Source organism: Crocodylus siamensis, chromosome 3, assembly GCF_052110815.1.
Source record: "Crocodylus siamensis isolate JL-2025a chromosome 3, ASM5211081v1, whole genome shotgun sequence".
NCBI lineage: Eukaryota > Metazoa > Chordata > Crocodylia > Crocodylidae > Crocodylus > Crocodylus siamensis.
Window position 1 is genome coordinate 225,903,769 of NC_143397.1, and position 62,778 is coordinate 225,966,546.

At 46.0% G+C, this 62,778-nt stretch overlaps 2 long non-coding RNA genes across 2 annotated transcripts in view; one reads left to right on the top strand and one right to left on the bottom strand.

The window, feature by feature from the left end:
- Nucleotides 1-235: 235 nt before the first annotated feature.
- LOC149869533 (uncharacterized) lies at nt 236-45,105 on the bottom strand. Its single transcript, XR_016441489.1, has 3 exons — nt 42,316-45,105; nt 36,326-36,742; nt 236-1,953 (listed from the first exon to the last, which is right to left on the bottom strand). It is a non-coding gene; the product is annotated as an uncharacterized LOC149869533 (long non-coding RNA).
- A 5,073-nt stretch (nt 45,106-50,178) lies between these two features.
- LOC149869534 (uncharacterized) overlaps nt 50,179-62,778 on the top strand; it is an 81,432-nt gene continuing 68,832 nt past the window's right edge. The window contains exon 1 of the long non-coding RNA XR_016441105.1: nt 50,179-50,314. This is a non-coding gene — a long non-coding RNA (uncharacterized LOC149869534). The remainder of the gene's footprint in view (nt 50,315-62,778) is intronic.

The window sequence follows — 62,778 nt, forward strand, 5'->3', positions numbered from 1 at the left end:
TAAGTGTGGCGGGGGGGCTGGAAGGGGAGGACCATGGAGGGACCCCTGCCAGGCCCCATTCCCTGCCTGCTCCCCCAGCCCCCCTGAAGACCCCTGCCCCGCACCCACTCTCCCAGTCCCATCAATGGCTGCCCCACCTGACCTCAGCTGCCCGGCACTTTAAAAAAAAAAAAAAGCACCACAATCACCAGCTGCTGCAGCAGCCATCGGGGCCTCTGGGGGCTCATGGCAGAGCTTCCAATGCAGCATGAGGCAATGGGAAGCAGCAGGGATTTCCCCCCTCCCCCCACCTGGCAGGAGTCAGAGAGTGTGGGGCTTTTTTTTTTTTTAAAGAGCCGGGATGCTGGGGCCAGGCAGGGCAACCATTGACATGGCTGGGAGAGTGGGCAGGGGATGGGGGCTCATGGCAGATTCCCCACACACACTGCAGGGCAGTGGGGGGCAGCAGGGATCACTCCCCCCGACCTACCTGGCAGGATCTGGTGAGCACAGGGTTTTTTTTTTTTTTTAAAGAGCTGAGACCCTAGGGCTGGGCGGGGCAGCCATTGACAGGACTGGGAGAGCAGGCAGGGGATGGGGCCTGTTTGATTTGGAGATTTGGCCCATTCAGCGGTGGCTGAATCTCTGAATCAGTTTCAGCTGAATCGATTTGGGACAGTGATTTGAATCACTGAATGCTGAGAGAGAAAGAAGATAGATGCACACAAACCCATTACAATGGTCCGCAATAGTGGAGGGAGTAGGTTGGAGAAAGTTCCTCAGTCTATATAGAGTCTCATCATGGGGGTCCTCTTCGGGTGGAGCAGGGTGGTCCATTGTCGAAGATTCCTCTCGAAGTCCATCAGGTGCAGAGGACTTTGAGACACACACATTTTCCAACACTGCAAACATTATGAAGTGTGCTGGAAAAGCAGGTGTCAGGTCTTCTAGCAAGGGAGGGAGAGGGGCTAGAGGGGGTAGGGGGAGAGCTGCAAGTTCCCCCCCCCCAACATAGATGCACCCTCTTTCTTGGCAGTGATGAATCTTCTACTGCCAGTGGGAGCAAGAAGGTGGGAGCAGTGCCTGTCCCTGCACCTGCACCATCTCCACTAATACAAGAAATAGCCACCAGCATGACAGTCTTCTCCACCCCAATTTCAGCTCCCAGTGTGAGCCTCCCAGTGCCAGAGGAGGAGCTGGATCTGAAAGCAGGGGAGCTGGGTGCCATAGGCAGGGAAATTCTGGGAAAGGATGGGAAATCTGATTTGTGCTCCACACCCCTCAAAATTCCCCTAGAGGCAGGTCTCCTTCTCCAGAAGGCACCTCAGAGGAGGTTGTGCGGGCAGGTGGCTCAACTTCCCCTGTTGTTGTGTCTCTGCCTGGTGAGGCAGGGGATAAGGCAGGATCTCCACTGTCAACCCAGAAGTGGTGGGGAGGGGGTAACCTCCAGCCACTACACGCATGCACAATCCTGACTAGGGAAGGCCCAGACCTGTAAGATCTTTGAGAGGCCTGAGGCTTACTGGTTGCTGTGGAGTTGTGGGGCTCCAGGTGATCTTAGCTGCCTGGGATGCCATCTGTGAGGCATGGGCCCCAGTGCAGGGGAGGTACAGAGCTGCAGAACGGATGTGGATGTCACCCCTAGACATCAGGGGCCTAAATGGGCAGCCCTTCTGCCTGGGTAACATGTGAATCAGTTTTCTGTTAAGGCATGGCAGGTGAAAGAGGGGCAGGTGGTTTGCCCAGAAACAGGTGGGCAGGCCAAGATCTAACTGGAACTGGGAAGGCCCCCTGTTACAGGCTACCATCCCTGCTGTTTTCATCCCACTCTGCCTACACACACACAAGTGACATGAGTTTTGCTTTCAATGGTTTGAGGTGCAGTTTCACAGAAATCCTTTCCCCCAGCTCCTTAAAACATGGCAGGCTTCATGCCCTCAGAAGGGGCTACCATCCCTGCTGTTTTCATAAATTCTGCAAAAAAAATGACAAAGTTATAGATAGGTATTTTAGTGATTTCCCATTATAGTCTATGGCCAAATCACACTGAATCACTGCCAAATCTTTCAAATCTGATTCAGCTGAATCAACTTGGGAGAGTGATCCAAATCACCAAATTGAATCACTGTCCCCCAAATTGCCCAAATCTGAATCAAATACTGGCACCTTCGCACAGGTTTCTGTAGGTACAGGAACCACAGAGGCAAGTACAATAGTTAGAACCAGAACTGGAATGAACTAATTGCATTACTTGTGATTGTCTCTCAGATTTTGCTGCCCAAAGGTTGGCAAGAAGTTACCATATACTTAGGTTTAGGCCAGTACATCAATACATTTAATGAATTACAAAACCATATGTAGCTATCAACATACTTAACATTTAAATGATGTGCATAAAATTGTTGTTAGCCTATAATCTGTATCAACAAATGGGCCCACACCAAAAATCCCAGGTCATGGTAAAGGCTTACTCAGGAAAGTCCAGATTCTGTGTCAAACATTGTAGTTCTGTTCCCTTTCCACATTACAAATTTGTACTTGTCTTCCTCTATGTTTGGGGAGGATATTGTTGTGTGAACACAGAGAACATAAATCAGAAAAATATCATTTTCACAGGCCACTGCTACTACTGCATCGGATATAATTAATTTTGTATCTAGGATCAGGACTCCATGACAGACCCTCTTTCTGTTTTTTTCTGTTTTCTGATGTTGCTTATTTTGGGCAGATAGTTGAAACTGAGTGAAGCCTCTAAGCTGAGGGTTTATGGCTGGAACAGATATTTAAGAGAATAATCCTTCATCATAGTTAGGCTGCAAAGGGTAAATGGTAGGCATCAGGCACAGTAGTCTTGATTGACAGATATACCAGGTACCTCTTATCTAGCCAAACTGAAGGAGCAGTTAAATGCCCCTTTGTGTGGTGATAGCTGAAATAACAGAAAGTACCATCCTATATAAAAGCCACCAGGTCAGGGTCTGAGAAGCTAAACCATGTGGGCTACAGAGTTTCCCTGGGGAAAGAGGAATTGATTGGTTGTAGCTGTGTTCAAATATATAAAGTGACCAGAAAGCCTGAGAAAGTAGAAAAACAGCAAGAAAAAGTCATGTGTGAAGCCTTGAGATAGCACAGAAGCAGAATTCCACTGGACACAGGTTTCACTGCCATGGCAAGCTTGCCCATAAACTTGCCTGCTGCTGTTTGTTCATTCAGTGTTCTTAGCGATAGAATCATAGAATCAGTGAGTCGGAAGGGACCTAGACAGATCATCGAGTCCGACCCCCTGCCATGGGCAGGAATGACACTGGGGGTGGGAGGGGCCATAAGAACCCAGCCACGTGCCTATCCGTCTCCTCTTGAAGATCTCCAGGGAAGGCAGGGAAGGTGAGAGCACCACCTCTCTGGGAAGCCTATTCCAGGCTCTGGCCACCCTTACAGTGAAGTAGTTCTTCACTGTAGAAGGCTGTATACATTCTCTGGAAACAAACAGGGCTGAATTAAAGAAATACCTGACTTCTAAAAATCAATTTCTCCCTCTAAAAGAGCAACACAGCAAAGTCCCAAATATTAGCTAACAACTGAAGCCAAAGGTACCTATATTATAATTTGATGCTGTTAGGATGATCTCTGAAGGGCCAGGAGGGACTTCTCTATCTCTTCTGCCAGGTTACTTTCCCAAAATTCCAAAGTTCCCTTCTCCTTGAAAGCATATGTAGCATGTAAGCACCAAAGATTGCAGCTGGCTTGGGCTGTAGTTAGAGAAACAGGGAAAAACCAGGACGGAAACTTGAACTGCCTGGAATAGAATTACTTAGTGTTAGCTTATTTATATGAACTGGAACAGGGGTCTCTAGCCTCTGTTACTGGGGTGATTATGCAGGCTATGGACTGCAAGCTGCAAAGTGCTGAAAGTTGCAAGCATCAGGGACACAAGCCTACTAATTATGTAAGGGAAAAGCTTGAGCTGTATTATGTGCAGGTAACTGGACATAATGAAGTCAAGGAAAATAAACCCTGCACTCAGGACAGAATAAGAAGTCTGGCTCAGGCGTAGATGGGGCTTCTTGAAAGGCTGTGAAAGTTATAGTAAGGCTGAAGTTGGCCTAAGCCAACAATAGAGGGCAAAGGGTATGCCTTCAATACTGTATGGGGTCCATGAGGTTGTGACTATATTTAGTTGATGATTTTGTTTGTTTACACAGCAAGACATGGGGTGGCTTGTAGGAAGGCCACTGAGGATACCTGGAAAAAGGGTGCTGTTTGTTCCGCTGATTTGGGGCACTGGCACTGTAGCGACTGAATGACAGAAAGAGAGAGAAAGAGAGAGCTCTGGGAAGAGCTAGGGATTCACAGGCAATATCCCTGATCAAGTCAGATTCGAGGAAGCCCAGTGATACGCAACATAGTGAAAGGCACCTAAGGTTTCACTCTGGCTATCTGAAAGCTGCTTCCCCTATTTATCATAGAATCACAGAAATTAAGGGCTAAAAGGGACATTGAAATATCATCAAGTCCAACCCCCCTGCTCTGGGCAGGAATACTGCTGAGATCAAATGATCCCAGTAAGGTGTCTGTCCAGCCTCCTCTTGAAGACACCAAGGCTGGGGACTGCACCTTCTTGGGAAGTCTATTCCAGATTTTGGTCACTCTTACTATACAGAAGTTCTTCCTTACATCCAACCTGAAACCATCCTGGTTGGGCTAACAGAAACCTGGTGGGACCCTACCCATGATTGGGCAGTGGGCATTGAGGGCTGAAAGCTATACAGTCAGGATAGATTGGGGAAAAAAGGGGAGAGGCATTGCCCTATATGTTAAGGAGCATTATACATCTTATGTAATAAAGATGGGGACAGAAGAAGGCCAGACTGAAGTCCTGTGAGTCAGATTACAAGGGGGTAGGGGTGAAAGGGACTTGGTAGTGGGGGTCTACTAGAGACCCCTACACCAGGTGGATGAGTTAGATTTAGAATTGTCAAGATAGCTCTCAAGGGCAGTATACTCAAAGGACCTGGTTGTCATGGGTGACTTAAATTACCTGCACATCTGCTGGGAGGAGCAGTTGGCCAGGTCTGCTTGTTCACGTACATTCCTAACCTGCATACAGGACCTGCACCTAACAGAGGAAGTATGCAGTCCCACTAGGAGAAATGCCTTACTTGACTTCATGCTGGCTACAGGGGAGGATTTGGTGGGGGATCTGTGGGTACAGGGTAACCTAAGAGATAGTGACTACCTGTTGATAGGATTCACTATCCAGCATAAGGTGGGAAAGATAACTAGTAGGGCAGAAGTGCTAGACTTCCAGAAGACCAACTTCTACAAGCTCAGGAGAGTAGCTAAAGTGGGACTAAGGGGTAATAACATTGGTGAGTTGGGAGTCCAGGAAGGATGGGAGTTCCTCAAGGGACTGACCTTTCAGGCACAAAGGGATACCATCCTAGCACACATAAAGGGAGGCAAAAGCCAAGAAATCCTTTTGGCTGAGCAGGGAAATCCAGGAGAGCCTACAGGGAAAAAGGGAGGCTTACAGGCAGTGGAAGCAGGGGCCAGCTACCAAGAAGGAGTATATCTGCTTGGCTTGTGTTTGCAGGGAAGCAGTGAGGAAGGCCAAAGCAGAAATGGAACACAGGCTGGGAACAAAGATTTAGGATAACAAAAAGTCCTTCTTTAAGTACATAGGAAGCAAGAAGAAAGCACAGGGTAGCATAGGGCAGCTACAGGATGGATTAGGTCAACTCGTAACAGATGGGATGGACAAAGATGAGCTCTTAAATGATTTCTTTGCATCTGTGTTTCTGGACACAGATACAAACACACCTCCGAGTGAGACTGTAATCTGGCTTAAGAGAGCTACTAATCCACCAACGGTTAGTGCTGACCTAAGTGAAGGGGCACTTGGAGGGGTTGGACGTATTTAAGTGGGCAGGCCCCAACGATCTTCATGCAAGGGTGCTAAAGGAATTAGCCGGTGACATAGTGAAACCACTGGCACAACTGTTTGAGAGCTCGTGGTGCTCAGGACAGGTCCAAGATGACTGTAAAAGGGCCAGTGTAGTCCCTATTTTCAAGAATGGGAGGAAGGAGGACCTGGGTAATTATAGGCCAGTTAGCCTCACCTCTATTCTTGGCAAGACCTTAGAAAAAATCATAAAGGATTACATTTGTGGGGGCCAGTGGGCATTACAGTGTTAAGGGGTAACCGACATGGATTTATAGCAGGCAGGTCCTGCCTGACTAACCTGGTCCCTTTTTATGCTTAGATGCAGGAGTAGAGATGGATGTTATTTACTTGGATTTTAAAAAGGTTTTTGACACAGTGTCGCACCCAGTTCTTACAAGTAAACTAAGTAGCTGTGACGTGGATTTCTGAGACATGGCTTTTCTGGCTCATGGGACGCACCCAGAGGGTGGTGGTGGATGGGTCGGTTTCTACCTGGAGAGATGTGGGCAGTGGTGTCCCCCAAGGCTCTGTCCTTGGACCAGTACTGTTCAGAATCTTCAGCAATGATTTGGATGAGGATGTATAAAGCACTCTATCCAAATTTGCAGACAACACCAAACTATGGGGTATAGTAAACACACTAGAGAGTAGGGAGTGAATTCAGGAAGATTTGAATAGACTAGGGAAGTGGGTGGATCAAATAGGATGCAGTTTAACAAAGATGAGTGCCAAGTGCTACATCTGGGGAGAAAAAATCACCAATACACCTATAGACTGGGAAGTACCATTCTATGAAGCACAGCAGTGGAAAGGGATCTCACAATCATAGTTGACACAAAAATTAACATGAGTCACCAATGTGATGAGGTAATGAGTAAGGCTATCCACAGTCTGTCTTGCAGGTGCATCACAAATGCATCACCGCAGGTGCATCACGAGCAGGTCTAGGGATGTGATTCTTCCCCTCTATGCGGCATTGGCGAGGCCACAACTGGAGTACTGCATCCAGTTTTCGGTGCTACACTTCAAGAGGGATGTGGATAACCTGGAAAGGGTTCAGAGGAGGGCTAGTAATATGGCTGTTGGCCTGCAGGTAAGATCCTGAGGGACCTAAATCTCTTCAGCCTCCATAAGAGAAGGCTGAGAAGTGATCTTGTGGCTGCCTACAAACTCATTGGGCGTGGGGGGTCAGCAGGGAATAGGGGCTATTCTGTTTACCAGGGCACCCCTTGGGGTTACTAGAAACAACAGCCATAAACTGAAGGAGAGTAGATTTAGATTTGACATCAGGAAGAAATTCTTTACCATGAGGGTTGCCAAAATATGGAATAGGCTTCCAAGGGAGGTGGTGCTTTCCCTTACCTTGGAGATGTTCAGGAGGAGGTTAGACAAGCACCTGGCTCGGGTCACTTGACCCCAGCACTCTTTCCTGCCCAGAGCAGGGAGTCAGACTTGATGATCTAATAGGTCCCTTCCAACCCTAGAAATCTATGAAATCTATGAAATCCTTTAACAGTTTAAAGCCATTGCTCCTTGTTCTTTCCTGGGACACCCTAGTGAGCAGTTTTCTCCCAGCTCCTGAGATTCACCCCTTACATACTGACAGACAACCACCAAGTCTCCCCACACTCTTCTCTTCCCCAGGCTGAACAATCCCAGATCCCTTAGTCTTTCCTCATAAGGTTTGTCCTCCGGGCCCTTAATAATTCTTGTGGCCCTTATCTAGATCCTTTCAAGATTCTCTATGTCTTTTTTGAAGTGTGGTGCCCAGAACTGGACACAGTACTCCAGCTGCCGAGAAGAGAGGAGATATCATTTCCTTAGCTCTGCTTGCTACACATTGGCTAATGCATCCCAGTATGCTATTAGCTCTGTAGACTACAGCATGACAGTGGTAGCTCATGTTCATCCTGTTATCAACCATAACCCTGAGATCTCCTTCAGCCATTGTGCTGGCCAGGACATCTCCTCCTAACCTATATTCACGTTGCAGGTTACTTCTTCCCAGATGAAGCACTATTCATTTATCCTTACTGAAGTACATCCGGTTCCACTGTGCCCAACTTTCCAGCTTGTCCAAGTCTACTTGGATCCTCATCCTACCCTTTAGCATGACTGCTTTTTCACATAACTTAGTATTGTCTGCCAACTTGGCCATCCTGCTTTCCATATCCTCATCTAAATCATTGATAAAGACATTGAACAGCATGAGGCCAAGAACCAGACCCTGTGGGACAGCACTGGCTATCTCCTGCCAAGATGATACAGACCTGTCCACTAACACTCTCTGGGTGTGTCCAGATGACCCTGCAGGTGTCTCTTGCAGCATCTCAAACCCCTTTAAGACACTGCAACAGGCACATGCAGGAACGAGAAAAGGTTGCCCATGCTGCAAATTTGCAGTGTGGGGGCAAAATTAGATCCCTGGATATCCAGGGGTCAAAAAACCCTGCAGAAAAAAGGTGGAGCAGGGCGTGGTCCCAGACATACCCTGAGGCAACTGGAGGCTGCCTCCTCCACAGAGATGCTCTGGCTGCCAGAGCGTCTCTATTGTTAGCCCTCATCCTGGTGCTGAAGCATGCGGCCTGCCTGTGCAGGGCAGGCAGCATGCCAGCAGCAGGGAGCTCCATCTGCCCCAAGCCCTCCCAATCCCTTCCCCACCCGGCCTCATCCCCCCGTTGACCCCCTGAGCCCCCCAATCCCTACCCCCCACCCCAGCATCTGCAGGGGGGAAAACCCTCCAAAATAAAATGCTGGTAGTTTGAGCTGCCATCTGGGTCAGTGGGGCCCTGCCTGGGCCCTCCTGCCCACCCCCCCCACTGTCCTGTGCTGCCCAGGCAGGGGCTCTGCCAGAAGGCCCTGGAGCCCCCACAGCCCCTGCTCAATAAATAGAGGCACTTTTTTTGTTTTTTTAACAAAAAAATAGAGGCTGGGGTGGGGGAGGAAGCCGTGCAGGGCTGGGGGTCCAAGTGAGGGATGGGGCCAGGTGGGGCAGCCATTTGGGGCTCTGGGATGGGAGGAGGGGGCTGGGTGGGACAGCCATTGGGGGCCTGCAGGAGCTGGTGGGAGATGGGGCCAGGTGGGGCAGCAATCCAGGGGGCTGGGAGAGCAAGTGGGGGCGGGGCAGGGCATGTGGGCCCTGAAGCGGGGGTGGCGTAGCCTCTGTGGGTGGGGGACTGTGGCCCCTGAGGTGGGGCTGTAGCTCCTGTGGAGGCTGTAACCCCTGTGGGGGGGCTGTAACCCCTGTGAGGGGCTGTGGCCCCTGAGTGGGGGTGTAGCACCTGAGTGGGGGCAGCAAAACATATATTCATGTCTTCATGAATTCATGAAACGTGTGGTTAGAATTCAGTTTATTATTATGATACAGACAATAGTAATCTTTCAAATTGCTTTAATACTGTAGATATATCAATAAAACATTGCCCAACTGATTGCTGTCTCTGTCTTAATCTTTCTCTCTCTAGTGGTCTTTTGTTTTAATTGTGGAGGAACATGGATTTTGGGATATTTTAAAGAGTAACTTTGGGATTTTTTTTATCAGGGATTTTTCAGTTTTCCAATAGGGAACACCAGAATTCCTGCTAGGGAAGCCAGTGGCAGCATTCTGCCTGCTCACAGCTGGCACCTTGGATCCAGCTGGCTGTGACTGACCTCCTAGCCAATTGGGGCCAGGAGGACATGCTTTGGCAGTTCAAAGCAGGCCACCACACCCGGCTCAAGCTGCCCAGGTGGCCAGGCAGGGGACACACATGGCAGTAGTGCCACACAAAGGCCAACTCTACAGCCACAAACCACTGGCAGCTGGCCCAGAGGGGCAGATGCCTCATCTGGGTCTGGCAGGTGACAGCAGGTCAGAGCCAGGCAGCAGCCCCCACTGCCAGACTGCTGCAGTGGGTAAAGGGTGCAGGGATCTCTCAGGGCTGCTTCAGCAGTCCAGCTGCCACAAAGGGTAGTGTCCCCAGGTACTAACTGGCTGGCCCCAGAAGCTCCTGAGAGCAAGCAGTCCTGAGCTACTTGCCAGGGAAGCTTTTTGTACCAGTTGGGCCAGGACAGGGCAGCTTTTTATATTGCTGGGGAGGCACAGATGCTGGCCCCAGGCTCTAGCTCCCCCTGGCTGCAGAAGCAGGAGGAGTCAGGCAGGGTTATTTTGCCCCAACTAGCACAATTTGCTCAACAACAACGTATATGTCTGAGCCCACTCACTGAGGCAAAAAGCCCTGGCTCAGATTTGTACCATTTCTATTTGAGCTGCTGCAAGTGCACATGCTTGCATGTGTGGACACACCCTCTGGGTTCAACCCCTTAGCCATTTCCCAACCCACCTGACTGTGGATTCTGCCAGCCCACAATCTGCCATTTTTTTTTAAAGAGCATCAGGGGAGACCATATTGAAGGCCTTTTTAAAATCCAAGTATATGACACCAACCCATCTCCCCCATCTAAATGGTTTGTTACTTGATCAGAGAAGGTGGCGAGGTTTGTCAGACACAACCTGCCTGCAATTTAACCCTTTGGCTATCCTTCAGCGTTATGCCTTGTGCCAGTCTCTCACAAATGGACTTTTAGAGCCACCAGCAGCTGGGAGTGGAGCCAGGCGCAGTGCATGGCCAGGACCTGCTGGTGGCAAGGCAGCCCCAGCAGAGCCAGGTCCCAGCCCGGCTGTGATCCCATGCATTGGCTGGGCTCCCCTGCAGCCAGACTGAGCTGTAGAGGGGCAAGGGGCCACCCCCCAATCTTCTTCTGTGCAGCATGTACCCAGAACATCCCCATGATACCTGGCCACGGGGCGATTTTGTGTGGGGTTCTGCACAACTGGCCCTGGGCTCTGGCTCTGGCTCCAGTATGGACTTGCAGGTGGCTCCTGCCCTGGGCCTGAAGGGCAGCACATCCCGCTCCAGCTGCTGCTCCCACTGCACTGGCTGGGAACAGAGTCTGCAGCTGTGGGGCAGGGCATGGGTCTATGTGGAGAGGGTTGGATAGGCCATGGGGGGGCACAGGAGGAGCCCCGAATCTTAATTTGCATATGCAGACAGCCAGAGGGTGGCAGATTGCCTATGGGGTTATAGGATTGTTACATCAACAAGCCCAAATAATCCTTCCACACCTTTTCATTATGTGCAGAACAGCTCCCATGATGTCTTAAAGCATAGTTAGAATGTGGAATCCTGAAGGCTCTGTATTTTCTTTTTTTGGTAGAAGTCTATATTCAGGCCAAATTGCTTAAAAAAAAATCAGTGTGTAATATGTCCATGTTTATTTGTGCATTATTTGGGGCTGGAAAAGATTACAATGCTCAGCATTTAAAAAGGTAATTATCTTTAGAATGCATGGAGATTTAATAGGGACAGTGATCTCACATAGTGATGTAAACCCTCAGTAATTCTATAGACTTCAGTGAAATTACTTCATTGTAACTCAGATCAGTGTCTGAGTAACTCACTATCTCCTTACATGTTTGATTGCATGCATGTTACCCAATATTTCACTATTGAGACAATTAGAGAATATGAGACATTTTGTATTGTAGATTGACTTAGTACATGAAAGAATCATTTCGTTACTGAGTGGTTTCTTTTCTGTTAGAAGCATTATGTATTTTTTAGGTTTTTGGTATTGTGTAAGTTATAGATGGAATACAAACTAAAACTAAATAAAAACAGCATGCACTTTGATTAATTTTTTCCTTTATGTTAGAAACATTTTTTCCTAGTAACCAAATCTTTTTCTGTAATGCTCTGTTAGTTTTAATAAGTACAGCACAGTAGCCAATACTGGTTTTCACTTACTGTAGCTGAATGTTAAGCAGCATTGGAAAATGTTAAATTGTGAGATAACTCACTAGTTTTCTTAAAGCTCTTTAGGGAGATTGAGAATTAACAAAGCTTCTCACCTCCCTCTTCACACACCAATAGAAAAATGCTAATTTACTATTAACCTAGTCACAGCAGCCTCATATTCCATTTTCTTCATTTCACATTCATACAGTTAAGATATTCACTAGCACTCTGCATCTGATAGAAAAACAGTTGGAATTCCCTTTGGTAAGGATTCTATTCACAAAACCTTTAAGCAGCTTTCATGCTAGGAAGATAGGGAACTTAAGATATTTAAGGTATATAAAATATATTTGGGAATGAAGATGCATTTTTCTACTACCATGTTTGTAATTTCTTGATATTGTATGGCCATCTGGTATGGGCCTCCTTAAAAATAAATAAGAAATCTGGTTCTCTTAACAGTAGTAACATTAATATGCTTATGGAAAATGGCATTTACAAGGTATACACTGTAGACCAAACGTACAATATACGGCAAATCCTGAAGACTTTTGCAGGGTTTTCCATAAGAGTAAATGCATATATAATTGAAGTAAAATCAGAGTAAGGTCTCCAGATTCTGGCCAAATAGTTTAAAAACTGTCACATGTAGAGTTCATGGATACAGAGGCTGCACATTTTAGCAAAAGTTTATAGCCTGTAATGTAATGTCAGAACACCTCAGATAGAACACATAATTATAAGGGGATCTGGCTGAACAAAGTGTCTCTGAAATGAAAGAAATATTTAAGTTTTCAAAATGTATTTTAGAAGCGTAATGTTTAACTGGTGCTTCAATCTATCTTGAGACTCCATAAAGACTTACAAAGGGAGGATTACAGTTGTTGACAAAATTACATGGGCAGTTCATAAAAGCACAAATGGAGATAATACAGTGTGAAATCCTGGTACCCAGCTTACTATCACCCTCTGAAAACCTCAAACTGCATCCTGTCTACAAGGCAGAAAAGTTTTTGATTTTACACTCTATAAAACCCCTATGTCATTTCTATCAAATAAGTTATGATACTTAATATAGCTAATGGCTCAGAGGTGTCTTGGAAACTTCTCCCCCTCTCCCTTTTTTGTTTTGGTAAAAAAAGTTGAGATCAGACATTCACCTTAACAAAAATTGTCTTTTACATATAAATTACACGTACTGTTGTGTTATTTTAAAGAAGCAATGACGTTGAAACAAAAGAATACTTTACAAGAGAGTGCAAGTTGAAAAAAAAACAACATTTGAACACTACACATTCTTGCTAACCAGCAGTGAGCGTGCGATGCAGTACCTTTCTGAGTTAGTCCAACTCTGTCTTTACCAGGTGGCCTACAGAGGACAGAACCTACGATTTGTTCAGAGGTGACAGATGTTCCTCACGGTGCTAAAATTTGCTGATGATTCAAGCAATGTACCATTATACTAGTAACCATTTTTCAGGCATATTTAACTTTTGAGACTGTATTCCAGCATCACCACTTATTGTAAAATTCACTGCAGTATGTGTTTCAGAATCACATAAGCATGTAATCACATAAGCCTTTCAATTTGTGGGGGAAATAAGCAAGTAGTGAAGCACATCAAGCAACAAATCTGTACCCTAATACTGCTGTGCAAGTGGGAGAGAAAGACTAACTTACGAAGTTGGGATTCAAGCTGCCTCTTCTTTTTATAATTGCCCAGAATCTGTTGGACAATTTCCCTTTGTAGTAGGTGTAGAACAATCCCTAGTAACATTTCACAGGTTCTTGTCTGGAGAGATACAGAACTTCAGATGGGCCAAAATAGAAACTTACAGATAAGTGTCCAGGAGGCAAGTCAAGGGTTTCTAGATAGCCCTTCACCACTTTCTGAAATCATCATATAAATAATTTCTTGTTATACCTACAACATGGTAGGTGTTTTCCCTAAAACATATAAATATCATCACATTGATTTCCTGTAGGTTTCATTGTAGAAGGGGGCATTCAGGAGGGATTTATTTACAGAAAAAAACAGCTGGCTGAAGAACAGTGAAAGAGAGAGGTTCCAAAAGGCCAGCATAGCAGAACATGCAGAGATGCTTTGAGAAGTGGAAAAATGGTACACAGACAAACAGAGTAAATAGGTAATGTAAAAACAAGATCTTCAGTACTTACTCAATAACCATGCTAACTTATTATTGTAATACTTTTCTCTTGTCACCTTCCCTGTTCCCCTTACTTGTACATCCATTTTTATATTGCTTCACTTACACATTTGCTTCTTGGACCTTAGAGTCATTACTCCAATCTTGCCACTTGACAACTGAATCAGTATTGTCACTTTGCCCTCTGTGGCCACATCACACAAGCAGGGGCATGCGTTTGCAGCAGCACAAATAGTAGTGGCACAAATTTGTGCCACTATTTTATGCTGCGGTGCACACCCCTGCTCATGCAGCTTGCAGCGGGACACTACATGTGCAGTGTGGGGGACTGGCTGCGGTGCAGTGTGCCTCAGTGCAGGGGCTCCACCTGCCTCAGTGGAGGAGCCCCACAGCGGCATCCTTGTGCTGAGGCACAGAGAGACAGGGGAGCAGGCAGCCCAGACTGCCAGCTACCTTATCTCAAGGCATGCTGGGCTCCTGCCAGCCAGGGAGTGGCTGTCTGGAGCCCAGGGTGTCTCAGCAGCGCACAGAGACAGGGGAGCAGTCAGCCCTGGGCTCCCTGCTCCCCTGTCTCCGCATTTGTCCTGGCACATTGCACTTTGGTGTGCTTTGTGCTTCCTTTTTGTTTTTTCAGGGTTTTTTTTCCTAATGGGAAATCCCAATAGAAATTTTTTCCCCAGCACTACTAATTACCAGCGCTATGCATGGTTTGACGTGCAACGTGCAATTTGTGGAACTGTGCAGAAGTTTTCAGCACCAAAAACTGCACACACCTGCATGTTTGGATCCAGCCCATGTATCATTAAGTACCTCTCCACATATTTTTTTATTTATAAGCCTTTTCCACCCAAATACTACATAGAGGAAGGTTCCTCCTCTTGTTTTGATTAACTGCATCTTGATTTATGACATTTTAAAACACAGCTTTGTTTAGATTATGAAGTTACACATGGCACTGTCAAGAATTGCAGTTTACAATATCAGGCACTCAATTTTCAAGTCTGCATGACTAAATTTAGTTGCCTAATAATAGCGATAATTCTTTTCTAGTGAAGTCAATAAAACTTCTCATGAACATGGGCACTACTTCTCTGTAAGAGAGGCAGTATCAGTCTCCACCAAAATAACAGTGCACCAAAGTTTCATAGGCTTGCAAGTTACTGGCATTTAACGTCTTGTTTTTAATCCTGAATAACTAAGACTGAGATTATTTTAACAATTAACTAAAATTATTATTTTATTAAAATTTTCTCATGAAGACAGATATATAACTATAGTAATTTATCTTAACTTTCAGACACTGTATGGAGCCTGGTGTTTGATAGACACTGTAGATTTAGTCCTGGGGTTGATAACTTGATTTCCAGAAGGCCTGTGGCATAACATCGGTGTAAAATCTTCCTTCTCTCTGAACTCTGCAAGATTATTTTTAAACCCTGAAAGCTTTTATTGTTTATCTGCGTTAGAGTGTGGGAGGACAGGAACCAAATGTGCAATTTTGGAGACTACAGCTGCCATTAGTCAAGTGTAACACATGAATTATAGTGTCTGTACTGTTCCATCATTCAGAGCTTCTATCAGCTGCCTCTACTTTATGGTTTCTACACTAGTCAGTTCAAACAAATTATTTTGATATTTTTATTTGTGTTATTTTCATAACTGGAAGATACTCAATGTTTCCTCATGTAAATAGCTGTTGGACCATTAAATATTTCATTTTGAAATATAAAATATTTCATGTTATATTTTTTTATATTAAGTGAAGCTCCTGAAGGTCAGAAACAGCCAAAGGTGAACTTATCTGTACAGTCTCAGATATAAGAGTCTTTATTTACATTCATGCTAAATTCTGTAGAAGTCTTCTAGTCTCCAGTAGAAAAGTTTTATTAGTACAGCTAGACAAGTAAAACCATCTAAAATAGATGTTGCTTATATCAGGAAAAGAGTGCTTTTGCCAGGAGAGCTTATACCAATTCTTTGATCATAAACTAGGCTGTCTGTAAGTCCACCTACACTTCTGCGAATTCAAAAGTGAGGTGGGGAGAGGGAGGGACAGAGAGAGAGAGCACAAGACTCATAACTGATGCTAGGACCTCTGCAGAAGTTTTAAGTATAGACCTGACAAGATTCTTCGGGTTAATCCAATATCTTTTATGAAACCAACTAAAATAATTGGAAGAATTCTCTGCACATGTAATGTATGCATTGTGTAATGTAATGCATTGTGTACACTGAAAATGTGATATGAGTGTATGACAGAAGGGGAGCAACCTTGTGGCAGCCCGCTGACTGATCATGGACTACAAATCCCAGAGTGACCTGCAAGTAGGAAGAGGAAGTAACACAAAACCCTATAGAGCATTGCTGCTGGACGGCAAATCCCAGAAAACCTTGGGGGCTGGAGGAAGAGGTGGTGACCTCTGAGCCTTGGATCGTTATGTGTCAGAAAAGCTGCCAGCTATGGTGCCTGCTGGAGATGGAGGGAAGTAGAGGGGAAGCCTCTGTGCAGCACAGATGAACCACAGACTGACTGCACATGGCCCCCAACCTACACACCTGCACAGAGTGACTCTGGACTAAAGGCTGCAAGTTAGGAACATTTCCAGAGGTGGGCATGGGACTTTATGTGCTGAATGTATGTACCCCAACAGTACTGACTACTACCTGTTTACTTGCCCTCTAAGTGTATGTTGTTATACTTTGGATGCCTATGTAGTTGTATTTGTCCCTTCCCGTTGACCTTTTGGCCTGTGACCCTAACTCCTAAGACACTCGATATAAGAAGTAAATCCCTCACTGGCTGTAGTGATTGTGCCTGACAGTGCAGGGGTTTGTTATGCAAGCTTTCAGGTATAAACACCCTTCTTCAGGCTGAGGAAGCACCAGCTGTTGTTTTGTGCTTTCCTTGGATGGGACAGAATAGAAGCCAGAGGCTAGTATGCTATAACCAGTGCCTCTGATTTCGTATTAGATCTTGTGCCAAGTGCATCTGAAGTTTTGGTACTGGTTACAGGAGGGACATGTGTTAGCCTGTCTCTCTAATGGCAGACCCTCATAAGAACAGAAGCCTGCAATTTAGAGGTAATGGAGATGACTGGGCTTGAAATTTTGGTGCTGAAGGTCTTGGGTTCATAGAATTTAAGTTGTTACCACCACAAACATCTCATGAGATAGCTTTAACGGTTCTAAGCTCCTGCTTTTCAAGACAGAAATTCAGCACAGAGTACAACTTCCAGGTGCTCTAGAAACATTATCTCTGAGCTTATAATTACAGACTTTATACGCTTTTTCTTCTACCACTGTTCTGACTGGTTAGCTTCCATAGAAAGTAGGCACACTAAAAAACTCTTCATATAACCAGCAGTAATATTGTAATGGTCAATAAGCTTATCCTCTGCATTTCTGAGTCATTCTATTTATTTTTTTTTTAAAAAGAAGAAATCATAATAGAGAGTAGATTCTTCTATTTTGATAGTTACATTCAGAAGTAGGTAAATCTTTGCCCTTCCTGGTGCTGTATTCTTCAGACAAGTATGTGTCTTTGAATAACAGAGAGCAATCTCTATTTCCTCTCCTAGTCTTGATTTTAGGATAAGATATATATTTTGTCATCAGTCCATTCATTTATGCCCTCTTTGGAAGCATTTTCATCTTGAACCCTGCTGATCACCTGATGTGTGCCAATGTTCCCAGTGCACTGACACATAGCTCCTTTTCAGAATGATTTTTTTCCTATGCTTTTCAACACTTAATTTAAAAAGAAAAAGGAAGAAAAAGTCTACCTTTTGTAGACTCACTACTCACTAGCTTGCCAAAGAGAGAAATCCTCTTGGAAGAGCAAAGGCATAGGAATAGGTGGTGCAAATTCCCCCATACTGCTCTATCTCAGCTATGAAAATGATAGGGCCACTTGAGAATGATCTTTTTGTTGGCTCAGCCTTCATAGACAATTCATTCCTTGTCCTTTTTCTGGAGATTGCTAACTAAGTGGTCAATTAACAAATTGCAGTTGCATTTGAGTGCTTTGGCAATGACACCTAATTCATATATATATTACCTCCAAATCCTAAATAGCCAAATCACAATAGACTTTTGAATCACTTGCTTTTCCCAACAACTAGCTACACCATCCGGTAGTGCTTTGGCATTAGAAGTTTGCTTCTGTTTTAAGAAATCACACTCATAGGCTTTACTTTGTACAAAGAAGCACCTACCTTACTGCAGAAAATGTATAAGATGATCTTATCTGTTAATAAGCTATAGGAGATCTAGGGTTAATTGTATAAAGATAGTGCTTAACAAGCAGCTAGTTACTACACTGCATGCATCTTGATCACCTATGCAGGCTGCATATTCAAAACAGATTAATGTTAATTAAATGGTCCATCAAGCTGGAATGTGTGAAATCAATGGGCACTGACAGCAGGGTAATAGAGATAAATCTGAGATAGACCTAACTATGTGAGTAAAAAGTTTAAAGCAATCCAAGCCACAACATTAGGAGCCTAATCAGAACTTCCTCAGAGATTCAGGTGTTCACCTCTATGAGTTGGATTCAGTTCACTGTAGGGTTGAGAACCATCCCCAAGGGTAATTGATGCAGACTCAGACTTGGAGGCCAGTAGGGATCTTTGTGATTTTTAAATCTGTCCTCATTTTTACATATAGTCTGCAGAATTTTTCCCAGAAGCTGGATTAAAGCATGTCTTAAAAAATGACCCCAAGTATACATCTACAGTGCAGTATAGCCTAGAGGTGCCAGAGCAAGTTTTAAAGTAGCGAGTCTGAGTAGGGATAGTCTACCTATGGCAGCAGAGAGCTCAGTGTAGGCTAAATTATTTTGATTCTGTGACTGTATGGAAGACATCTCTCAAGTAATGGTGAGTCCTCCACTGCTAGAAAACAGAAACATATTTATAAGGTGAATTTTATCTAACTTCAACTTCCAACCATTGGATCTCATTATGCTTTTGTCTGCAAGAGCCCTTCACTTTCAGATAGCATCTCCATGTACCTAAAGCCAGTAATCAGATAGTTTCTCAACTTTCTCTTTGATAAAGCTGAATGCATTGAACGACTTCAACCGTGAAAGTTACATAATGGAAGACAACAGACAATTCTCTGGTACCACCTACAAAGAACTACAAGAAGACTTTACTCCCCTTTTCATCATGAAACTCAAAAATACCATCAAATCATTTCCATCAGAACAAAAGAGAAACTACAGAGCTTGATTCCCCCCACTACCCAACCCAGGGACTTTTTACATGCTCCTTAAAATCCAGAAACAAGGGAACCCTGGTAGACCCGTCACATCCAACCATGGGACCCTGAGGAAATACCAGGTTTTGTCGAATCAACCCTAAAACTGCTTTTCACCCAAAAAGCAAATTTTGTCCAAGACACTACAGACTTCCTATGGAAACTTAAAAACATAGACCTCCTTCCCAGCAACATCCTCCTAGCCACCATGGAAGGTACCAGCTTATATACCAGCATCCCACACTAGGATGGAATCTAAGCCTGCCTTACATATCTACAAGACTAACATTATGACTCAGAGTACAGACCCAAAGACATTACTGACTTTATACACTTCATCCTCACACACAACAATTTCACTTTTAATAATCAACACTTCCTCCAAATCATGGGCACAGCTATGGGCACAAAAATGACACCACAGTATGCCAACATCTTTATGACCCACCTGGAAGAAGAATTCCTCAAGGACTGCACCATCAAACCCTTGCTATACTTGGGATATACTGATGAAATCTTCATCATTTGGACTGAAAACCTGCAATCTCTGATTGAGTTCCATCAGAAATTCAACAATCATCATCCCTCCTTCTGACTATCTCCTTGAATATTCCACCACCAACATCTCCTTTTTAGATACGATGATCACTAACCAGAATGGTAAAATACAGACCATGTTACAGATGAAACCCACAGACCAACATACATATCTGCACAGAACCAGCAATCACCCTAAACACACCAAGAAAGCTGCGATACAGTCAAGCCCTCAGATATCACCGAATGTGCACTGAGGAGAACACCCAGAATTGCCACCTCACCAGTCTTAAAACAGCTTTCACCCAACAAGGACACTCCTCCAGAGAGAAACTGCACATTTGAAAGAGCCACCCAGATACCATGTGAAAAATTGCTGCAGTACAAAAGAAAACCCCCCATGAATTGCACAGTGCTGGCTATGACATATTGCCCCTCCCTCAAACCCACACGGAAAATCCTCAAACAGTTGCAACCCATTCTATAAAGAGACCCTATTCTTAAAGGGATCTTCCCAGAACTAACTATCCTAGCCCTCAAACAAGCACCAAACCTCACTGACCTCATGACCAGAAGCAAACTACCTCAGGCCCAGAACACACCGGATGGATCCAGACAAGAAATGCAAAACCTGCCAATACATCTCTACCACCCCCACAATTACTACACCCCACAACAGAGCCATAGGCATTCCTTCATCTTATAGTTGCACCTCCAGAAATGTAATATATCTCACCGAATGAACTAAATGCCCTGATGGAAAATATGTAGAGAGACCAAACAACAACTGTGTACCAGAATGAATGCACACTGGAAATCTGTCAAAGACAAGACTATCCAATTACCAGTGGGGACACATTTCTCACAAGAAAACCATTCCCTCTCCAATATCTCAGTTCTGATCCTCAAGGGAAACTTACAAAACACTTCTCAGAGATGAGCCTATGAACTCCACTTCACCAGCCTCCTAGACACTAAAAATCATGGACTAAATATAGACATTGGATTTATGACATATTATAACCTGCCTGACATCTGACTCCCCAGGTACCTCTCCACTATTCAACTGCTACATTCATCTCCCTTCTCTTCCCCCTCACCCAGCCTGTCTCTCATCCACTGACTCCTCAATTGACATCTTCACTGACTGCCTGTTTCACATGCATACCAGACCAGCTTCTGGCTTCTTCACTATTCATTCCATCCAGGAAGAGCACATACCAACTGCAGAGACATCCTCAGCCTGATGAAGGGTTTTCAAACCGGAAAGCTTGCCAAAATTTTTCTTCCCAACTATCTAAGTTTGGTCTAATAAAAGATATCAGATTCAGCCAAAGAACCTTGTCTGCCTATTGAACAATTTCAGCAGCACACCTACATCTTTTTTCATCCCATGGATCACTTTTGTTGTTCTCCTGGAAGTGCACATATCAGAAATGGACGTGATGTTTTAATAGTGGCCTCACCTCCCTACTTCACATTTCTACATTTGTGCATCCAAGAAATGCATTAACTTGTTTAGTCACAGGATTGCACTGAAAGCTACTGTCAAGGTTGTAATCTACAGTGACCACTGAGTCCCTAAGCCAATACTTCTCAAGCCAGTCTCCAGGCTACTTGGAGCACATAGCCTATATTGCATCTTTTTTTACTAAGTATATTGCCATGCATTTTATTGTATTAGTCCACATTTTGTTGGAATGCAACCATTTAATTTCTACCACTTTGTAAGAACAATCCGCCCTCCATCTACCCTTTGTCATCTGCAAACTTAACCAGCACAGATTTTATATCAGCCTAGCTATTGATCAAAATACTGAATAATGCTGGACCAAAACCAGTTTCTTGGAGAGCCCTTGTGATCTCCTTACTCATTCATATCTCCCTATCAGCAAATGCATTTGGAGACTAGTCAGTCACATTTTAATTCATTTAATGTATGCCTTGTTCAACTGATAGAATGGAAGATTTTTTTAATCAAGATTTTCTCTGGTACTAAGTTAAATGTCTTCAAGAAGTCCAAGTACACAGCTGTCATGGACTTTGTTAGTCTGCTCTACTGGACACTCAGATGGCAGTGAGGAGATCTTTGCACTCAATACCCATGTACTTTAAACCTTTGAAGTTTGCACAGACTACAGGCATTCTCTCTCATAGGACCCTGAGGCTCCATTATTTTTGCTAAGTCCTCCTATTAATCTGATGGGCCTGAAACTAGACCCATACTTCAGATCCCAGATGTTTCCAAATTGTTTGAGAGGAGATACTATTTACAACACCGGGACTTCACCGTGTAGATCTTTGCAAGACTCCGCAGTCCTTTTAGTTACCTTGAAACGAGTGCTTAGACTCTCAAGCCTCCCCAGCAGAGTTGCCAACTGCCAATAAATTTACTGTCTGGCAGTAACAAGCGAGACTAAAAATCGCTGTCAGTAAAGTCTCTAAAAAAAAGTATAAGTACTAAGTAGCTTCAGCTTGATTGAAGCACCAACAGACAGAGCACAGTAGTGCCACTTGGTGTCTGAGTGGGAGTTCAGCACCCTGCAGGGACCGCTCACTCAGCTGTGTGCTATTGTTGCTGTATCGGAGACTGTCTGTAACACTGCTTGGTCATAGGTAGGCTTCTTTAGTGAGGGAGCAGGCCAGTGGGAGTAAGGCTGTGGGGAGAGCCTGGAGTGGGGCAGCACGATGCCAAGTATAGTCAGGGGCATCAGTATAGAGGAGAGTAGGGAATCCCAGGTGGGTGGAAGCGGGGAGAGGCATCAGACTTGTAAAATCATTGTTGCAGTCAAGCACAATTGCCAACAGAAAAACTTTTTTTTTTCTTACTGAAAACTTTTTACTGACAACCAATTTTTTTTTTTTTACTTTTTCACTAAGGTTGTCGTTAAAGCCTAAAGTTGAACCCAGTCCTTCTAACTGGGGCTTAACAGCAGGGAAGGGCCTGGCAGAAAAGTTACATTTACATTATGTAAAACATATCAGTAAAAACTTGTGTCATTAAAAAAGTCTATCTGTCAGTAAGAAGCTTGCAGATTGTCAGTAAAAAATGTTTTTCTGGGTTGGTCCCCTGCTCCCCAGTCATTTATTTATTCTGCTGCCAGACTTCCATCTTCATGGGCACTCTGATTTAAAAGGTACTTACCCATGACAGCTAAACTAACAAACACAGGCTTTCCATAGCAGTTTCTATAACCATATGTCACAGGGGCACTGAGGTGCCCTGTTCCTAGGCAGGAATAAGGGCAGCTGCCTATCACAAGGGCAGCTCAGGTGATGGTTGCTGGAGCAACTGTGCTGGTCAGGTGACCAGAAGGGGGCAGGGCCGGGCCTTTATAAACAGCCCAGACCGAAGCCTAACTAGCAGTTCCCTGCTGACAACCGGAGATGCAAGAGCTCTGCAGTAGAGCCAAGCAGAGCAGAGGCGAGCAGTGCAGCCTGATCACCCAGGCGGCTGCATCATGGAAAGGGGGAGAGAACCCTGATTGGGAAGCTTAAAGGTGGGACATAGTAGCCATAAGGGCACGGCACTTAAGTTCTAGCCAGGAGGCTTATTTTCGGTTATAGCCAGTTGGCTCACGGCTTTACATTTCTTGTTTGTTATTGCTACATACCGGAGGACCGGGTGAGGCTGTAGGGGTGCAAGGAGGCCTCACGGGAGCTCCCCAGTAATCTGGGGGTTCCTGGTACACCTGTGAGCGGTGCCGGGTAGGCATAGCTGTTTGCGCCGGTGTGGTGCGGTGTTGAGGGGTGTTGAGCCCCGCCCTGTGGGGTGATAAGCGGAGAAGCCCAAGTAGAGTGAAAGACCCTGACGGTGGTCTAGGGGGCCAGACATGGCTACAGCCACCTGAGCCCCAACCGTGAGAAGGACTTGAGAAGCCCCAAAAGGGGAATAAGCTTATTGAGAAGCCTAGTGAGGGCTAGGAGTGCTTAAGCACAAAGAGACTGGCCTGATAGGATGCAGTCTGTACGAGAGAAGCCCCAGGAGCGGGCATGTGTACTGAAAGAAGCCCCAGGAGTGGGCACATATTATTGATAGAAACCCCAGTAGGGGTTTGGACTGGAAAGGGTCCCAGAGGGGCTCCACAGTGGTGGGGATCCTGAAGGGTCAAAAGGGCCAGATAAGGCTCAGGCCGCCAGAGCCCAACTGGGAAGAGTACTGTCAAAAGCCTGAGAGGGCGAACGGATAGAGGGGCGCCAGCTGCGTGACAAGCCCAGGGGCGCCAGAGAAGGGGCGCCGGTTGCGTGACAAGCCCAGGGGCGCCGGGCAGGGCACAGAGAAGAGAAGGCCCTGATAACATCCGGAAGAGCTGCGAGGCTTGGGGCGTGCTAAAGGGGAGGTTGGAGGCACGCATAGCCCATAAGGCTGGGGTGCACCAGGTCACTCCATACGGAACGGGAGACAGTGTAAGCATAGCACGGTGTCCAGGGTGACAAGAGGCAGCCTCCCTTCTAGAACCATATACCAACAAGACGTGGCGGGTGAGTAAGAGGGTGCTAGATCGCCTAATTGGCACGGCAGGGGGCGCTAGTGGGATCACGGCCACACCTAGGCCCCACTCCATGACACCACAGTAACTCTCAGTGCATACAGAAGTGATATGGATGATTAGGAAATGCAAGAAAAGCCTATATATTTTTCCCCCTACAGTCTGTTTTTATCCATGTAAATCCTCAGTCAGTCTGGGAGACAAGCAGATAGCCTCCACTCTCCCCTCCCCCCACCCCCATGTTCTTTCACTATGGTTGACTGTTTGAAAAGATCAAGGCTACATCTGAAACAAACCTTAAATAAAGTTCATGCACCCTTGGTCATGTGAGCAATTAATCTTCTTCAGAACTCTCAGCAGGTAGTTAGCCTGGCAGTCTCATTTCAACCTGGAAAAAAACAATTTCCTCCAGCTTGGCACTTTTTTCCTAAGGATAGACCCTTTCAACTGAAAGATTGTCATCTTTGATGACAATTGCAGTAACCTAATGAGGAGGTATCAGAAATTATCACAAGCTTGGCTTGCCCTTGATCTCTAGGCAGTTGTAGAGATATATACATACTTAAAAAACAAGTTACAGTATTATTTGAAGGCAACAGTTTGATAGAAACATTATATTGACCTGTCACATTAACATTCAGGTTTCTCCAACTGCCAGAAGTCATTGGAATAGGGCCATTTCTTAAAAAAAAAAAAAAAAAGAAGAATGTAAGACTCTAAAGAAATTGGGCTCCTGACCTTGCCAGTACTCATTTTCAGATCATGATAAGAAATCCATTTCTACATGAAATAAAACAGAATGTAATTGTATTGTCAATCAGAAAAGAATTATTATCATCAGTGGAAATTAGTGGAAAACTGTAAAGATTTTTTTCAGCAAATAGTTTACTCACACAGAAATACGGTTTCTGTTGATCTAACAGTATTCATGAATTTGGGCTGAATTCAATATAATTTCATTCAAACTAGAAATTTGGGAGACTTGAACCAGTCCCAAAATGATGACAAGCTGCTACTACTCCCTCATAGGCCAGTAAGTATGCCAATTATCTGTAAACTAGGAGATCTGGATTTAAATCTACATTCTGAATTAAGCAGAGTAACCTGACCACTTAGGCTGGGAGAGGAAGAACAGTTCTTCCTAGAAAACCTTTTGCTTTTATTAAAAAAAAAAATGCCTGAAACAATTTTTCCCATTTGAAAAAAAATCCCAAACTCCAGATTTCCACCAAGGTAACATTGTTGGGGCCAGAAATCCTGCTTGTCTAGTTCAGTCAAATGCTGGCCACCTAATAAAACGATGGGTGGGAGAACTGAGGAGCTGAGCTGAGCTCCAGTATCTATCACCTGGATGCCAGGTCCCAAAGCAGTAGACAATCCACATACACAATGATAAAATCCCAATGAATCAGAACGGTTTATTTCAGAATACAACACCAAACAATAACTACAGAATCTATTGCTCAATCCTTAGAAATAACTTACTATTCCTACTACTTACACTATTATGTACAAAATGTACAAACAAGACACACAGACATATAACAGAAAGAGGAAAGGAAGGGGTAATATTTACCTTTGGTGCTACAACCTAATAGTATTAGGGGCAAGAGGAAAGTTCTAGGATTGGCTCAGTAGCATCCAGATGAAGAAAATGGGACCTCAGCATGGACTACCACAGGTGGATGGAATAGGGCTCTTCCTTATTAACTGAACTTTCTCTCTAACAGCAAACTCTCTCTAAACAAACTCTCTCCCATCAAACCCACTCGAGCCCTTCTCCCAAGTGCTCCAAACTGTCTCAGACACACTCAGATGCTCTCCACCACCTCCCAGGCACACACTGACTCTGTGGAGAAGATTCCTTATATACTCACTCTGCACACCGCCCTCAAGGTTTTCACACAACTTGCTCACAGGGAACTACCATACAGCATACAGGTATTTTTCACACAACACTCTATATTTCCACATGGCACCCTGTCTTTCCCACAAAACATGCCATCCTGCCGGTCGTAGTTCAAATGTTTTTATAGCCTGACAATGAATCAGAATCTGGTCCTTAGGATTTCATTGAAGCATAAAGTCCTTGCTTTAAGAGTATGCACTAAAATGCAGGAATCAAAACCAGACAGGGATCAGTGTAACTAGGGGTGGTGGAATGAGGAACCAGGCCTGGAGGTGTTTACCCAGGGGCCTTAAGACAGCCCATGTGCCTTAAGACTCTGGTATTCTTCCTCCCCCTTCCCTCCGTTCCCCTCATCTGTCTGCCATATCTGCCCTGGATGCCAAAGTTCCTAGTCATGAATCACAGACTCATAGGGAAGCAGGGCTAGAGGTCATCTAGTCCAACCCCCTCCTGCCCAATGCAGGATCATTCTTCTCCAAACCATTCTATACAAATCATGTTTTAAACTCTCCAAAAGACTACTGTCAATCCTGATGCAACACAGACCTAACACCCTAGTCTGCCACAGGTAAAGCAGGGGAACCACAGAAGCTGACATCCTGCTGCAATGAAATGTTGTCCATATATGCTCAAGAGGTCCCATGGCCCCTGCTACAGAGGAAAGCAAAAATCCCCACAGTTCATACCAATCTGACCATGGCATAAGTAAGATTCCTTCCTGGCCATGGCAGTCAGTCTGATCCATCGTTAAAGTATCACGGCCTACATGCTACAACGTGGCCATGATATAGAGATATGACATATTGTGATATCCGTATGGGAAAGTACAGAGAAAAATATGCGTCTCATGGACCACTAATTCCTCTCATAAATCCATACCCTCCTGGGGGTTACAATGAATAATAAGCTGAATATGAGCCAGCATTGTTCCCTTGTTGCTAAGAAGGCTAACAGCATACTGGGCTGCATTGGTAAGTATGTTGCCAGTAGGTCCTGGGAAGTGATTATTCCCCTCTAATCAGCCCTGGTTAGGCCACATGTGGAGTACTGTGTTCAGTTTTGGGCACTCAACTACAGAAAGGATGTGGACAATTCGGAGAGAGTCCAGAGGAGGGCAACAAAATAGTGAGGAGGCTGGGGAACATGACTGAGGAAAGACTGAGGGAAGTGGGTTTATTTAGTCTCGAGAAGAGGACTGAGAAGGGACTTAATAGCAGCTTTCAACTACTTGAAGTGGGGTTTGAAAGGGGATGGAGCTAGACTGTTCTCAGTGGTGGCAGATGACAGAACAAGGAGCAACAGTCTCAAGTTGTAGCAAAAGGAAGTTTAGGCTAGGTATCAGGAAGAATTTTCTCACTAGGAGGGCAGTAAGAACAGGTTACCCAGAGAGGTGGTGGAAGCTCCATCTTGGAGGTTTTCAAAACCTGACTAGGCAAAGCTTTGGCTGGGATGATCTAGTTGGGGATGGTCCTACTTTGAGCAGGAAGTTGGACTAGATGACCTCTTGAGGTCCCTTCTAACTATTTATGATTCTGTGACCACCCCAAGCCTCACTGGCTACAGTAAAACAAAAATGCTATCTGCCTGAGATAATCCTTTTTTAATTCCCTTCCTTACTTTGCATAGAACTTCCGACTGTGAATGAGTAAGCAAGAGATAAGGCATCCAGACTATGGGAATAACTCTGCAGAAATAACATACTTGAATGAGGAGTCTTCCTGCTCTGGCCCTTTTCTAGAAAGTAAAGCCACAACTTTTCTTCAACATAGCTCCACAGTCTGAAATTGCTAGGTAACATCAGCAAGGTAACTTAGTTCACTCTCTTAAGGTCACCAACATTAAGAAGTATAACACAGAGGTGTTGGCAACGTTTTCCAGCAAGGGGCCAGAATTACCCTGTTGGTGCTGGAATAGGCAGGCATTGGGACCCAACCATCTCTGCTACTTCAGCTGTGAAACAGTGCAGGGATAGCTGCCCCCATCCCCCTCCACTGATGCCCCAGGTGCCAGACTGTGGCATATTACAGGTAGAGCTCCTAATGCCAAACACCTCCAAAGCCACAGCAGGCCGGATCCAGTCCACAGGCTGTAGGTTACCTACCTCTGATATAACATGTAACTTTCAGTTCTGGATGGACACCTATGTAGTATATGTATGCACCTGCATATGGAAAGCTATTGTCTAGGGGTACATCCAGATGATAGGATGAAAAAAGAAAATTTAAGCTAACTCCGCTTTGGAAAACAAACAGTTCTTTTTACAATTCTCTTAAATGCCTGATCTAACTTATTTATTTAGTAGCTAGTGTTACAGTGTCTTGACTGTCACTTGGAAGTCTATTCCAAGATGACTAGACTCTTTAAGAACCTCTTTTTTGCTATCTAGCCTAAAATTTCCTTTCTTCCTTCTACAGCTGACAGAAATAAATCAGGATTTCCATAGTAATATTTTTAACATGGTAATAGTCTGACACTAATTTTGTCTCAAATTAGGATGAAAAGTTGAAATATGTACATAGCGGAACAAAATTTCTGAGAAATTTGAAAACATTGAAATGTTTCATTTTGACATTTGTGAGTCAAATAAAATGTTTAAACGTTCTTATATTAAAAAACTTGACCTTCCTGTGTTTGTCCAAGTTGCAATATGTCATTTCATTTAAGATCAAAATTAAAATTCATCTACCTATAGTGCCACATTGCCACATGGTTGTAGTTATAGTACAGATGCCTTGTACCCCTATTCCTTTCTGTAGGTGAGACTACATCTTCTACATTGTATTGCAGTCATGTGACTCCATTTACCATAGTGTATCATGGAAGATATGGTCCAGCCAAGGAGCCAAGCCTGTAGTAGAGAATAGGGACATGCCAGACTCTGACATAATAGCAGCATGGAATGTGAAGTATCCCTATGAGAAGGCAGACAAGAGTAGTATCAGGAAGTTCTAGAAATGAAGGGAACTGAGAGGATGATAGGTAGCCTGTTGGCTACCTGTTAGGTAGAAGGGATGTGGCATGTAAAGTTAGTTTCATTTATGAAAGCTACAAAATGTGTGACCCTCTCTTTTCTCTTTCTGCCCTGCTGCATTTGGAAAATAAGCTCTCTTATTGAATCATCCAAACTGCCAGAAGCATAAATTACAATTACAGACTAAGGTCCAAAACCTGTATTCCTGTGTAGCCAGGCAACATTATCATTGTCCCATAAAGACTGAATAAGAGTTAAAGAACTGGGGCTAGTATTTTAATTCTCTGAAATAATACATTTATTTTTTTCTATCCTTCCAGAAGGAAGCTATTTCTTATTCCTTCACAAAATAGTGAATTAATAATCCTTTCATTTCCTAAGAATTACAATGAGATATAATCCTCAGGATATGAAACAGAAATATGATCTACTCTGGAATACTGAAATCACTGGGCAAGTGTATTCTTGCCTACTGGAAGAACTGATCTTATACTGAACCTCCCCAACCAACAGGCTGTCACATATGCTTACAAATGACTTATATTTCATTTTGCTGCCAAAAAATAATATTGGTGGAAACCCAAAAGTTATTCAGAGTACTTTGAAAGAATGGGTTGCGTTGTTTTTCTTGCATAGTGCAAAGGGAATCTGTAATTAATAGTTTAATATTAAATTATTTTGTATTATTTTAATTATAAGAATATGTAGAACATCAGGAATTTTAATAAAATAGCAGCTCATTAAATTAGCATTATTTTAGTTTTTCCATGACAAACTGTATAATTCAAATCTTTATTGTCTGTCTCATAACTAGGTCCAACAAATGGACAGTTATATATTAATTTGAATTGGAAACTAGATCTCTTAAAATCAGACAGCCTCAAATAACAATATAACATTTCATTGTATCCAGGAAAGCAAGTTCTGCTACCTTACATGTTATTTTTGCAACACTAACATTTCATATTCAAAAATATTTTTTTACAATTAAGAGTTGATCAGAAAACTTCAATCAAAATAATTTTCCATCAAGAAATATTATTTAAATGAAACAGCTTTTTGTGAAATCCTATTGATTTAGGTAAAGTTTTGAGTCTCTAAAAAAGCCAAAATAACCCATGATTATACACCTATGATTTCAACATGATGATAAGAGACAGGAAAGGATAATGTAGATTTATGTCCTGCCTTTCATCCCGGCATTCTGTAGAGGTCTTTAGTCAACCAGCCTTAGGAAATAGTCCCAAATGGAGTCAACATTTTCAGAGGTCTGTCATGTATTACATATGATAATTTCCTTGGAAGCCAAGTCTGCCAATGTGTTTTATCAGGCTTAGGCTATGAAGCAAATCTTGATATCTCACAGCACAATGTAGCTATTCTCTTGGGTATGGTGAGAACCTCCATTTACCTCACACTGCTGAGTGATGTTTAGCACCAGGGCAGAAGCTTGAAACAATGAGGCACAACAAAAACTTGGGTGCAAGGTCATACACCCCATATTTCCACCCGGGCATTACTTTAATTTTGTAAAGGTTTTGGGGTGACTAAAGAGATTTATGGAGTGAATTAGATGTAATTAGAGGCCTAATATCACTTCTTTAATATCTTTTGGTTTTATATTCCATTATGTATGTGAAAAGTGGAAGGTATTTATTGCAGGTTCTTTTTTCCATTTTTTGCATCCTTCCTACCTAGACACTGAAACGCAAGACTGAGCACAAGGGAGAGTTAGATTACAACACATGAGTGATACTTAGTCATTAAACTGCACAGAGAGGAAAAAAGAATATCAATATTAACTACTTGGTGGGTCATTGAGAACTTATATGGCATAACTGCCAGCCTGGGGAAAGAACATAGTTCTGTATAAAAGCTGAGGCAGTCTAGTGCTTCAGATATATTACACATGCTACCAGACCAACTTCAGATGTAAGTGATAGATACAAATATTGTGTTAAGCCATAGTACATCACAGGTTGTACTGTGGCTGCAGAAAAGTAAACCAGGTGATCCAGTCTTCATTATCAATTGGGTATACAGTAGGCTACCTTCATCTAGTTTTTGCACCTTATTGTTTTTCTTCACATTTTTATCATGGGATTTCAAAAGATTGAGGCCTCTACCAAGAGAGGCTTGAATTTCTATTGACATGCCAGATTGGCCCATATTTGACAGGTCATATGAATGATGGAGATTTGATTTTTCTATTTATCCAGCTCCATTAGTAATTTGTATGGCAATCAGATTTTAAACTTTTATTTGAAATATTTGGGCATTCCTAGATATTTTAATCCCATCAGCTACCATTGGAAATTGCACTGATTTATTAAGACCCAGAGTGGGTATTTACTTAGCTCTAATTCAAACTTATTCTAATTGATCTTAGATCTTGTGGATGAAGATCATTGAGATTTAATAATAGGTGTATTAGCCTCTTTGGATTGGCAAACATGTCAGCACACTAGATGTGCTGAGGCTCTGGAGTAGGAGAGGAGTGGCACAGCCTGCGTGGCACCTGCAGGCAATGCAAGTGAAACCTTTGAGCCCCCTGTAAGAGGCAGAGCAGAGGAAGCCCTCCAGCTCTCTGCTGAAGGCACACTAAAAGAAGCATTTAAGTTCCCTGTAGGCAGCAGGGCAGAGGAGACATTTGAGCCTGCTGGAGGAGGCTAGGGTAAAGGAGGCAGCTCCACAGCCCTCTCCTCCTCGGGAGAATATTTCTTTTGAAGAAAAAAAAAACCAAAAGGGGAAAATCAAAGAGATTAGAGAAAGGCAGGCTGTGCTTCGAAGCCACAGGGATGAAAGTCATCTGAGTACACTCAGACGTAGGACCCCACTTGAAGCAAGCTACAGGCTACCCCGCAGGGCCAAAATCACCATTGTACAGACACCCATCCAGTTGGCGAGTGGACGGGGTGTAGGGGAGGCAGAGCCCCGTGGAACGTTGTGCCAGGCAATCTTGAGTACTGCTGTTTGTTGGAATGCCCTCCCAGGAAGATCTCCACTGAACCCCCTCTTTTGATAGCTTAACAAGGAGGCAGAAAGGGATCTTGGAGTCATTATTGACTCCAAGATGAACATGGACTGACAATGCAAGGTCACGGTTGGCAGGGCTAACCGCACCTTGTTGTGCATCCACAGGTACATCTCAAGTAGAGCCAGGGAGGTGATCCACCCCCTCTATGTGACACTGGTCAGGCCACAGCTGGAGTACTGTGTCCAGTTCTGTGCGCCCCATTTCAGGAGACAACATTGAAAGGGTCCAGAGGAGGGCCACCAACATGATCCGGGGACTACAGGGCAGACCCTACATTGAAAGACTGCGGGACCTAAACCTGTTCAGCCTTCACAAGAGAAGGCTGAGGGGGGACCTGGTGACTGTCTATAAACTCACTAGGGGGGACCAGAAGGGTTTAGGGGAGATGCTGTTTCCCCTAGCGCCCCTTGGCATGACAAGGAACAATGGACACAAGTTATTAGAGAGTAGATTTAGATTAGACATCTGCAAGAACTACTTCACAGTTAGGGCGGCTAGGAGCTGGAACCAACTTCCTAGGGAAGTGGTGCTGGCTCCTACCCTGGGGATCTTTAAGAAGAGGCTTGATGACTACCTGGCTGGACTCATTTGAGTCCAGTCTTTTTCTCCCGCGCAGGCAGGGGGTCGGGCTTGAAGATCTACAAGGTCCCTTCTGACCCTACTTCTATGATTCTATGATTCTATGAACATCAAAGTCGTGGCAGGTGAGTTGAGGGGCGGGGCTACACACCCGACTGGCCGTGTAATACATACGGCCCCATACACACAAGGACCATGAAAACATAACCTAAGGATTCCTCTTACTACAGTTTTTATCAATAACGATACCAAAGGTGCCTTCAAGAGATATACAATTGAAAGTATACAGTATCAATGAGCTTCCCAAGGCTGTTTCATGGATTCAACCTGATTTAGATATGTGATTTAAGTAACATCTGTTTCCAACCAACATAAAAGGGCTTTAGCAAGAAACTTTATGTCATAATGCATTGGTAAAATCACCCATAATTTATTTTGCTATCTGGGATCTTTCCTGACTTGGGAAGATATTAAATATAGTTATCTCTTATACTGAGAGAGGCAGAGAGAGTTACTGTTTTTAGCTTCACTGAATATATATCAAGGAACCGGTGGAAAATTTAGTCTAAAAGTGTTCACTAAAACTCCACTGGAAAATGTATCATATTCCCTGACAATTTACAATGTTCATTTTCATCACAGGCAGATCTATGTCCTCACAACAGGACCTCCAACTCTTTGTCTGTCTTCCCAAGTCACATGGCAGTAAATCTCCATTAAGGAATATTATCAGTAGGGACCTACTTAAATTGTGGTTTCATGATTTTCACAGAAACTTTGAAAAATTGTGATCTCCACAATCACCACAAAAATAGCATTGGCCACTATTTGCCAGGAAATCAACCAAAAAAAAAAAACTTTATAAAAATAAAATGCTGGATTCCCAGTGAGAGCCAGCAGTCCTTGCTGCTGCTCTGGACCAGACTTGTAGACCACCTGGGAGGGGAAGGTGCCAGCTGGCAGGGCCACACAAAGGGAAGCCAGCATTCAAGAATGGCAGCTGCCCCCTGTTCTCTCCTCCCCCTAGGGCCTCTCTCCCCCAATCAGTGTCAAGGGGGGTGGCTGCCACAAAATGACTGTGAAATTGGCTCTTCAGACTGTGATCAAGCTGCAAAAATTGCTTTTCTTGCTGTCAGTTAGGTAGGTCCCTAGCTATTAATATTGCTCCTGTATGCTTTCAATAATTTTCAACAAAAGTAACAGAATTAGTACTTAATGTCCTTCAGTATGATGGGCTTTTCCTTGGGCATATTGTTTTAGTTCCATTTACTTCCATTTTTACTTCCATTGGATTTTGTTTCAGCCTCTATGCTGGGAGTTTGCCCATTCTTTCCCTTCATGTCCAATACACTTGTCAAAAATGATACAGTAAATTCTGCTTTCCATGTATGGAGTATGTCTAATTTCAATCTCATTTGCACTGTGATGTTTAGTTTGACAGGGATACTTTCTTTAGTATAGCACTCCGATGAAAGGGAAAAATAATTATAAAGCCTCTTTGTTCAGGAGTTTGTTAAAGATCTCTGTCACGGATGGCCCCGCGAGCGGCCGTGAGCTCGCGAGCGCCCCCTCGCCGTGCCAATTAGGGTGGTCTGACACCCTCTACTCGCCCGCCACGTCTTAGATCTTATTGGTTCAGTATGGGAGGCTGCCTACTCGCACCTAATGGCGCCGCAATGGTATCACTACCGCTCCAAAGTGGGGTCCTCTCCCCCAGCCTTATGGGCAAATGCGTGCCTCCAAGCCTCCCCCTTAGCACGCCCCAAGCCTCGCAGCTGTCCCGGGGGACGTTGTCTGGTCCCCTTCCTGTTCTGCGCCCTCTCCGGGCCTCGCCCTCTCTCTGGGGCCTGTACCGCGCTCTCGGCGCTCCGCCCTCTCCGGGCCTCGCCCTCTTTCGGGGCCTCGCCCTCTCTCTGGGGCCTGTATCGCGCTCTCTTGGCGCTACCCCCTCTCTGGGGCCTCGCCCTCTCCGGGGCCTGTATCGCGCTCACCGCGCCGCGCCCTCTGCGGGCCTCGCCCTCTCTGGGGCCTGTGTACCGCGCTCTCCGCGCCACGCCCTCTGCGGGCCTCGCCCTCTCTGGGCCTCGCCCTCTCTCTGGGGCCTCGCCCTCTCCGGGGCCTGTATCGCGCTCTCGGCGCTCCGCCCTCTCTCTGGGCCTCGCCCTCTCTCTGGGGCCTGTACCGCGCTCTCGGCGCTCCGCCCTCTCCGGGCCTCGCCCTCTCTCTGGGGCCTGTGTCGCGCTTTCTTGGCGCTACCCCCTCTCTGGGGCCTCGCCCTCTCTGGGGCCTGTATCGCGCTCTCTTGGCGCTACCCCCTCTCTGGGGCCTCGCCGTCTCTGGGGCCTGTATCGCGCTCTCTTGGCGCTACACGCCTCACGCGCTTGGGGCTCAGGTGGCCGTAGCCGTGCCTGGCCCCCTTGACCCTGTCTTGGGTCTTTTGCCCCACTGGGCAAAGCGCACCGTGCTCACCGCACTGCGCCCTCTCCGGGCCTTGCCCTCTCTGGGGCCTGTCCCGCGCTCTCCGCGCTCTGCGCCCTCTCCGGGCCTGGGGCTCAGGTGGCCTTAGCCGTGCCTGGCCCCCGCTTGGGGCTCAGGTGGCCTTAGCCGTGCCTGGCCCCCTTGACCCTCTCTTGGGTCTTTTGCCCCACTGGGCAAAGTGCACCGTGCTCACCGCACTGCGCCCTCTCCGGCACCACCGTTGTGCCCCCCTGGCACCGTGCCCCTACTGGGCACCCGGAGCCCCCCCAAGCTGCTGGGGAGCCCCGCTGAGGCCTCCTCGCTCCCCTACAGCCTCACCCGGTCCTCCGGTGTAAACTGTAACTTAAAGCCAAGCCCGAACAGCTGTAACAAAATCAACGAAGAGCCTACCTGCTCGTAAAGCCAATGCTCCGTCCTACCTCTCATCAGGGCGATCTTGTTCCCTGCATCATTGCAGCCTGTTAGGGGTAAGGCTGCAACCCCCGACTCTGGCCGCTCAGCTCAGCCACAGAGCTCCTGCTTCTGCGGCAGCCAGAAGGGAACTGCTCCCTAGGCTTTGGCCTAGCTGTTTATAAGGGCCTGGCCCTGCCCCCTCCTGGCCACATGACCGGCCTGGTTGCCCCAGCAACCCCCATCTGTGTTGCTCCAGGCCTCTCCTCTTCCTGGGCATCTCCTTAGGAGCGGGGCGCGGGAGTGCCCCGCGACAATCTCCCTCTCCTTCTACTGTTTTCCCCAAAAGTATGATTGATGGGATTGTTAGACGACTTGTCTCTAGAAAGGTTTTTCAGTTTGTCATTGACAAAACCCACAAAGTGGCATCTAAGAGGAGCCATACTTGCCTAGGAGCCTCAACCTGCTGAAAAAGAGATTGAGAGCAGGTATACCTATGCCACATCTCTAGCATTCCTAGAGAGTCCTGCTCTTGAGCATGCCCACCCACACTTACTTGCATGTTGTAAAGCCAGCAAAGAGGTGGTGAGACTGCTTTGATGAAGCTGCCCCTCTCAAGCATGTCAGAGCGCTAATTAAAAAGTGATTGTGGGACCACCCCTTAGCCTTGCTTCATTTCCAGGTCTGTTGCATGCAGACTGGGAACAGGCAGGCGGAGCATTCTTGAGACCAGTGTCACATACAAACAGTGAAGAAGCAGTATAGGTGTTTGTCCCAGGGCCCGAGGAAGCCGGGAAAACTTACCTGGAGAGCAGGACAAGAGAGACACTGCAACGGAGGGAGAGCCCACGCGGCTCGTTAGCCGTGTCTATGTACAGCTGCGGCCGGCAGCTGACAATGACGTCAGATGCCGGCCGGCGGATTTAAAAATGGCGGCTGCCGCTCTGGAGGTGGCGGGTAGCGAGGGGAACAAATGGCTGTCTGAGCCGTTCCGGATACGAGTCCCGCAGGACGGACGACAAAGAACCAGCGTGCCGGAGAGAAAGGCAGCCCGGAGAGAAGGAGCGACAACTGGATCACCGTCGAATAGGGCTCGGTGTGCCGGATCGGGTGAGCAAAGGAAGATTGAGACCATCCAGGAGGATTCAGAGCACCTCGAAGTAAGTGCCGAGGCGGTGGGTGTGGGAATCGCTGAAGAGGGGCGAGAGGCCAAAGGATCACCTGGTGGGAGAGAGAGATCAGGGCGGGATTGCCACCAAGAATATAGGACGCCGATTGAAGGATAAGAGGGGCAGCATTAAATATCCAGGAGGCGTTACTCCCGGGCACGGTCATAGGGTGCTAGTGGTGGGTCAGTGGGGTAGTCGGTACAGTAGAACCCCATTAAGGAGGCACATAGCTCATGGTGCAGGGTGAAGGGTCGGTGGTGAAGTATCTATTGTAGTAGGGCTAAGGCACCAATACAGGCTGGTGCAAAGGGCACGACGTCAGGGCAGGAGTAACCCTAGGGTTTTGGGTAAACTGTAAAGACGAAGGTCGCTATAGAAGCCTGCAGGACCATCACTGAGCAGGCACGGGGAAGTGGAGGCCACAGGTGGCGTGAGGCCAGGGTGTAGGGGTGACAGGAGCCCCGTGTGTAACCGACGAGGCAGACCTGGGCCACCAAGACACCCATGAACTAACCCCACCCCACTAGTGTAACAGCAAGTTGTGGCAGGCGAGAGCGGGGTTGGCGACTCGGGAAGATGAATAACCACGGTAACACCCACGCCCAGTATACTGAGAGAGGCAGAGAGAGTTACTGTTTTTAGCTTCACTGAATATATATCGAGGAACCAGTGGAAAATTTAGTCTAAAAGTGTTCACTAAAACTCCACTAAAGGGGGTGCTCACCGACACGGAGAGCCAGACTCCTAGTAGAGACTCACAAAGGCCCGTCAGGGACAGTGTTAATCCATTAACATGTATATAGCCTCATATAAAGATTGTTCAATTAGACTATGTTATGAAATATTAGTAGTAAACTATTCAAAAATAGGTAGAAGCAGGGGTTGTAAACAAAACAAAACTATCAACATGGGCTGTAGAATTTGCCAGTTTCCATGTATCTACCAGATATAAAACTGCTTTCTGGGATAATATTGATTTCCAATTGCTCAGGAGTCTGTGTATTGGGGGTGAAGTGGTATATAATATAGTGTCAAGAGTTTAGTTGATGTCACAAGTAACTATGCCTGGGTACTTGCCCATTTCCATTTATGCAATACAGAAATTATAGAAAAACCCAGCCTCATCTTTATTTGGCTTATATATATACTAGCTCATTTAAGTTTACATTTCCATTGGGGGTGGGGGGAGAGGGGGAATCAGCAGAGGTGCAGAGCTCCAAAAACTTTAAATTTCAGTGGGAACAAGTTTGAAACTGAAAGACGTTGAATCTATATATGTGTAGTTTCACTTTCTAATCTCTTTTTGAACTAGTCTAAAAAGCTGACTACATCCTATGTTTTTAAATCAATAATCCTTTTCCCAAAAGATGTGAAGATTCAAGTGTCAGTCTTTAAGGACTCTTGAAAGCACATTGTTACATGCAGCAAAAATATCTGTAATCTTACACAAAGGAAAAAAGCCTTTAGAAGGATTATGAAATATTAGTGTTTTTTGTCTCTACTTACCTAATTCATTCAATTTGGTTTCTGCTAATCTTTTTTCTTTATTTTTAACTGACCCGATGTGTTACAAATTTACGTACATTTCAATAGCAGTCAGTTTTGTAATCATACAAAAAGGAAAAGACAGAAAAAGATTGCTTATATAGGATACAGTCTGCAGGAGTTGTAAGCCACTTTTAAATCCTACAAAGAAGAAGTGTAAAAATATATTTAGTTTTTGCATAATTACTTATGCAAATGCTAGAGTTCATTGATTAATCTGCTACAAAGTAAATACTTTTAGGCTCACATGGTATCTTTTAGATTCTGTTGATTTCAGAAAGTTTTATTAATTTTACAATTTTATAAGATAGAATAAGGTTCAAATAGATCATTAAAACCTGACCTTGCTATTAAAAATTAAAGTTTGGCTGTGCTGGACTGCATACATCTACTCTTGAAAGATAAACAGGAGTACTAGCCATGTACTCCTGGCTAGTACATGGATGGGGAGTTACCTTGGAATCCCAGGTGCCTTAGAGACAATCCAAGGAGTGCTTGAGAAGTTGCTGAATTTTAGACCATGGAAATGGAATGAGTAATAAGATTTAATTTGGTTTCATCACCACTGCTCATGGGAACGTAAGGAAGTATGGAAAGAACTTTAACAAAATCCCTGTTTACTTTTTTCATTCCTCTCTGTTTGACCTGTGATGCTAATTATTTTCAAAGAGTTGTTACCATTGATGTTCTGTAGCCTCACAATCTGTAGCAAATGCTGAAGGAAAATGCTTAGTGATTTTAGAAAAATGTTTTCTATTGGTCTTAAAATACCATCCAGCTAAAATAAAAATAGAATCATTCCTTGCAAGCTGCTCCAAGTGAGAGGGTGAAGGGGTCCCCTGTTGCACATGCTCTTATTCATCTGCTAGATGAAAGTAAAACACCTTACTTTTAAATAGTTAACATTTCAGGTCATCGCTCAGTATAGTATTGTACAATCTGCAGTATACTGGGGACCAGTAGCAGAATGGGGAGTAGGTGGGGGGGGGGGGCAAATGGGGCACCAACCCCAGGCACTGATTTAGATATTTCTGGGCTTCTTTGCTATGGCAAGTACAGGTCTTAACATAGTAGCATGTCTTGGGGATGAGGTGAACAAAAGGGTGCTCCCCTCCCCCTAGGAGTCTTTGCCATGGTAGGTGCAGTCCTGCACACAGTAGTGTATGGGGAAATGGGGCACCGGGGTAGCCCCTGGAGAACCTGTTCCTCAGATTCACCAGCCCCAGGTGTAATAGCTGCCACCTGAAAGTGTAGAACTGCGGCAGACAAAACACTACTCCCCCTCCCTGGTTCTCCATTGGTCAGCATAATTCCCCCGTACTCCCTGCCCCAGGTGCTGAAGTAGCTTGCTACATCTGTGCTGGAGACCTGACATTGCTTGGGACTTATTAGGATTACTGTTATGCAAAAATTTAAATATAATACACAGATATCTGCATAGGTCCCAACTTTTCCCTAAAACAAAATTTTCATGCAAATTTCATCTGCCTACCACACACTTTTTAATGGCTTCTCCAACAGATTGACTGAGAAAAACAAGAGCCCAAAACACTGGAACAATAACCTATGATGCTTAAGATCTGATTTCAGTTCTCTATTCTGTAATGGAAATTTGGTGGTAGGAGAAGTGGAAGCTGAAAGCTATAAAAGTTACAGCAATTAACGCTACTGCTGCCAGATTCAAAACAGTGGGGATGATGCAGCCCTGCTCTTCAGATCCAGCCTGCAGACTGACCCTGTGCCAAACATAAGGGCCAGGGGGATGGATGGCTTGGACACCACCGACCTAAATGATTCAGGCACCTATTGTGCAACTTAAGGTAACTGTATCATTTTAAGATGCAACTGTTATATTTGTATAGTCTGGTCTATAGTGATATTAGGTACCAAAACCTCTTCAGCTTTAATCCTACTTCACTCAGGGTCAATGCTAGGGCAATTTAGCTCAAGTTTATAGCTGTAGGCTCATGCACACAACATTTACAGCATAACAGTTGCTGTACACTCCCAAGCAGCAACTCCCCCTTCCCCTTTAAAATGACTACAAATGTACATTTGTCCATAGCCTTACAGCAACAATTAATTACTTAAGTCCAAGTAAGCAATCCACAAATCCCCTCTATAAACACCTACATTTTAACAAGGAAATTCATTTAGGCACCCTGTACCTCTAGCTGCTGACAGGCAAAACTGACATAGTCAGTTGCACAAGCACCCATGTCATGAGTTTTGCCTGCCCCCAGAATCCAGACTCCCCCTGCACCTATCTCCTTAACAGCCAGCAGGCTTTGTGGCTGCAGCAGGGCCTAGCAGGCCTGCAGTTTTCACTCCCCTCTGCCCTAAGACAGACACAATCCCACAAGTATCCATGACATGAGTTTTGCCTGTCAGCAGCTAGAGGTGCAGGGCCCCAGAACCCAGAAGCCCCTGCACCTATCTCCTTGACAGCTGGCAGGCTTTGTGGCCTCAGCAGGGGCTACCATTCTATAGACTTTCATAGATAGCTTTCATAGACATCAGGGCTAGAAGGGACCTCGGGAGATCATCGAGTCTAGCCCCCTGCCCAAAGGGCAGGAAGTCAGCTGGGGTCATAGGATCCCAGCAAGACAAGCATTCAATTTACTCCTGAAGGTGTTCAATGTAGGTGCTTGAACCACCTCCGATGGCAGACTGTTCCAGCCCTTGGGGGCTCAGACAATAAAGAAATTCTTCCTTATGTCTAGCCTGAAACGGTCTTGCAGGAGTTTGTGACTGTTCGACCTCGTCATCCCTTGGGGCGCTCTGGTGAACAGACGTTCCCCCAGATCCTGGTGGTCACCCCTGATAAACTTATAGGTGGCCATCAGATCACCCCTGAGCCTGTGCTTTTCCAGGCTAAAGAGTCCCATGGCTCTCAGCCTGTCATCGTAAGATCTGTTTTCCTGACCTCTGATCATGCGCGTGGCTCTCCTCTGGACTCTCTCAAGCTTCTCCACATCCTTTTTGAATTGTGGAGCCCAAAACTGGACGCAGTACTCCAGCTGCGGCCTCACCAAGGCCGAGTACAAGGGGAGAATGACGTCCCGGGATTTGCTCGAGAAGCATCTATGGATGCACGCCAGCATTTTGGTCGCTTTACTAGCCGCAGCATCGCATTGCAGGCTCATGTTCATCTTGTGGTCAATGATGACCCCTAAGTCTCTTTCTTCTGTAGTGCTAACCAACGTAGCACTGCCGAGCCTATAAGGGTGCTTATAAATGGAGAACCTTGCATTTATCGGTGTTAAACACCATGAGGTTCTCATCTGCCCATTTGCTGAGCTTGTCCAGGTCAGCCTGGATCACCCGCCTATCTTCTGGCGTGGATGCTTTGCCCCAAAGTTTGGTGTCATCGGCGAACTTGGCCAGTCCACTCCTGACTCCAATGTCCACATCGTTAATGAAGATGTTGAACAGTATGGGTCCCAGGACAGAGCCTTGAGGGACCCCACTGGTCACAGGGCACCACGATGAATGACTGCCATCAATCACAACCCTCTGGGTCCGACCACGAAGCCAATTTCCCAGCCAGCGGATCGTGGTGGAGCCAAGGCCACAACTGGCCATTTTGGCCAAGAGGTGATCATGGGATACCCGATTCCTGCAGGTTTCATCCAAATCAGGCCAGAAATGACAAAGTTATAGGCTGGTTTGACCTTCCCCATTATAGTCTATGGATGAAATGTCAAAACAGTGAAACTTTTTTTATGAAATGGGACAGAACAGCTGTTTTGAATTGAAAAAAAATTCAAAATGAAACGCTGTTCCATTGAAATACTGAAATGCTGGTCGAAATGGAATGCTGCCTTTTCGAACGGCTCACTTGCTTGAACATACACAGCCTTCCAGCATTGAGTTCTGCACAAAATATAGCAGTCATTTCTATTCAAAAGTATGGCCTGAGCAGGAGCTTCCCACCTTTTATATGATCTCCAAGTGGCTAGAATGTTTGCCCCTCCCAGGTACAGAAGCTCAAAACCAGGGGCACAGGACCAGAAAATGGGGAAGCCTCATTCAGAGGCAAACCCCAGACCAAAGTAAAAAGAAAAGAAAACAACATACCTGTGCAGGGGCCGGGAGGAGCGAGGAAATATGTGGCGGGAAACTGCTTGTGCGGTTTGTCAGCTGCATCCATATCCAGCTGGGGCCGGGTGACCTTATGACAAGAAGCCACCCGACAGAGATGAAAAGCAGCCATGAAAGTACAGGAGGGAAAATGCTGAGGCCAGGAGGAGTGGCGGGAGACCGCGAGGAGGAAGGCATCTGGCCACTGTGGTCTGCAGCAGTGGCAGCTGGAGCTGTGAAGGATCCCCAAGCCGAAGAAGACCGGCAGGGATCGGAAGAGCTGGCAGTGAGACTGGCAGCAGCAGCAGGAGCCAGAGCTGTGGAGAATCCCCGAGCCGGGGAAGACCAGCAGGGATCAGAACCATGGGCAAGGGGTAGCAGGAGCTGCGAGAGATCCAAGTACTGGAGGAAACTAACAGAAGATCAGCAGAACCACCGGAGGAGTCAGCAGCGGCTGCAGTGAAAGCTGGCATGGGAGCTCCTTTCAGAGACAATGGGTGCCACCCCAAAAAGAATGGATTAGTGGAAAGACTCAATGGGTCTAGGGCGGAGGCAGGTCCTGGAGGAAGGGAGAGAGAGACCCCGGCTAGGGTGACAACACAGACCCCAACCCAGAGGGCGCGCTAGCCTAGGGATGTTAGGGGTTAGCAGAGCATAGGATTCTCCCCCGTGGGCATTCCTTTTGTTCTCCCTATTGTCACTCCTCTTAGTAGTCACATGGTTGGTTCATTAACTTGTTTCACATCGGGTCACTACAGGGAAAGGGGCTATGATAAAGGTATTGTTTGTGTTCCCCTTTTAGGGTTTATCTATTTTAGTTCCCTGGTGAGAGCAGAGTGGCGGTGCTCTTAGCGCCAAGCTAGGGGAACCAGGACATTGCCCAAGGGGGAGAAGGAACCACGGGAGCACTCAGCAAGGGCCAATGGCATCAGACATAGAAGCCCCAAGGTGCTTGTCTACAGGTGGACACATGGGGATCAGGGAGGATATCAGCTGTGGGGGCTTGCTGTGAAGAATCTGGAGGCCCATCTCAAAGGTTGGTGCGTAGCTGCGGTGTAGGGAAGTTTGGAGCCCCATGAACGTCTGCTGTGATGCGTGACAGCTCTGGACCCCTGACCTCACAGGGGACCCCCTCCACTGAAGGATCATTCAAAGTCATGGCAGGAAAGTTTGGGGGTCACCCTGAGGGTAGCCGAAGAGCCCTCTGGGGTCTGCATGAAGGTTCCTGGTGAGCAAGTTCAGCAGCTCGGGCAAAGGTGGCATGAGAGTGAACCATCGCAAGGAGGCAGGCACACTGCAACTCCCATTTCCCAAGTGAGTTCCCTAATCATCACTATAGTGTGAGCTAGGCTAGGATGGGGCTTTCTGTAACCCTCCTTTTTGAAGCTTGGCCATTAAATAGAAAGGAAAGCTGTACCTGCCTGGTTTTGAACATCCAGTCATGTGTTATGTGCCCCCAGATGTTTGGGGTTGTCTGCCTGTCTATCCCTGTGGTCCCGCCAAGTCAGTGTCGTTGACCCAAATAGTCTCTCCCCAATCTCGCCTGCCACAACTTTGATCTTACCCCAGTGGTGGGGTTCGACTATTGGCTTTTCTTGTATATGGGACCGTGGGACAATGGTCTTCTGCGAGGCTCCACCTCCCCTCTACCTCACCCTTACACCCCACCTTGATGAATGTTGACGGTCTTCGGCCATGCCTCTCCAATAGCTGGGCTTCACGCCCTTTCCTTAGTAGGCTATAAGTGAGTCTGGCTACAGGCCCCCCCCTTTCCACCTTCCTTCTCTCAGCTGACTAGTCTTGCCCGTGGTTGAACCCTATCTGGGCTCCACACCTCACAACCCCTCCAAAAGTGGTCAACAAAAAGAAAACACAAAGTATATCACCGGCAAAGAAATATCAGTTACCAAGGGATGACCCCTTTAAGGCTATTTCCGCAGCCTGCCCTATTGCCACTGGCTGCAGCCTCTAAGGCCCTTGATAAGCCTAGACTATGTCTGGGTCAGCCTGCTGTCCTCCACTTCCTCCCCTTCATTCACTATCGAGCCTGTGGGTTCACTGTATTCTTGGTGAATCCCCTTGATATGTCTCCCCCACGATTTCTGGAGAGGCAACTCTATATGGTTATTGTCCATCTTCCATCACCCTTCCCGCAGCCATTGCCCTTCAGCCTCCACTAGGGGTACTTCCTGGGGGCTGTCCGAGCCCTCTATGATCCCACCTGCTCTGTCAATCTGGCTCCTGCTGCCTCTCCTGACCTTTTGTGGGCACCTCTGGGTCTCAAGCCTCTCCAGATCTCTTCTGCCTCCACGTCTCGGCTCTGCCTTCTCACCTCCTGCCTTGTTGCCACTGGCTCTCTCCTCTGGGGCTGCAGGATGCAAACCCCCACGCTCCTCCCCTCTGAGGGGACTCTGCGAGAGCTTCCCCCTTTGGCGCTCCTGCTGGTATCCTCCCCATCTCCTCACACACGGCTCCTTTTAACTCCCCTGGCCGGCTCCTCCAGCTGCTGCCATCAGCTGGCCGAAACTTTATAAAAACGCGGCTAACGAGCCACTCAGGTCCCACTGCCGCTTCCGGTTTTGTCATGGTTCCGACTAAAGGTAAGAATCTTTCTGTTTGCTTCTCTTTTCTTTCTTTTTTCTCTCTTCCCTGCTCCTGTTCCCTGAATTCTCCCTGGGCTCCCCAGGGTTTCCCCCTTGGTTGCTCCCTGGGACATAACCCTCCCCATCAAGTCGCCTTGGGGCGGTTTCACAAGGGTCATAAGTCCCCTACTTGACTGGTCCCTTGTGTCTTTCTGCCTTCGGTCATCCATGTCCTCCTGAGGTACGGTCCCGCACCTAGACAAGAAGTCCGCCGTTATGTTGCTGATGCCTGGCCTGTGCACTATACAAAATTTAAAAGGTTGTAATGCCAGAGCCCATCTCGTGATATGCGCATTGTCCGTCTTTGCCATCCCCAGCCATGTCAGTGGAGCGTGGTCTGTTATCAACGTAAATTCCTGACCCATCAGATAATATGGAAAATGATCTACCACCCAGCGTATCGGCAAGCATTCCCTTTCAATTGTGGCATACCTCGCTTCTGCTGGTAACAGCTTTCAACTCGCATAGGCCACCGGTCTCTCCATCCCTCCATCCTCCTCCATCAGAACTGCCCCTAAGGCCGTTTCTGATGCATCTGTCTGCAATACAAAGGGTTTCATGAAATCAGGAGTACTTCTTCACACAGAGCTTCCTTCAGTTGCTGAAAACTTCTCATCATGTCTTCCGATCAGGTTATCCCCTTTTTTGGTGGCCCTTTTAGCATGTCTGACAGCGGTGCCGCCAGATCCACAAAGTGTGGTACAAAGTGGTGATAATAATTGACCAAACCCAAGAAAGACCGGAATTGCTTTGCTGTTTTGGGAGGGTGGAAGTCATGAATGGCCCTCACTTTATCTGCTATGGGATGGATGGTTCCTTGTCCTACCAAGAATCCCAGATATTTCATTTGGTGATGGCTATTGTGCACTTACGAGGATTTGCTGTTAAACCAGCTTTCTGTAATTCCCCAAGCACTGCCCTTAAGGCTTGTAAATGTTGGGGCCAAGACTGCGTGAAAATGACTATGTCGTCAATGTACACTGTGGTATAACTAGCATGAGGGGCTAGGATTTTTTCTATCAAATGTTGGAAGGTTGCAGCAACTCCGTTCAGCCCAAACAGCATGCATACAAATTCGTATAAGCCCCAGGGTGTGCCAAAGGCAGTCGTAGGCTGATCACATGGAGCCAATGGGATCTGCCAATAGCCTTACTTTAAATCTAATGTGCATAAGAACTTTGCTGAGCCAATTCGTTCCACCAGCTCATTAATATGGGGCATGGGGAATGTATCAAAGATGGCTATTTCATTAAGACGCCGATAGTCAACGCAGTCTCAAAGTACCGTCAGGTTTAGGCACTGGTACCAATGAACTCCTCCACAGGCTCTATGAGGGCCTCATGACCCCAAGCTCTAACATCTTTCTAATTTCTTTATGTATCTCTCCTGTGAGGTGGTGTGGTACAGATTGCCAGCGTTCTCTTACTATAGCACCCGGAGGTGTGCGGATCGAGTGACATGCTCCCTGAGCCCAGCCCGGCTCCTCTCTAAACACATCTTTGAATTCTCTGATGAGTATCTGTATCCTCTCTCTTTGGAGTTCTGTTAGCCCTTCTTCTATAGAGATATTTTTTTCCAGCTCTTCTGTCCCTGCATGCAAGTCTTTTCCCTGTGGTCCAAGGTCTTCTGACTCTTCTTCCAGAAAGGCGGCCCACCCTTGGGGTTGTCGCAATTCCTGCAAGAGGTTAATATGGAAAATCTGTTTCATCCGGCGATGTCCTGGCCGGTATACTTCATAATCCATTTGGTCTACCCTTCTGGTTATTTCAAAAGGTCCCTGCCATTGTGTTAACAACTTGCTAGTGGATGTGGGCAGCAAGACGAGTACCTTTTGTCCCAGTTGGAACTCCTGCTCCTTGGAATGGAGATCATACCTGGCCTTCTGTTGTAGCTGGGCCTGCCACAGGTTCTCCATGGCAATGTCCCGGGCCATTTGCACTTGGTGCTGGAAGTTTTGTCGATATGTTGAAGGTTCCTGTGCCATGGTAGAGGGCTCCCTTAACATCTGGAGTAGGCCCTGCGGGCAGTGCCCCAAGACTAACTCAAACGGGGAGTATTTTAGTGATTCTGATGGGGTATCATGGATGACAAACACCACTAATGGGAGAATTAAATCCCATTTTTGAGGTTCTTCCTGTATGCACCGTTGGAGAATCTTCCTGATGGACCCATTGAGTCTTTCCACTAATCCGTTCTTTTTGGGGTGGTATACTGACGTGTAGTTGTTTTATCTTTAAGGTTTGGCACACCATTTTTAACACCCCCGACATGAAGTTGCGCCCTTGGTCAGTTAATATCTCTTGGTGTATTCCTACCCGGGCAATCCATTTTATGAGTTCCTCTGCAATCCAAGGTGCAGTCACCGTTCTCAAGACTGCTGCTTTGGGATACCTTGTGGCGTAGTCTACGAATACTAAGATGTATTGGTTACCGGTACTACTACGAGGCAAGGGTCCAACCACGTCCATTGCTACCCTTGAAAACGGGGTGTCTATCACTGGTAAGGGCCTCAGGGGAACTGGACGAGGACAATCCTCTCTCACCTTCTGATATACGGGACATTCAGCACAGCACCAGGCTACCTCTTCCCCGAGCCCTGGCCAAAAGAAGTGCCGGGTGATTCGAGCTATAGTTTTATCCCAGCCCATATGTCCCCCAGTTGGGTTAGTGTGAGCGATCCACCAAACGAGCTTCCTAAAGCATGCAGGCACCACCAATTGGGTCCTTTTGGTCTCCCCCGCCCCTCCTTGTTGGACCTGATATAGCAAATGTTGCCTTACCTCAAAGCGAGGGTATCTGGCCGCAGCCGAAGTAGATGCATCCTCCGTGGCCTCTGAAGCTGTGGCTCTCCACTCTTGTAGCTCTTCATCCTCTTCCTGGGTCTCCTGGAACTGTTGACTGCTGACTACATCATGTAAGTCGAGTGCCTCAGGGTCACCCTCAGGCTGTCCGCCGTTCTCAATCTATCCAAGCCAGTCTTCCTTCCCCCACAGGTGTCTGCGGTTGTTTTGGACATCCCAGACCCTTTCTAATGTATCGTGCAACAACATTTTACAGGCCAGGTGGGGAGCCAGATCCACCAGTAGTTCCCCTTGATGTTCCATGACCCGCAAGGGGACCCATTGGCGTGGGATGCTCTGTTCTTCTCTGTGTAGGCAGGAAACCCTCACAGGGACTTCTTGGCGACTCAGACGTGCCGTCACCAGGTCAGCCTAATCACGGATTGGGCACATCCTGAGTCTAAGACAGCCCATACCGGGCGGTTCTCTATTTGAACTTGCACCAGGGGTCTTTCCAATACTATGTTTTCCCCGCCGCTGCCAAAATTACAGTCCATTGGCTCAGTGCATGAGGTTTCCTTATGTGTCTCAGACGTCCCCCGGAACAAAGGTTCTGGCCGCCACCTCCCATCTGTTCTAGCCAGACATTCTTTACCAAAATCCCCTGTCTTCCCACAATGGAAACAAATAATGTCGCAGGCCGGCCCTTTCAGAGCAATTCGTCATCTCTCTTGGTCCTGGAGACCTGGAGGGGGATGAGCAGGCACCTGTTTCTCCTTGGGATAATATATCTCTGAGGCCGCAAAGGCTTCAGCCAATTTGAGAGCCTCATCACAATTCAGGGGTGAGTGCGGTCTGACCCATTGTTGGGTCCACTTCTCCAAATCATTGAGGAATTGCTCCAATATGATTTGATCTATCAGCGTATCGCGGTCGCATATTGCTTAGTTAATCCATTTCTCAAAGACATCTCTCAAGTATTGCAGCAAGAGCCATGGGCGTTTTTCTTCTGCCCCCTTCTTGGCCCGGAACATGCGTCAGTAATGTTCAGGATTAATCTCGAGCCAATACAATATGGCCACTTTAACAGCCTCATAATCCTAGGCCTCGTCCCTGGGTAGTGCTTGATACGCTGCTTGAGCCTTTCTTACTACTAGGGCGCCTAACTGGCTGGCCCAACACCTCTTGTCTAGGCCCGTCAAGATGGCGTGCCTTTCAAAGGCTTCAATATAAGCCTCTGAATCATCATCATGGGTCATACAGGACATTTTGAAGGCCGTCAAGCCGTGGCATAACCAGTCTTGTTGGCATCCCAACATTTGCTGCTGAGTGTCCAGGATTTGTGTCAGCAGCCGCAGATTCTGGTCCAACATATCAGGGGGATTCATGGCCACTGGTTGCAACATGTGTTGTTCTTCTGGGCTTGGGCTCTCAGAGAGGTTCCTGGCCAATGCACCACTTTGTACACGCCTGGTTTCGAACATCCGGTCATGCGTTATGCACCCCCAGATGTTCGGGGTTGTCCGCCTGTCCATCCCTGTGGTCCCACCAAGTCAGTGTCATTGACCTGAATAGTCTTTCCCCAATCTCGCCTGTCACATCTGCGATCTTATCCCAGTGGTGGGGTTCGACTGTCGGTTTTTCTTGTATATGGGACCACGGGACTATGATCTTCTGCGAGGCTCCACCTCCCCTCTACCTCAACCTTACATCCCACCTTGATGAATGTTGACAGTCTTTGGCCACACCTCTCTGATAGCTGGGCTTCATGCCCTTTCCTTAGTAGGCTATAGGTAAGTCTGGCTAAAGGCCCCCTCCCCCTTCACCTTCCTCATCTCATCTGACTGGCCTTGCCCATGTTTGAACCCTATCTGGGCTCCACACCTCACAACCCCTCCAAAAGTGGGCAACAAAAAGAAAACACAAAGTATATCACCGGCAAAGAAATATCAGTTACCAAGGGATGACCATCACCCCCTTTAAGCCTATTCCTGCAGCCTCCCCTTCATTCACTACCGAGCCTGTGGGTTCACTGTATTCTTGGTGAATCCCATTGGCACATCTCCCCCATGACTTCTGGAGAGGCAACTGTATATGCTTATCACCCATCTTCCGTCACCCTTCCCACAGCCATTGCCCTTCAGCCTCCACTAGGGGTACCTCCTGGGGGCTGTCTGAGCCCTCTACGATCCCACCTGGTCTGTCGATCTGGCTCCTGCTGCCTGTCCTGACCTTTTGTGGGCACCTCTGGGTCTCAAGCCTCTCCAGATCTCTTCTGCCTCCATGTCTCGGCTCTGCCTTCTTGCCTCCTGCCTTGTTGCCACTGGCTGTCTCCTCCGGGGCTGCAGGATGCAAACACCCACGCTCCTCCCCTCCGAGGGGATTCTGCTAGAGCTTCCCCTTTTGGTGCTACTGCCAGTCTCCTCCCAATCTCCTCTCACACGGCTCCTTTTAACTCCCCTGGCCAGCTCCTCCAGCTGCTGCCATCAGCTGGCTGCAACTTTATAAAAACGCGGCTAACGAGCTGCTTGGGTCCCACTGCCACTTCCAGCTTTGCTGCAGTTCCGGCTAAAGGTAAGAATCGTTCTGTTTGCTTCTCTTTTCTTTCTTTTCTCTCTCCACCCTGCTCCTGCTCCCTGGGTTGCCCCTGGGCTCCCCAAGGTTTCCCCCTTGGTTGCTCCTCAGGACAAAAGCAAAGCTGATGAGACCAATGGGCAGTTCTGATCCCCACTCCCAACACTGTTTATGTATTTTATCCTATGAGTCTTTAATGCAAAACGCATAATGAGTCCCTGGAGCAGGAACCAGAATGAAGGACTTGCCCCTCCTGGGGGAGTTCTGTCACACTTGGGTTTCAGAGTCATGTTTCCTCTTGCTGCCTCTTTCTGTTGTGAAAAATGATGGTCTTCCAGGCTGACAAAGTCTCAGTGTTTCTACTGGAAAACCCCCATGAGGAAGTTATGATCTGACCAGAGGGGAAGTTTAGGAATATAAACTAAGGCCTCAGCTCTGCAAATGTATGCTTGTGTTTTACATGAATAGCCTCATTGTCCAAAGTTTTGCAGGAATGCAATTTAACCCCCACACAATTTGAGTTCAACAGAAGTTCTAAGAAGGTCATTTAAAATGAAGCTGGCATGTGCAAAAGCAGAGGAAAAATGACAAGCTAATGTAAATGGCAGTTGTGCAAGGATTTTTTAAATTTTAAGGTGAAGATTTTAGTGTTTATATGATGTCCATTTTTTTCTACTAGGTTACTATCCAAGCTTTTTCATCCTTGTTCTGTTCTCAGTTTTCATGGGGAAAAGTGGGTGTTGTTGAATATTCCCTACCTATTTTGGAGAGAAAGGGCATTAGGATGAAATATTCTTTAGTTACTGTCCTTAAGATCCCAGGTCAAGGAGTTTGTGCTTCCTTACTCTTACAGAAAGGGGGAAATCAAGTACTTTTTCTTTCACCACTTAAAAAAAAAGAGCAGAGCACTCTATTTTTAGTACATATGGTTTACATGTTCTGTCCACTTTCCTGTTTTGCCTCCCTTGTACGCAATATAATTATCATGGAGAATTATTTAAATCCAGACCCTCTGCTTTAGAATATTTTCATTTCCTAACACATTATGTAAGTAGCAATGACACTTTCATAGATTCCCATGCCAGAAGGTACCAATGTGATCACCAGCCTGATCTCCTTTATAACACAGGCCATAGAACCTGCCTGAATTAATTCTTGTTTGAAATTGGACATTTTCTTTTTTTCCTGTGATGGAGAATCCATAACAAGTTGTTTCAATATTTAATTAGATGCCTGTTAAAAATTTGCATTTTATTTCTACACTGGATCTCCTTACATCTTTGTGCAAATTAAGAATCTCATGGTGGATGTGAGAAGATAAGCAGGTAAGTTCAGACTTAGGTTTGCTCCTGCCTGGGCATTCTCCCACACCATTTCCTAGCCCCTCTACAAGTCGGTAAGCACTGTAATAGATAGTTTTTGAAATGGTGTGCTGTGGAATTCAGACAAGTTATGGAGGGGTGCCTGGGGTCCTGTGTGGGGTGTCTTGAGCCAAAAAAGGTTACAAACAACTGGCTTAGGAATTTGCATGGTAACTGACTTGTCACTAATGTCACTGCACCAGTTTAGCAATGAAAAATGTCCTACTTATAGCTTTCAAATAACAAGACTAAACAAAGGCCTGAAGGTCCCAGACCCTCAGCAAGACACAGGCAAAGAGACATGTCTCACTTCTCCAGTTCAGGAGCTCACCACCCAGCCATTGAATGCTCACAGAGAAAATCAAAACACACAGAACAACCTGCTAATTACAATCGCCTTCTAGTTCCGAGTACAGGATATGTAAGTACAGCATTTTCCAGGTTTTCATTGCTGTTTGTCTGCTTAAACTTCTATAAGCTGTAAATTAAGTTTCTGTTCACTGCACTATTAAGTACACAGATACCTCTGTGTCTAGAGTGGGGCAGCTATCATTTTTGCAATTCAGTTTTCACATAGGGTGTAAGAGGAGGTAAGTCTCAGGGTAGGCCTATACTGTGCAGCTGAGTGCTGCTGTCAGGCTGTTGCTGAGTTCACCGGCCTCACCCCATTCCCTCTGATGTCCTCAATGCCCATGGGCCTGCTCTAGGGCAGTGGTCTCCAAACTTTTTTGATCACGCACCCCTATCAGTAAAAAATTTTTGAGCATGCACCCCCCAATATATGTATGTTTTTATTCGCACACCCCATCAGTAAAAACATTTTGAGCATGCATCCCCAATATATGTATATTTATATAAATATACATCTAAATTGACGTTCCAATATTTTCTTCCCGCAACCCGATAGACTGTCTTGTGCACCCCCTGGGGTTCATGCACCCCACTTTGGAGACCACTGCTCTAGGGCATCCCCCTCTGGTCACTCTTGCAACTTCAGTCTCCACTGTTCTTGAAAGCAGCCACTGTGAACAAACCTGGAGGATAAGAACCTAAGAAGCACTATGTGATATTTGGTCATACTAATGTTCAATTTATCCCAATATTCTATCTTCGGCAGTGGCAGAGATGGATGCTATAAAGGGAGAGCACTAAACTGGACCTTCCTTTTTACCTGGCTATGCTATCTGCCTCTACCACCTCCTGTGGCAAGGAGCCTCATTGGCAGACTTCCATGTTTGGTGCATGCAAGTAGGAATGGGTGGACACTTTAGGCTACTGCTGTGGCCCTCAGAGACTAGAAACAACAACAACGATAGGTTCATTTTATTTGTTCATGCCTGTAAAATGCATAGCTCTATAGGCTACTTTAGAAAGGTACACATAAAACACCTAAAAATATTCTATAAAGGTTTCAGAAAATCTAGACTTAAACCAAACTGATATTTTTAGCTGGAAAATTGTCCTACTCCACTAGAGCTTGCCATTTATATAACTTAGAAATTTCAGCATCATTTACCACTTTTAGACCATAAATCCCAGTTATATTCTGATTAATACTTGTAAGAATTGCAAATTTAAAGAAGAGTTTAAATAAACAGCAAAATATTTGTAATTGTCATGGAAAATAATTGTACTATACACTGTACCCTATTATTTGAAACCAATATTAGGCCTGACTGGCTAATTGGCCAAGATAACTCTGTTCCAAATGCACTAAACTCAAGTCAGGTGACTGTTCTTTTCTCCACTGCAAAAAACTATGAAGAAAGTGAGATGTAATGTTTTTAATAGTGAGCTAGCAGAATGTAAGGCTAAATAAATATTTATATTATGTTACCTTTGTATAATACAGTACATTTAATTTATATGTTTGATATAGTTTGCTGATTGATTATTAGAGCTAGCCAAAGAAACAAATGAAGTCAGGACACAAAGTTGCTACTCCTATGGAATCTTCAATAATTACATGATGGAATCTTTAATAATTACATGATTAGGATCTCAGTATTCTGTTCTATCTGATGTCACCTAATTTCATTAGTTACCCACTAGATTAGATGCCAACTAATGAATCACTAATACCACTTCCTAAAAGACTGGTTTTCCTGAATGATTTCCCATCCAAATATTGGCAAAGTACAAGCCCGCTCTCTTAATCTGGGTGAAAACCTGGCTACCTTGAAATCACCTGGAGTTTTGCCATTCATTTCTATAGGGCAATAATTTCAACCTTTTGAGTTCTAATGTGATCAAATGACTGGCGTTATGGCTGTGTTTTAAATCATCACTTTAAAGTTAATTATAATTCATACATTTATAATGTAACTAGTAATGTAATTACCTAGCTTTGGATACTATCTGCATGACTGTACATTAAGGCAGACCTTGATGAGTCCTGGCATTTGCTCATCCAAAAATATATAATTGTATTTTCTAATACAGAGTGAGCTACATATAACTGGTTCATCTGGTAACCAAAAAATTGCTTGAAAGGCATTCTGCTAGCCATGTCAGCTGTTGTAAGTTCTGTGTTTAGCAGCCCTAAAGCCACCTAGGTCCTGTCAATTTTGGGGTGTTATTGGAGGGAAATGATTGAGTAAGAAAGTAATGAGCCTTAATGAGGTTTGAACAGTTGAAAGCAGGCTGTTCACACAGGAATCCTTCAACATGCTTAAATATGGTTAAACAGTGCCTTGGAATTAATGGATTGAAATCAGTGGGATTAAGCAAGTGCCTAATATAATTTTTATAATTTAAATGACTCTCTGACTTGTTACTAAGTGTCTGAAGTGACTTATACTGTAATTATAGGAAAGCCAGATATAAATCCCTGATCTTGAATACCCTGAACTTTAGGGCTAGGGACATACTTTCAAATAGCTGGAGCCTGAATTGATTAAACTTTTCAGATTAGTCTAAAATGCCTAGATTAAACCAAATTGCAAGTGAATAGACATTCCCTCTTGACTCAGGAAATGCAGGCTCATGCCTGCAGTGACTCAGGTTAGAAGCCAGGGGGCACTAGAGCGAGCCCTCACCTTCAGGGAAGCTGTTCTGGAGGGGGAGGGTTGGGGCAGCCTTGGCAGTAGCCTCAAATGAACTGGCCAGGGAGGGGGTTTAACTCCCCCCCCCGTCCCACCGGCAGGAACCCAAGCCAGTGTCCTCTTGGTGCTCCCCCCTTGCTGTTGCAGAGGAAGGGCATGGCCAGACAATAGATGGCATGGCTCCCTGAGGCAGGAGGGAAGTATATTTCTCTCACCACCACCTCTCTGCCCCCAGGGAACTGCATCCAGGGTCTGCCAACTGTGACCGCTGCCTTTGCCAATTGCTCCCTGCGTGGGGTGAGTGGCGCAATAAGCCCCCTCCCTGCCTCCTTCACCAGACACTGGAGAGAGGGGGAAATAAACCTCCTCCCTTCCCCTTCACCTAAGGGGGCCATGCCAGTCAGCCTCTGCCCACACTCCCTCCCCTGCCACTGGAAGAGTGAGGGTGGATGAACCGTGATGGGGCAGCAGCCCCTGTCATGGTTTCCCAGGAGCACAAGCCTCTTCCTGGTGCGGGGTCTACAGGGCAGGCAGGGGCAGGAGCAGGGCAGGCAGAGCTGCCACAGGTTGCATGGGGGAAATGGTACTGGTGGCAGGAGGAGCTTGTGGGGCTGTGGCCACCCATCCAAGTCCCAGTGCCACTACTCACTCTGCTCAGCCTGCAGCAGCTCTGCCCACCTCATTCTCACCCCCACCTGCAACATAGTCCCCTCCCACTGGGAAGAGTCTTGCATTCCTGGGAAACCATGATGGGGCTGCTGCCCTGTCTGGGTCCCTCCCCCATCACTGCTCCATCAGCAGGGGCAAAGATGTGGCCAGAGGCCAGCCAGCAAGGCTCCTTCAGGTGATGAAGGCATAGAGGGGAGTTATTTCCCCCCTCCCCCCAGCATCTGATGTAGGGGGCAGGAAAGAAACTTATTTCTGTGCTTGCCTCATGCAGGGAGTAATTGGTGGAGGCGGCAGTCAGCGCCGGCGGTCCCCCAGAGACAGAGGAAGTGAAGGCAGGAATAAACCCCCTTCCTGCCTCCTTTGCCTTAGGGGACCACACAAGGTGGCATCAGGCTATCTCCTCTCCCCTGCAGCAGCAAGGGGAGAGTCCCAGGCAGACCCCAGCTTGGGTCCATGCTGGTGGGACAGGGAGTGGGGAATTAAACCCCATCCCTGGCCAGTTCACTTGAGACTACTGCCAGGGCTGGCCACTCCCCTGCCACTGGAGCAACGAGCAGAGAAATACATGGCAGGTCCATGTTGGTGTGTAACTTCTGTCCCTAGCCTAAGGAAGTTTCTCTGAATCCAAATGTGAAGTTTAGATTTTATCTTGGGACCACCTGTATTGACAGTAGGTCAAAATCTGCATTATTAGCCCCCATTCAAGTAAAACAGCAGTTATCTACAAGCAAATAAAATATTGTCACTGCTTGCATGCACAGACTAGCAGCCTTAGCTTGGAGATGGAGCTAAACAGATCTATCATACTGTGCTAAGTGAAAACTTTGAAAATGGTGGATCCAGCATTTGCTGATTTTTCAGAATCACCTTTCTCATTCACCTACCAGATACAGTAGGATACAGTAAATAATTTCTATGACAAATTAGTCAATGGCTATTTGTTCATACAAAGCTGAATGTGGAAAAAAAAAAGATTTTAATCAAAATATCTTTGGCCCACAAATGTCTATCAATTTGACTTAATCTGGTCTCTGGCTTCTCAGGAATGTAGTCAATGAATTTTAGAATCAGAACTAATGATACTGGAACAGATCTCTAGGACATAATGCAAGCAGGCTGATATTAAAAAAAAAAAATTCAACACAAGTACTGGGTGATATGACTTTTTGGAAGTGGCTCTTATTTTACCAGTTAGTCATCTGAATCTTTCACAAGCCATAAAAGCTCATCTTGCATTTTTTTAAAATATGAACAATATAGAAGGCTTTGAATCATAATACAGCCTCCTCCTACTCCCACAATAAATGAAAATATGGGATATGACATTAAAACATTATCTCAAAGAGATCATATTACACTGAAAAATACCGTTTCCTGAAGCGGGGTCACAATCCTTAAAAACATAGGCCTCAAGCCATATAGCAACGCTAGAAACATTTTGAGGACTGTAAGGCAGGGGGAGTACTGTATAGGAAAATAAAAAAGCAAAGTGGTTTTAATATTAAAACAGTACATTTGTACTAGATTGGCAGGGTACTTCCATGTCTGAAGACTCATAGTTGCATAGTTTCATAGTTTCATAGTTGGCAGGGTCAGAAGGGACGTGAGCAGATCATCAAGTCTGACCCCCTGCCATGGCAGGAAAAAGTCCTGGGGCCAAACAACGCTGGCAAGGTGTTCATCCAGCCTCCTTTCAAAGACCCCCAGGATAGGTGCCAGCACCTTTTCTCTTGGAAGTTGGTTCCAGATTCTACCACCATGACAGTGAAGTAGCACCTTCTAATATATAGCCTGAATCTACCGTCTGCCAGCTTGTGACCATTATTTTTTGTCACTCCTGGTAGTGCTTGGGGGAACAGGGACTCCCCCAGTGCCTGCTGGTCCCCTCTGACTAGTTTGTAAACGGCCACTAGATCCCCCCTCAGGCTTCTCTTGTGGAGACTGAATAAGTTCAGGTCCCTTAGCCTCTCCTGCTGGCCACTGATCATGCAGGTGGCCCTCCTCTGGACCCTCTCCATGCTGTCCACATCCCTCCTGAAGTGTGGTGCCCAGAACTGGACGCAGTACTCCAACAAGAAATAACAGTCACAAGCTGGCAGAGGGTAGATTTAGGCTAGCTATCAGGAGGTATTACTTCGAAGTCAGGGCGGCTAGGATCTGGAACCAACTTCCAAGAGAAGTGGTGCTGGCTCCTACACTGGGAGGCTAGATGAAGAGGAGGCTAGATGAACACCTTGCTGTGGTTTTTTGACCCCAGTACTCTTTCCTGTCATGGCAGGGAGTTGGACTTGATGATCTGCTCAGGTCCCTTCCAACCCTACAAACTATGAAACTATGGGCCTGAACAGTGTTGCATAGAGGGGGAGGATCACTTTCTTGGACCTGCTTGAGATGCACCTGTGGATGCATGACAAGGTACGGTTGGCCTTCCTGACCGTGTCCCCACACTGTCAGCGCATGTTCATTTTGGCATCAGTAATGACTCCAAGATCCTTTTGTGCCTCTGCACTGATGAGAAGGGAGCAGCCTGTAAGTATGCTGCTGGTTCTTCCTCCCCAGGTGCAGCACCTTGCACTTGTCAGTGTTGAAACCCATCCTGTTCTCATCCACCCACCCCTGTAACCTGTCCAGGTCCAATTGCAGTCTATTCCTCCCTTCTACCATGCCCACTTCTCCCCACATCTTAGTGCAATCTGCGAATTTTAGCAGGGTGCTTTTTACCCCCCCATCCAAGTCTCTGATAAAGATGTTGAACAGTGCGGACCCAAGGACTGAGCCCTGGGGGACCCCACTGCCCACATCCCTCCAAGTCAAATAGGACCCATCTGGGTGTGGCCCTCCAGCCAATTAGTGACCCATCTGACTGTGTAGGTATCGATGCCACAGTCTCCTAGTTTTTTGATGAGAATGGGGTGAGAGACACTGTTGAAGGCCTTCCTAAAGTCCAGAAAGACTATGTCCACCACGACACCTGTGTCCAAGGATTTTGTGACCTGGTAATAGAAGGCCACCAGGTTGGTCTGACAAGACTTGCCTCTAATGAACCCATGTTGGTTGCCCATAAGCATAATCTCCCCCACTGGCCCCTCACGGACATGCACCAAGATAATTCTATCAAAAAGCTTACCCAGGACCGAGGTAAGACTACTCCCATTGATATAATTTAGCTCCTGTATTATCTTTGGCAGTATGTATACACATCAATGTCCTGATTTTAGTAATGCTTTTGGCACTGTTCTGCATAACATTCTCTCAAATAAACTAAAGAAATATTGTTGAAGATACTGTCATCATAAGATGGGTGCACAGCTGGTTGAAACTAGTCTTTCAGAGTTAATTTATCAATGCTTCACTATCAAACTGGTAGTGCATTTCAAATAGGGTCCCACAGTGGTTCATAGATTCATAGATGTTTGGGTTGGAAGGGACATAAGCAGATCATTGAATCCAACTCCCAGCCTTTGGCAGGAAAGAGCGCTGGGGTGAGATGACCCCAGCCAGGTGTATATTAGCCTTCAGTTAAAGACCCCTAAGGTAGGGGAGAGCACCACCTCCGCTGGAAGCCCATTCCAGATTTTGGAACTGTGAAGAGGGACTGGGAAAAGTAATCATACCGAGAGAATGCTGCTTCCAGAGCAGCTGTTCTTTGAAGTTGGACCCGGTGTGGCTCAACACGGTGCACAGGAGGAGGAAAGATGGTGTGTATTTTTAAGGGAAGAGGATCCAAGTGGAGAAGGTCAAGGCAGAAAAATTTTGGGAGCTGGTCTGATCAGGAGAGAGGGCTCAACCAGAGGGGAGGTCCCTGAAGAAATAGGGTGCCTCATGAAGCCGCTCAGAAGAGTAGTGTGACAAGAATAGCTCTCCATGTTAAGGAAAGCTATGCATCCTTGCAAGCTGATGTAGGTGACCAGGATGGACGACTGGAGACCTTTTGGTTAAAATCCATGGGGAACATGGCACAGGGGATACAACAGTGAGAGTCTACTACAGACCTCCCACCCAAAGTCAAGAGCTTGACCAGGAGTTCACCCGGGAACTGGCTGAGGCCGCATGCTCCAGGACCATGGTTGTTATGGGAGGATCTCATGGGAGGATCACTCAGCAAAATCTGAGCAGTCGCAAAGCTTCCTATCATGCATGGATGACCTCCACTTGACTCAGGAAGTCTACGGGCAATGAGAGGTAAAGCGCTGCTTGAGCTGGTACTGGCTACTGGGGATGACCTAATTGGCAACCTAGTGATTGATGGGAAGCTGGGTGACAGTGACCATGAGCTGATCACCTTCACCATCTGCTGTAAAGCTGGCAAGTCAGTCAGCATGTGCTGAAGCTTTCCTTGACCTTCAGGAAAGCCAACTTTGATAAGTTCAGGAGGCTTGTAAGTAAGGCCCTAAGGGACCACAAACCCAGGGGGAGGGGAGTTCAGGAAGAGTGGTTGTTCCTCAAGGAATTGATCCTCAATTTACAAGCTAATTCTATTCCATCTCAGAGGAAAGGCAGCAAGAGGGCACAGGAGCCCCCCTGATTCTCCAGGGATCTAGCAGATCTCCTGAAGCTAAAAAGAAAGGCCTACAAAGGATGGAGGATGGGATTCACCCCCAAGAAGGAATATTCTCCACTGGTCCGGTCCTGCAGGGAGCAAACCAGGAAAGCCAAGGCTGCAACTGAACTCCAACTAGCTTAGAGTGTCAAGGACAATAAAAAGTCCTTTTTCAGATATGTGGGGAGCCAGAGGAAAAGCAAGGGCAACATTGGACCCCTGCTGAATCAGATGGGGCAACTGACAACTGACACCCAGGAAAAAGCCAACCTATTAAATGGGTACTTTGCATTGGTCTTTCATCAGTCCCATGGGACACCCATGCTCACTACGGGACAGGGAGGTCTGGATGAGGTAGATCCCCTGCTCTCCATCAATGCTGACCTTGTGAAGGAACAACTTGAGAGGCTGGATACCTTCAAGTCAGCTGGCCCTGACAATCTACACCCCAGGGTACTCAAGGAGCTGGCAAGCATCATAGCCTAGCCTCTGCCATGGATCTTTGAAAACTCCTGGTGCTCTGGTGTAGTGCCCAAAGACTGAAAGAAGGCAAATGTGGTGCCTATCTTCAAGAAAGGGAGGAAGTTGGATCCAGCTAATTATAGGCCCATCAGCCTAACCTCTATCTTGGGGAAGGTCTTAGAAAAGTTTATTAAAGAGGCCATCCTTAATGGACTGGTCGATGCCAACATCCTGAGAGATAGCCAGCACAGGTTTGTTTTAGGTAGGTCTTGCTTGACCAATCTCATTTCCTTTTATGACCAGGTGACCTGTCACCTGGGCAGAGAGAGGAGATTGATGTCATATATCTTGACTTCAAAAAAGCCTTTGATCTGGTATCCCATGATCATCTCTTGGCGAAACTGGCCAAATGTGGTGTTGGGTCCACCATGATTCTCTGGCTGGGAAATTGGCTCCATGGTCAGACCTAGAGTGTGATAATTGACGGAAGTCATTTGTCATGGTGCCCTGTGACCAGTGGGGTCCCCCAAGGCTCTGTCCTTGGACCCGTATTGTTCAACTTCTTCATTAATGACATGGACATTGGAATCAGAAGCGGACTGGCCAAGTTCTCCGATGACACCAAACTTTGGGGCAAAGTATCCACACCTGAAGACAGGAGAGTGATCCAGGCTGACTTGGACAGGCTCAGCAAATGGGCGGACAAGAACCTGATGGTGTTTAACACCGAAAAATGCAAGGTTCTCCACCTTGGAAGGAAAAACCTGCAGCATTCTTATAGGCTCAGCAGTGCTACACTGGCTAGTACTATGGAAGAAAGAGACTTGGGGGTCATCATTGACCACAAGATGAACATGCGCCTTCAATGCGATGCTGTGGCTAGTAAAGCAACCAAATGGCTGGCTTGAACCAATAGATGCTTCTCAAGCAAATCCCAGGACGTTATTCTCCTATTGTACTCAGCCTTGATGAGGCTGCAGCTGGAGTACTGTGTCCAGTTTTGGACCCCACAATTAAAAAAGGATGTGGAGAAGCTTGAGGGAGTCCAGAGAAGAGCCACGTGCATGATCAGAGGTCAGGAAAACAGACCTTACGATGACAGGCTGAGAGCTATGGGACTCTTTAGCCTGGAAAAGCATAGGCTCAGGGGTGATCTGATGGCCACCTATAAGTTTATCAAGGGTGACCACCAGTATCTGGGGGAACGTTTGTTCACCAGAGTGCCCCAAGTGATGATGAGGTCGAACGGTTTTAAACTACTGCAAGACTGTTTCAGGCTGGACATAAGAAAGAATTTCTTTACTGTCTGAGCCCCCAAGGTCTGGAACAGCCTGCCATCGGAGGTGATTCAACCACCTACACTGAACACCTTCAAGAAAAAATTGAATGCTTGTCTTGCTGGGATCCTATGACCCCAGCTAACTTCCTGCCCTTCAGATTTTCTGAGGTCCCTTCCAGCCCTAATGTCTATGAATCTATGAATAGAAACCACAAGAAAGGAGGAGCCATGGATGCTCATCAGCTTACACAAAGGTCCAGTTCATTCTTCCCTGTTCAGTTTTTATGGGTTTTTTTGTTTGAATTTGATTGAGACCGGGTATGCTCTGAGTGGGTTAGGAAGAAGAAGAGTCTGACTCTGGGTTGTGCTCACACCCAAACAAGAAGGAGGCAGGGGCATACGGTAGAACTTACTAAGATAATATCTCCCCATAAAAAAATGAAAAGGAGAGGAAAGAAAGATAGTGAAAGAAATACACCTATTCACAAGAAGAAAAATATAAATAGTTCTGAAGGTGACTTTACCTTGTTGAGTACGTGTCATTATGGTGTTAAATAAATGCAACAAAGTGTTCTTGAAGGTTTAAATAAAAGTATGTAAAACAGTTTGAAAGAGTTGCATGCTGTATGAATGTTCACTGATAGAGGCTCTAGGAAGAAAAAAAATTAATAATAAAGAGAATTGATCAACAGTGTATGAACTGGATTCAATTGATGCTTAAAAATTCTGGGGTGTTGTCCAAAGGAACTAGAGGAGAGGGGTAAAACAGTCAAAAATCTATATGTATAGCCAGTGTCCTCCTGTGCTGATAACACCTCCCGACTGATAACATGAAATTAGAACTAGATGTGGCAGACGAGAGAATATAATGCAGAGGTACACAAATCTGGCAATCAGAGAGATAAGAGCAAAGATCAGACTCTCAAGTATCAAGGGAAAACCACACAGCAGCCCTTATTATAAAGAAGTTCTTCCTGCTCTCTAACCCAAATCTGCTGTCCGTCAGTTTGTGGCCATTGTTCCTAGTTACCCCACGGGGTGGCCTGGTAAACAGAGCATCTCCTATTCCTTGCTGGGCCCCGCCCCCCAATGAATTTTTAGGTGGCCAC